Source organism: Rattus norvegicus, chromosome 6 (genome assembly GCF_036323735.1).
Source record: "Rattus norvegicus strain BN/NHsdMcwi chromosome 6, GRCr8, whole genome shotgun sequence".
In the NCBI taxonomy this organism is placed as follows: Eukaryota; Metazoa; Chordata; class Mammalia; order Rodentia; family Muridae; genus Rattus; species Rattus norvegicus.
This window is the reverse complement of record NC_086024.1, coordinates 44,041,534-44,113,622: the sequence shown is the minus strand read 5'-3', so window position 1 is coordinate 44,113,622 and position 72,089 is coordinate 44,041,534. Positions and strand designations below refer to the sequence as shown.

The 72,089-nt window shown below is 40.1% G+C and overlaps 1 long non-coding RNA gene across 2 annotated transcripts; it reads left to right on the top strand.

Annotated features, from left to right (window-relative positions):
- Positions 1 to 36,726: 36,726 nt before the first annotated feature.
- LOC102555705 (uncharacterized) lies at positions 36,727 to 51,431 on the top strand. Of its 2 annotated transcripts, none has more exons than XR_592967.4 (3): positions 36,727 to 36,844; positions 49,285 to 49,381; positions 51,243 to 51,431. It is a non-coding gene; the product is annotated as an uncharacterized LOC102555705 (long non-coding RNA). The 2 variants fall into 2 exon arrangements; XR_354692.5 differs by lacking the exon at positions 51,243 to 51,431 and adding an exon at positions 50,083 to 50,593.
- The last annotated feature ends 20,658 nt before the right edge of the window (positions 51,432 to 72,089 follow it).

Genomic DNA, 72,089 nt, shown 5'->3' with positions numbered 1-72,089 from the left:
AGACTGTCACATAGGCTTCAAGGCCAGTCAGAAATCTAATTAGCAACCCCAAGGCCAGTGAGAGACCCAGTCTTAAAAAGCAAAGGGCACCAGACAAACAAAAATTGAAATGGATCGCTGTTCTCCAAATGCACATATATGCACATTCAGATACACATGAACACACACACACACACACACATACACACATACACACACACACACACATATAGAAATAGAGAAGTTTGCACACAAATATACATGCACATACATGCACACACATGGCATAGACTCCAGTCCCATATGAACATAAACATACAAGACAGATTCCTAAGACAAACGATAAAAAAGATGTACTAATATGAAATGGACTATGCTATCACATGATAATAAGTATGTCAAATTAAAGAAAGTTCATCAATCTCACTTGGTAGAAACATTTTGTCTTTGAGATATAAATATAAATATAAAGCTTGGCATGACATCCACTTAGTTTTAGTAGTGAAGAACATTTAAGCATTTTTTAAATTTTACATATGAATATCTCTAAAATCATGTAAATATAATTTGTAAGGTCAATTTCTAGACTAAGATGCTTGTCTGTGGCTGTATAAGCACAGACACGGATTAGCCACATTGATAACGGAAACTTAGAGCTGACATGAAGCATAAATTCATATCAGTTCTCTTCATTTACAATCTAATAATTGTCATTACACATTGATCAGCACAGATGGGGGGAATTAAACTAGAAATGATAATGTGAAATATTTTGGTAATTGGTGGAAACAATTTCTATAGTTGTGTAACCCCTTTGCCTTTCATATTGCATGATTTCCTCCATGAAATTCTACCGCAGAATTTCTGAATAAATTCTTAAAAATTATTACATTCTCTCTCTCTCTCTCTCTCTCTCTCTCTCTCTCTCTCTCTCTCCTTCCTTCCATCCTTCCCCCCCTCTCTCTGCGTGTGTGTATTGGCATATGTGTCAAAGTCAGAAGGGACTCTGAAGAAATCTCTTCTCTCCTTCCAGCATGTATGGTCCCAGGATTGAACTCACGTCATTAGGTTTGGTGGTGCGCACCATCATGCCCTGAGCCATCTTGCTCACTCCCCTGCCATGTTTTTTTGTAAAACATGCCCAGGCACCTGCCTCTTTCTAGAGTCTGATGTAGCTGCTAAAATATCAAGACCCTCATGAACTTTCCTCACATGAACTGGTGCTTTGCAGGTTGCAAAAGAGCAAAATTTGGTTATGAAAATAAGCAAGAAGTTACCATTGCATCAGGGGCTTTGAGGGATACACATTGGAACTGGAGTATACAACTCCACACACTAGGAACTCGTTTGGGGATTTGGCTCCTCTATGAATGTAACAGATGGCCCTGGAGACAGGTGTGAAAGGAAGGGCAAAGCAAGGAACAGAGAATGCCCCTGTCCTAGTCACTTGTCCTCCTGCTGCAACAAAAGCGATTTAAAGAGAGAGGGTATTATTTGAGCTGACCAGTTGAAGGAACCCCCAATTCTAGTAAGAAAGTAATGGATTTTGGTCTTTGATGCATCTAATCAGGAAACAGAGACGATCCCTTGACACTGGGGTGCAAAGAATGAGGAGATAGAAGCTAAATATTGGGTATTCAGAGTCTGTGTTGTGAGAGACAAAGATCCTCAATATTAAGAGGACTGGACCTAAAATGCCATAAATACACTATGCAAAAAATAAGAATCTCAACCCTGGAAGAGAGAGCCATGTAAGCGAAGCAAAGTTAGCTGCTGCTTTTGTGCCAGTGCAGATCCATTTGTGCCATCTCTGGTTCCCCTGACTTCAGTGTGAGTTATTTAGGACCCAGACATACTCAGTTTGCCTTATTTGTTCCCCATGGAAGTAGATCATTGGTACAATGATCAATAGATCGATTGCATCTGTGCTGCTCACTTCACAAACTGTCTAGTTCAACTGCTGACTCAATTAATTTGTCAATGAAATTCAAAGGATTCTCAGTGACCTACTTCAATCGCTGCATGCTAGTGTCCCACCCCAGTATGCTCGTATCCACACAACACTTCCCACCCAGGTTTCCTGTCACTCAGTTCTGTCCACTTGCTCCTATTCTGCCTGTGCTGACCAAATTAATCTAGAAATAAGCAACAGTTTGAACATGTGAAGAGTCTGGCGACTGGGGGCAGACATCTACTTATAGAGTCAGACTTTTACAGTTGTAATGACTCATTTGTATAGCAATGTGAAAATCTATGGGAGCTTTGTGTAAATCTCTCCTCATCATCTCTACAGAGCAGAAGTTAATATATGATCTTACCCAGTCAGTCTCAATGATGTTCTGCTCTATAGCAAGGTTTGGTGACCTTGGGAGGAGCCCCACCTAAGGGTCAGAGACGCCAAGGCTCCGCGCGCATCACTGTTCCATCTACTGGCTCACCTTGCCCATTAAGAGACTGGAAACATAATTAGGAGACAAGCGCCACAGATGCTACCGTTTACAACATCCAGAAGAAGCCGTCGAAACGGGTAAGACATGAAAGGATAATTTTGCTTATACAAAATAGCAGACTGCAAACTAACACCAAGAAAAACAAACAGGCAGATGGAAAGAGTGGGGAAGACATTGGCACAGCTGTGTGCAGGATTTAGACACCCAGATGCGATATAATTTTTTTTTTGGGGGGGGGAGTAGTATATGAAAGAATAATCCAAAAACAAAACAAAACAAACATACTGAGGAGTAACAAGCTCTTCATCTTCCAACACACAGGTTGAGCTTTTTCAAAGCCGTCTCTTTCCTCATATCATGGTTGCGGAGGGTCATTTCCTGGGGGGAGGACGAAGAGGGCTCAAGGGCAGACAAGATAAATAGGCGTCCATCCCAGCAGAGAAAGCAGAGGCAGTAAAATCAACAGCTGTGATTGCCATGGGAGAAGAAAAATGTAATGTCATCTAAAAGACAGTGAACATTGGGGTTTAGTGTTATCAGCTGTTCTCTTCGTGTAGCTACACATGTGCATGGCTGACTTATTTTCCAGATTGGGGGGGGGAGAAAGGGGGAAGGGGGAGAGGAAGGTGAAAGGGGGGAAGGAAGGAGGGAGAAGGACCTAGAGAAACAGAGAGAAAGAGAGAGGGAGAGGAAATGGAAGGGAGAGAGGCAAGGAAGGAAAGAGAGAGGGGAAAGGATAAGGGAGAGAAGAAGAGGGAGACAGGGAGAAGGGTAAAGGCAAAAGGAAGAGGAGAGGGAGAGGGAGAGGGAGAGGGAGAGAGAGAGGGAGAGAGGGAGAGGGAGAGGGAGAGGGAGAGGGAGAAGGGGAGGGGGAGGGGGAGGGGGAGGGGAAGGGAGAGGGAGAGAGCTGGATCAGACTCTGAGGAACCAGGAAGTAGATTCATCACCCACTGAGTTTCCACTATGTCTTGGCTGCTGGGAGGGAAATTGCAAATACCATCTTCACTAAAGCCTACTCTTAAAAAGTAATGACAGCAAATCAACAAAACAACAATAACAACCCCCTCTCTGATGAACCAGCATAGTTCTGTCTCAGAGTCAGGAAGCTGAAACTAGAGGAGGAGGGATCAAGGATTTAACCCAAGGTCTCTGCTAAACCCTAGAGAATATGCTTCAGCCAGGAGAAGCATCAGGAAAATACTTCTGCTATGTAAAACTAAATAGAGCACCCAGAGTGCTCAGCAGTAGTCGTTTTGGGAAACTGAGTTAGAGGAAAGCTCTGTTAGGCAAAGGAACTGCATGGAAGGTGCATTGACTGCTGTAGCAACCTGTCCTTTGCTTCGCTGAAATTGTCTGTCTGTCTGTCTGCCTGCCTGCTTGTTCATTTTTACTTTCTTTTTGCCGTGAACCTCTGGAGGAAAGACATTAAAACTCTCATCTTCATAACAACTTAGGAAAGCTTAACTCTATTTGGAGCTCCTGTTCTGCCAGGCTGGAGGATGCCTTACTTACAAGGAGTCAATATGCAAAACAGAGCAAGCCTACACGATGGTTAAAGAGGTGGTCTGGCCTCTGCCAGTCAGGGTCTAAGCAGTCCCTCACAAGAACTGGCTCTTTTTCCCTTAAAGTTCAGGATGTTATTCGACACTTTCCAATCCCTACCTTGTATGCTCACAATATCCTATGCTTCAGAATGATGATAACGTCCAACCCCAGAGCTATTTTTACTCAGGTATGTTTTTATCTCCTTTCTCTTGAAGTGGTCTGGCCATGTGAAGTGAGTCCTTATTTTAAACAAAATAGGATGGTTCTTTCTAAACTAAGATTTTTCTCATCTGTAAAGTACAGCTCTTAAAGCTTCTTGCATATGCAGGAGATGCTAAGGAATGTTGCTTCCTCTGTCATCTACTCTGTTTTCCTTCCCCAGAAGAACACAACACTGGAGGCCAGAGAGTCCCAGCTCCTCTGGGATTGGGATGTTTGCTGATCCATGTGTCCCCTGCCTGGTGCTACAGCGGGGGAGGTAGAGCTCTCATATCTCCAAGTATGTATCCTTTCATGGGAAGACAGACATCATAACTTCTGCATTCCAGTTCCTGAGCTGTTCTCAGCAGCTATTCTGGGGAAGGGGAAAGAAAATCTCACAACACTTTCCCTAGAGAAGAGATGCCAATGTCAACTGTTAGAAAACGTCATTAAAGCAAATGAGAAACGGGTTGAGGACATTTTTATGAGCCTAGAATACTGTGCTTGGAGGTTTTATGGAGACCACAGGAAGCCAGAGAGACAATCACACTCGTAACCTTTTTTTAGAGTCTGGTGGTGATCCATCTCTGTGTTCAACAGAGTGTGCTTTGGAAAGGGGAAGTTACCATCGGGGACCACATAGACTTTCACAGACCTTGGGGAATCAGTAGAGAAAGAGTTTTTCAAGTTGAGTTACTGTGGCCTCATTAGCCAGTTCCTTCCAGCATTGCAGCAAAAGCCCTTCAGCACACACCAAGAACTAGCTTTTGGAGACTGCTCTCTGCTGAGATCAAAGGGTTTGCCATGTGACACCAACTACCTCTGACTGACTACCTCTGCCTATCATTTGTCTTCCTTCCTTATGTGACAAAACAAAGCTCAAGAAGTCCAGTGCTTCGTCCACAAGCCGAAATAAAAAGACATGGAATCTGGGTTGGACTCAGATCTCTCCTTAATGATGCTGCCTCCCCACCCAGCCCTAGAGATGCAGATTTATGGCAGAAGTGGGAAACAAAACTCGACTTTCAAAATTGTCCCGAAGTCAAATTGCAAGGGTTTATAATTTAGGGTCATGAGCTCAGCAAGGACACTCTTCTCTATAAGCCAGGAGTTGTTTTGAATACATTCACACACAGGGAAGTGAATTCATTTTTAACGGTTTGTTTTCTGGCTTTAGAGTCTTACAGATGTGTTTTCCCTGGAGCCTCAGGAGATGATCCAGAATATTCTTGAAATGCTTTGCTCTCCCATTTACACTGACATCTCGTGGTAGCATCCTGTGACTGCAGTCTGCATGGTCTCAACTGTCAACCTTTGTATCTCTTCATCCACTGTTTAAGGCATTAAGTGAACTAGAAACGACTAAATACTTGATAGGTCCCAGGAATTGTGCCAAGCAGTAGGCACCATGAAGACCTGGTCATAGGAAGACTGTAAGAAAAACCAAAGAGGAAATGATTCTAGGAGCTCGACATTGATAAATATAAGACCTATAATCCAGTCTGCTTGCCCCAGGGGTTATGCTCTGGGTTTACTAATAATTGTTCCATTTGTTGGGAGCTTATTGTCTTTTTAGTGACTGCAACTTGCAAGCATCATCACACAGATTTTAGATTTGAAACAACTAAAACTAAATCATCCTTTTTTTGAAACACAAGAAAGAATAAGTCTAGGCTTTGAACTTTAATTTTTGCCAACTGTCAGTCATAAGCTTACCTCTTGTGAACAGGCAACACTGAAAGATTAATTCTAATGATTGGGTCGGATGCAAACGGTCCCTGAAGAATAATTGAGTTTACTGCTGAAGAAACGGCTGTGCTGTGAAGAGTGCTTGCTGCTCTCGCAGACAGCCTATACATTCTTGGTCCAAGGAGTCTGATGCCCGTTTCTGTCCTTAACTGCACTCATGTGCACATACACACATGTCAACAAACACACATACACATACAAAATTAAATCTTCAAGAAGCAATGAAAGTTTATGCTATGCCATCTGGGCCATAAAAGACAAGGTATTTTCATCCTAATTCCCCAACCTGAAAGCCCACTGCTAACCTGTTTGTGTATGTGTTTTAGCGAGTTTTCCTTCTGCAAATCCCTAAATACATGAATATATAAATAAAAAGCTCATAGTATGTGTACTGTTTTGCAACTTGCTTATTTTGTCAAACTTGCTAGTTTTCTTGCTGTATTGCAACTTATTTGGAGCATATTTGCAGTATCCAAGCAACACTCACAGTTATATGTGTGAGAAAGAACACCAGGCGGGCGGGGATAGTGTTTCTCTTTAGGATTCCACAGGAATGCAAGCCCTGCACCCGCCAGGACCCTATATAGCTCACTCACATATACCAGGATTCAGATTGCCAATGGACACGGGACCCTTTTTCCTGGGGAGTGCTTTCCAGGGACAGCTTTTAGGTTTTGAGGCTGTTTGGGGGCCTCTGTTAGAAATCCATTTGTCTGAGAGAGCAGGACCCATGGGTCATTCCCCTGATGTTCTCTTCCTCAATTATCTAGAGAAATATCTCAGGATTTAAGGACTCTTGTCACTAAATTAGATCTTTAAAGCCCATGTAACTAGTTGATCTTAGTTACCTCTTCAAAAGCCCTTTGAAATCCACGGAGAGGTCAGCAGGGGCACTGCTCACAGACTTCTGTAGAATTCTGTAGGAAGTCTAACTCCCAGGGCTACAGGGTTAGCTCTCTTTGCAGAGCTTTGGTTTAGCATACCTGAAGTCCAGGTTTCCATCCCCATTACCACATAGATCAGGCATAGATACCCAGGGCTGTGTTCCCAGAGCTCTGGAGGTAGTAGAGATAGGAGGATCATAAATTCAATGATATTTTCAGTTTAAGGGTGCCCTAGCGATGTTTGAGGCTATGTCTCTAACAAACCACCCAAGAGCTATCATTCTTTCAATACATGTATTGAAAGAGTTTACTGTGTGCTAGATTCTAAGCCTCAGCCATCACTCACCATACATGGAGCTGATATTCATACTGGAGGAAGGTAGGTATCTTCTATGTCATATTATTAAGCATGCCTGCTGTCTTTAGGCTTGTCCAGTCGTCTCACAAGGCACTATCACGTGGCCTGACATACTCATCTGCTCGGCTCTGACATACGTGGCTTCCAACATTTCGTCATGGTCAAGGACAAATGAATGTGTCCTGGTCCTCTTCTATTTTTCTGATCCACCTCACTTCAGACACCACCTGCTAACTTCATTCATCAGAGAGATCATTCAGGATGCATCCTGCTTCACCGTCCTGGATTTCTCCACTTCTTCTCTTGACTTCTTCCCTCCAGCTTTCCATGTTAACCTGACACCTGCCTCATCTTTAAGACCCACTTCTGACATCATCTCTTTCAAGAAGTGCTCTCTAGCCTCCCCTCTCCTAAACACAGGGAGAGCAAGCTAATGACATTTGCCCATTTCCTTATGCAGTCACTATCACCCGTTCCAAGGATACCTCCGTGCATGGTTATGTGTTTAAAAAGATACACTTTTTTTTCTGACAGCTAGGCAAAGGTGAATTCACAGTTTCCATTGAGCAATAATCATAGAACCACCTAGGGCATCTGTACTTTCACGTGCTCTGAAGCCTATTTAAATTCTATTGTGCTCTTGCTTTCATCTACGTACCCTTCCCTCCTTTCTTGTCTTCTCCTTTGATGGGAGCCCAGAAGCCAATTCATTTTTTTTTGCTGTAGAGGATAGATGATATTTCCTTTCAGGATAGTTTTCATACTAGTTAACTGCAGCACAGGATGGGAATTTTTTTTCTCCTATTGCTAAATTTGGAATCTCAAAACTAGAAGCAGTAGGACTTCCTTTACTCTCCCAGCTCAAAAGAGTGTCTTTGCTACTGATTTCCTATGCACGAAAGCTTCCTGGAGTCCAGGGACTGTAGTTCCTGGGAGAAAAGAAGGAATTTTCATTGAAAGTGTTCTGCCTGGCTCTGCAGACCTCTCTGAAATTAACTTCACATAGTATCCAGGCCACTCTATGTTGCCACGGAAACCAACATGTCAGCTCAGCAAAAAAAAAATAAGATAACGATTAGTAAGGAACCACAGATGCTACAACTTTCTTTTCAATTTCTCTTTTGTCTTTGTACAGGTGTGTGTGTGTGTGTGTGTGTGTGTGTGTGTGTGTGTGTGTGTGTTTGTGTGTGTGATATTTTTCCAGTCTCAGAGCTAGGACTCTCCAGCTTGTCTTCTCAACTCTTGAAACTCCTTGAGATAGTTGGTCCAGGCTGTGAGACTAAAAAGAGAAGCTTTTCTATTAATATCTAAATGATGTCTTAAGAAAAGAATTAAAAAAATGTTATGTAAGAGGAAAAGCTCACTATTGGTCTGAAGACTAAGTTGCATTCCACAGAAAAGAAAAGAAAAAGCCATAGTCAGTGTTTAGCTAATGCCTCTGCTGTTAGGCCAAGTCTGCTGCAGTCCACAGCCAGGGGGGAAAGCATTTCATTGAGTTCTCAGAGGGTTGTGTAAAGGTTCCCGTTTCAGCCGTGTCAGGGAGTTACCCACTAGGCAGTGCAGTCACATTACACTTCAGTTTGAAGAAGGGTCTATTGATAAGTCTAGTGTCTTCCTTATATTCACTGAAGTCTTCATTTAACAGGGTGGCAAGATTGGGAGAAACTCTGTGGCCCCAAGTGATCTCAGAAGCTTCATCTGTGCCAGTGAGATGTACCTATCCAGACGTGTGACTGTAGCTGAGGTCTGAAGTCTTGGTCCCTTAGAGAAATAAAATGTTAATCAGAGAGTGAGTGAGTACCACGAACTGACCTGAATGCAGTAGGAATGTGAAACTGAGTAAGTGTAAAAGTCACTTAATCTTCATACTGAACTTACATGCTGTGTTACCCAAGGTTTATAGACACAGTCCTGCGACTGAATGAGAGTCAAAGATAAGGTCACAGAATAAGAGGCTATTATGAACCTGCTGGCCACCACCCCTGTGCTTTCTCCATTGGACATTGTGCTATAATTACTACTGGGGGGGACACACAGCATTGTTCAAGTGCCCTATGTTACACTCTGCAATTCTCTCCTCGTATCCTCACATATATAAACAATTTCCAAACAAACCATTAGAGAAAGTGTCAGTGGCTCCATGACGGGCTGTCTGGTCTACCAGGTAAATGAACTACCCATTAAAGATGAGGGAATTAAGACATAGCTTCCTTATTTTCTCCCTTGCTTCTCCTTCCATTTTTTCTTCATTCTTCTTTCTTAATGAATAGTTTTTGAAAATTTGTTCTGTTTAAGTTTCTGCATTTAGCACAGGGCTAAAAAAACTGCAAGTGCCTAGACTTTGAGTTACCCTTTTACTCATCTTGTTGACATAGCAGTGTGAGTGTGTGTGTGCAGGTGTGTGCATTCGTGTGCATGTGCGTTCATGTATGAATGTGTGTGTGCAGGTGTTTATGTGTGTGTACATGTGCACTAGTGTGTATCCATCCATGTGTGAAAGACTGCATACATGGTTCTTAATTTTCTCTTAGTAAAATAATTAGTATTCTTTTCTTTTTCTCTGACATGTTAGACATTTAAGGTACAATATGGTATATAGGATGAGTACCCTGTCATGAACACTACACAGCACTCCATTCTTTAAATTTTTTTCATTTTTCTTCTTCTTAATGAGTACCTATCTTGTTACTCAGTGCCTCTAACCTAATGCATCAATAAAGTTTTATTGCTTTAAAGCTCTTCTTTATTTATGTGGACATGCATTTATGCAGATATGTGTGTGAGTGCTGTAGATGCCAGAAGAGGGTGCTTGGTCATAAACAGTTATGAGTCACTGGATATGAGTGACTCTGAGTTCACCTCCAATCCTCCATAAGGGCACAATGCATTCTTAGCCAGTATGCCATCTCTCTCCAGTGCCAAGTTTTAAAGTTTTGCCACTGATATTTTGTCTTAATCCCTTAGGAACTTGATTTTTGGTTGGTATTCTAGAGTAATTCAATGTCTCTTCTTTCTACTCAACATGAATAAGCACACGTCTAGCTCCACCTATCTATCACTCTTTCACATCCCTTAGTGATCTACAAGACAGAGCTGCTCATGTTCCCAGCTGGGGTACATCACATCTCATCTACCCCCCCATTACTCTCACAAAGTCAGTTTCCTCAACCATTGAGCAGCAGATTCTGAATGTTTCCTTAATAAACATTTTATGCCATTGATTTTCCAAATGTGTTCTGATCCAAGATCATCATAAACAGGACTCAGCTGCCTTAAAATGCTAAGAAATTACTTTATGGTCTTTGAAAATGACTTCTTAATGTAGAGCTTTCACGTTTTCTTGAAAATGATGCATTTTGTTGAAATCAGTAGGACTCTGCACTCATCAGTTCAAAGTGATAGTGTTTGTGCCTTTATTTGCTTTTGCTTCCTGTGTTTTGAAATGCATAACTACACTTACGGTATTTCACTTAACCTTTGATTGCTATTTTTCAACTTATATATAAATGGTTTACTGTTTCAGTAGTATCTGTGTTCTTGGCATATATTCTCTTGTCCTTGTACTTCCATAAGCCATGATAGTCATAGAAAGTGTAAACGAGCTATGGTGGAACATGTCTATAATCCTAGCATCTGGGAGATAAAGGCAGAAGAATCCAGAGTTCAAAACTGTCCTTTGGCTCTACAAATGGCTCAGTGCTTAAAGGTGTTTGCCAGCAAATTTCATCATTTTAGTTTGATTCCCAGAATCCATCGAGTGAAAGGAGAGACTTCTGAAAGTTGTTCTCTGATGTCCAATGTCCCCCATTCTACCACCTAATAAGTGAGTAGATATAGTAGCTTTCCAGACATGCAGTATTTGTCTTTAATCCTGGCACTCAGGAGGCAGGGGCAGATGTATCTTTGAGAGTTTGAAGCCATCATGGTCTACTTAGCAAGTTCCAGATGAGTCAGGGATAACAGTAAAACGTTGTCTAAAAATATTTTAAAAAATAAATGTAAAGTGCAAAGATTAAGTGAACTAAGATTTTTGTATGCATTTTTCCCTGCTTTCGCATACAGGAAAAGAATACATAACAAAAACATAAAAATGGAAATGACAGAATGTGTCCTGGTAGTGTAACAACTTCCCCTGTCATATATATTGCCCCTGTCTTTATCAATTTATAAAAGTCAAACATTTTTTACAGATTTCTATTGCTATTCAATTATATCCATTGTTGCAAAGGAAGTCTTTTTCTAAGTGGTCTAACTGATGTAGGAACATAAAACAAGGGCTGAAGAGATGATGGCTCAGCCATGAATATGCATAGTGGTCTTCCAGAGAGCCTGAATTTGGTTCCCAGAAACCATATCTGATAGCTTGCAACCACCTGTAGCAACAGTTCCAAGAGATCTGGCATGTTCCTCTGCCCTCCCTGAGCAAAGTCATACATGAGCACATACCAATTCACTATACACATATACATATAATTAAAAATAAAAATAAATCTTAAAAAAGAAGTATACAAACAGAGAAGTAAGCAACAGAACCAGGTTTGCTAGCACAAGTCTTTAATCCCAGCACTCAAAAGACCGAGGCAGCAAAATCAGGAGTTCCAGACCAGCCTCAACTACATGGCAAATTTCACATATCTGGGCATTGTGAGCCAGGAGGGATAGAGAGAATTCAGCAAATTTTTGTATTAGTCTGGGCTTTAAGGAAAGGAGAGAGGGAAGGAGGGAGGGAGGGAGAGAGGGAGGGAGGGAGAGAGAGAGGGAGGGAGAGAGAGAAAGAGAGAGAGAACACAAAAGCAGCAAAATTGCAAACTCTAATAGAAAGAAAAATATTGCCCTTACATAGTCAATTTCTCCTTTTGTTACTCATCAATGTCTCAGTGAAAAGCCACGGGCAATGAGCAGGAAGAGAAAAATTTAACATGCTGTCTGAAATTAGAAACTATTTTTTATCTAAAAAAATAAGTACAAATGTCAGAAGCCACAATCTTTCATATTTTCTGATAGCTTGAAAACATGCAAATATTTTTCCACTCATGAGTAGGTGAATGGACAGACATGCAAAACTGCAGGGAGTTCTAGGGCAAGCAAGGGCAACATGAACATCAGAACCATTGGTAATTGTTCTACACAGCAGCTTCCCCCATCATCCCTGAATAGGAAAGGTTTCTAGAATCTTTTCAGTTGTCCGTTAGAGGCAGAACCCTCTATCCTCAAAACAATGTTCCTGTAAGTGCCTATGTACATTCATTTACTGTCCTCTCTGACAAGAGACTCAGAATGGATGCTATGGGCCATGGCAAGAATGTATAACCACATTTCTTAAATGACCTGAGGCTTATATCTATGTCATAGCTTCTTTTAGTGCCAGTTAATCAAGAACCATCTTGAAGGCAACTTTCCAAGTGCCCTGTGTCATGCAGAAGTCTGTCCCCTGTCTTTAAACTTGCATCCCCTCACCCCAGCTCTGAATTGGACCTTTTCAAGGGAAGGAATCACACATTTCCTTTTGAACTGCTGTTTTCTTAGTAGGGAATACAACTTTACATATAGGTATTCAGTACACACCTGCTGAATTCAGGAGCATAAAATGTAAGTGACCGCATCACACATTTGACAAAATATTAGCTGGTAATGAGTACCTTCTAGAGTTAACATGAGCTGGGTTAAGGTATCATTACTAAGGCAATTACATAATGCTCTCCAGCCATTCAAATTTTATATCAATGACCAAAAAGGCTCAGTCAAGTAAAAATCTGTATAACTATTAGCTAACATTGAGAAATTCTTTAACTGAATTTTGGGAGACATAAGCATTTTATGGGACAACATATCTGATGATCCTTAGGTATTCTCCTTAATTGTAATTATATATACTACCCACATCTCTGGTAAGAGGAATTCTGCTAATGGCTTCTAATTTCTTTCTATTTGATCAGCTATGATTTTGCTTCTGTAACCACAGGGTGTTTGCAAAGGGGTTAGAGACTATTACTATAAGTGATAGGAATTGTTACTGGTGTTTAGAGGCCAGAGGAGCTGCTGACCATGATCCTGATGACAAGGTAACTTCCTCCACTGAAGAGTTGTCCAGTCCAAGGCATCTGGCAATCTTGAGACTCCATAAGCAATCATGGTTATGTCGTCATGTGTCCTCTTACCCCACAAATGCTCTGCTCCAGTGACTCTTGTCCTTGATCTCTATCACACACACACACACACACACACACACACAGAAAGAGAGAGAGACAGAGAGAGAGAGACAGAGAGACAGAGACAGAGACAGAGAGAGACAGAGAGACAGAGACAGAGCCACAGAGACAGAGAGAGACAGAAACACAGACAGACACAGAGACAGAGACACAGAAAGAGTGACACAGAGAGGGGGGAAGGGAAGGGAGGGAGAGAGGGAGGGAGAGAGAGAGAGAGAGACAGAGAGAGAGAGAGAGAGAGAGAGAGAGAAAGAGATTTGGTGATCATGGAATCAAGCAGAAGCAATCAGGTCACTGCTGGTCCTGGTCTTATTCTTCAGAGCCAGGACGACCTTTCTCTTGGTAATAGGAACAACATTATTTTTGAAATCTCACCAATTTTTCTCTATCTTTCCTCCTACCTCATCCACTGCAATCATATTTGCTTTTAGCACGGTGACCCCTCACTCATTTTTAGTCCTCTAGTTTATTGTTCATTTCGTGGACTTGGCATTGCTATTTGATTTCCTCAGCTATAACGTAGAGTGACTTAATGCTATATATCTATGTAATGTATTCTCCTCTGATGAAATTCAGTGCCTTTAGTCTCTTCACACTCTCCTCTTACATACGTGGCTAGTTATTCGCCTCCGGTTATCAGTGAGCCCAAACACATAGTCACGACAGTGTTAGTGTTCACAGGCCAGAAGCACACTAACACATGCAAACTTTACATGAGCGAACATTTGGCCATGTGGGTCACATGAAACTACGTAATTGATATATAAATATGGGACACAGGTAGATTCTAAGAGTCAATGAAACCTTTATTCAAACTCAATTTCTTTTCCCTTGACACTATCCACAGTGGCTTAAGTTTGTGTTTCAGTTTTAAGTTTATCGTTTAAGTTAAATAGTTGAGCTATGTAGATCTGCTCCATACCTGATAAGTGTGACAACTTTCACAATCTTGGGCTGAACCGGATATTGGAACCAGCCTTCTAGGTCTAGCTGCCATCTCATACTAAACAAACAGTTTACTACAAGGAGTTCCCAGAGGCAAGGCTGGGAGACACAAACTACAACTGTCCTGTATAAATACTGCAATTGTGATCACGTATGCAATTTTACACATTGACATTCCCAAGCTACACATGCATGGCAGTAACTCTAAAGACAAGACACTTTGTGAGACTCCAGCTATACCCACGTTGCTCTGGAATTTCTTATAAGTAAATGAAAGTCTTCTAACTCATGTACAGTCATATAATGACTCATATACATATAGACATTCTTGTGGTCCATTCTACGTACAGCTTTACTTGGTCACATTCCAGTGTGAGACAAACAGTTACATATGGCCACCATCCAACCAGTATAAAATATTATGTGGAACCCTCAAATCACCTTCTTTTTAGCTCTGAGGCATTGCCCCCACAAAAACGATAGAGGCCTTTCTGATCTTTAGAGTCGCAAGTCAGTTGCACTTTCCTTGAACAATTTATAAAAATAAATAAGCTCTTTCCGTCGCTGTGTTGCTTATAACACCATTTAGTTTCATTGCATGGCCAGAGCTCATTCTTAAGTAGGTGGTCACAGTAACCCCTCTCTGTTTGCACCTTGTATATTTCACTGAATTTTGTGTTGTTTTTATTTTGGGGTACCTAGAAATAACACATAATGCGTTCTAGAGTAGTCTTTTGTTATAAGTAAGTAAGGGCTTTTTTGTTGATTAGGATCATAACAAACTAACTAACAACTAACTAACTAAGCAACTAACAAGATGCTGGCTATTCAAGGGTTCAGTAGGTTCAGCAAATAGTGTTTATCCCAGTTGAACTGATCTTTACTGTAACGAACACCACTATATTGTCTTATCAACTTGAGCATTCACATTATGCTTTTAAATTGCTTTCCTGGCATCATTTATGTGGGCAGACTGAGTTCTCTCTTTTTTATTCAATATATGAATGTATTATCCTTGCTTGATTGCCTTCATAATAAATATAACCAGTGATTCTTCGTTTTACTGACACCTAATTTTTATCTTTGTTGTTTATGGATATATATATATATGTATATACATACATATATATGTATGTATATATCATGCTGTCTTTGCAAAACTCTATGAATAGCTGTAGTTATTTCTTCATAGCTATTATATTCCATAACTAGATAAGCATCCCATTTGTCCTTTCACATTTTGTGTATAATCCATCTGGCATTTGTTTCTTTGTGGAGCGTGAAGCCTAAGACAGGTTTTACTTAATGTGACTATGAAATTATCAAACTCCCTGTTAAAAACTAAATCTTTTCTGGTATTACAATTCAAGTTTCTTCCATCATAAACTAGTTATAAATTAGTTACTTATGTAATTATATTATAGATATCAATTAGTTACTAATGTGTTAGTTTGTGTTGGAACTCTCTTTGCTATTCCATTGCTCTCTTAGTCAGCTGTTCATCTATGTGCTGCATTAATTAATTACAGCAGCTGTATAAAGCTGTCAACATTCAACATCTGATAATGCACCCAGGTTGATCTTTTTGACCTTTTGCTCATCAATATTTTGTCTTTGTGGTCATTTGCATTTCCTTATAACATTGGAATTATCTCATTCCTTTTCACAAAATTTCTCCAGGTAATTTGTTTGGAATTGTGTTGAGTCCGAGGGTCAATGATAGGTATTTGAAATATCACTGTAAGTGAGTCTCTTTTAAACTTTTATTGCCCAGTTTTGGAGCTGCAATAGGGAGCTGACTATTTTTAGTATTCCACCCCCACCTCCTCTCTTTCTCCTCTTTCCATTGTTTCCTCCTTAGTCTCCTCATCTCCTCTATTTTCTTCCAAATTTCTCCCCCCTCAGCCTTGAATTAGAAACTAGGGCTTCAGAGGATTAATCATGTTGTCTACTGAGCTACATCCCAGCCCAACACTATCTTTTCTTATTAAACTTCAATCCATAAAATCAGTGTGAGTCAATGACTCCTTCTAGGTATTTAATGATTCTTCTGTTCAGGTTCCCACATCAGGAAGATGGAATCATCATTATTTCCTCATTTTCAATCTTTAATTTTCATTATTCTGGCTTCCTTTCATATCTGAAAAAGGTCTACAAATTTGATTTTATTTTTTAAATCAAACTCATACTGTGGCTCAGTCTGGTCTCAAACTTACAGGGTCCTCCTGTTTCAGTTTCCCGTCTGTTAAGTTAACAAGTATGAGCCACCATGTCCAGTTTCCAGTATGAATGTGATATGAAAATTTTTACATTGGCTTTGGCATTCTCCTAATAAGTGGGCAGCATGAAGTAACTCATGCTACCCTTGCTCCTGCCAACCTTCTTTTCTGCCTTTCTGCCCTTTCCTCCTCTGCTCCTTTCTTCCTCTCTTTTCCCCTTTTTTCCTATGCTTTCTGTTCCTTGTCTTCCCTTTTCTTTCTATTTCACTCTTTTATTTTATCTTTTAGTCTTGGGACTGAATCTGTGCCACATAGAGAGTAGGTAGATTTCCCTCTTTCTATAACTCAGCACTTGAGTCTCCAAATAAAGTATGAACTATTTGTTAAAAAAACAAACAAACAAACAAACAAAAAAAAAAAAACCAGAAAGCTGTACGGAGACATGAGGGAACTAAAAACACTTTAACTTTGAATTCTATCTGAGCAGACTCTCTAGTCCAACTTATATGACCTAAGCACCTACAGTGCTGATATGGATTGATGATGTAGTCCTGGAGGAAGACCCCACATTCAGTTTACTAACACCTTAAACAGTATGCTTGTATGACCAAGAATCAGGGGGACATTTGCTCTTATCATGTTTTAAGACATGTTTAATGACACATAACTCTACTAGAACAGAATGCCAAACGATAAAATGCAGACTGAAAAACAGAGTACTTTTGCAGGACATTTGATCACAATGTGAACCTCAAAATTGTAAACTGGAAACATCTGTTTCTTATTGTGGTGTGGCTCAGCTCTAGCACACACCTTTTTTTTTTTTTGACCCAATTGGTAAGATATAATTGCCCACTTAATCATACAAAGCCCAGAACCATCCATCCCTTTAAGAACATTTGTAACAACCTGTAAAGGTACAGTGTGGAATCTTAACGTCACTCACCATATTGTCCTCCATGGCTTCTCTCTCTCTCTCTCTCCTCTTGTCTCTTCCTTTCTGTTCCAGTCTCCTCCTCTTCCTTCAAACTTCTCTCCCACGGATCCTTCCTTCTCCTCCAATGACAGGCCTCCTTCTATCCTGTACCTGCCCCTCACCTGTATTTTACAAATTCAATGGGGAGAAGGTTCTGGTGAAGTCACCTGATTCCTGAGTACTGACTAGGCAGCTGTCCTTGGGGCAGTGGAATTAGCATCAAAATATAGATAACTCCAGGGAAAACCACAACATTTCCCCCTTTTTGTCCAGTTAAAAAGCCTTTTCATTTATATATAAATAGAGTACAATTACTACCATTCTACAATTTATAAAGCATATGAAATACTCAACACCCAGTCCATAACTATATCAGTTAAACAGAACATTTAGTTATCCATTCCAGCTTAAGAAAGGCTTAAAATCTATATTATATCCTGGCTAGCTTGTATACTATCTGATAACTATCCAATAAAATATGTATATTCAGAGTTAAACAGCCTGATAAGCTATGAGACTATAATCAGTCTTCAATCCCGTCATATATCTGAGAATGACCAAATATCTACACACATAGGAAGCCTAACACGGCTTCTAGAACTGAGAGGTTGTAGAGACAAATCTCCACTAGCACAGTCCCTGTTAGCAACATGTGAGCGCAAGTCTTCAGCCTTCTGGCCCAAAAATCAACTGATAGACTCTTGAAATGCATATTTTGAAGGGCTGATTGCCCTGTCTTGGTATCAGTCAACTATTCTGCATAATTTGTGCTTTTCTGGACAGTATTAGTCTGCAGATGAAACAGGCAGTTTTGTCCAGTGGCTGCCTACTATTGATGTCATTACAAACTTCTGAGTTGGTAACACATGTGAGTTAAGGGCCAAATAGCACACATATTGCTGACTTTGTGAGAGTACTTTTAAGATATTATTAAGATATAAAGACAACAGTACAGATTGCCTTACATAGGTAGATAGTTTTCAAAATGTCAGAAATCCACAAAATTTGAGATTTAAAGTTATTTATCTTTTGTTGAGACATATCTGCTCCTAACAGTTCCCCTTTGGTGGATTTATCGAAGAATTTGAACATGTCTACCTCCAGGTGAGGCAGTAGCGCACACCTTTAACCCAAGAGCTGTCTGTAAAGCAGAGCTAAATAAAGTCAACCATAGGTCAAGGGGTGGGGCAAACAAGTAGTTAACAGGGAGTGCACAGGAAACACGGGAAAGAGAAAGAAGTGTCTTTGAATTGAAGGGTGTTTAAGACATCATGGAGAAGGAGAAGGAATATTTTCCTTCTAGGATATCAGTGGTGTAGGAAGATGAGCTGGGTGCTTTCTCTGCTTCTCTGATCTTCCAGGCTTTCACCACAGTACCTGACTCTTCTTTTGGTCAATCAAACATTTGGGATTTAAAAACAAACCAAAACAGAATACATATATATGCTGCATACTCTGATGTTAATCTGCTAGTTTGACTAACAGGCACATTTGAGGAGCTATAAAACAAAAACACAAAATTTGTTTCTTTCCTAAAATTAGGAGTTGTTGTTTTGAGGTGTTTTTTACTGTGTATTTTTCTACTGTACTTTATTTTTTAGGTCATCGCTAGTTTCAATACTATAACAGCAACATTTTCCCCTTTAAAGCCTTGTCTAGCTGCTGGTAACTTATGTCCTATTCTAGTGGATATGTTTTAGGTCTTTGTGTGTTGTCTGGAATAAAAGCAGCCATGATTTAAATAAAAACAAGGATAGGAGCTGGTAATATGACACAGTGGGCGAATGCTTACCTTGCATACAGGAACGCCTTAGTTTGATTACCAGTACTGTATCAGGCAAGATGAGATGTCTACAATCTCATCACCTTTCAGGTAGAGAAAGAGGGTCAGATAAATGAATTTAAATATTTTTTTTACATTATACCTTTGACTTTCTATTTGTATTACTAGGTCAGGCTAAAAATGGTGGTTGATGATGACTTAAATGATGCTGAGTAAGTTTAGCATATTGGTCATATGTACACATAACATTCATCCAATATAGTTACTGATGTCATTTTCCTTCCCAGTTAAAGGAAGGCTTATTTATTTTCTTGTGGTTTTAAATTCACGGTGGTCTAGTATTATGATCCTCATGAATGGACTTCGATATACTCAAATTTTCCTATGAATTCTACTAATCTTTCCAAAACGTTCATGGATTAGTTTATATTCCTAATGTGCCCTACTTGAAGTGTTGCCTAGATATGTGATAAATAAGATAAATAAATACATAAATAAATAATGACTCTGTGTGTGTGTGTGTGTGTGTGTGTGTGTGTGTGTGTGTGTGTGTGTATACAATTTATTTATGTACCAACACTTTGGCTTTTTGCTTAGCTTTTCAAGAGGTTCTTAGCGTGCATCCCTCACTGGCCTGGAATCAGCATGTAGTCCATGTAGGACTCGAACTTGCAATGATTCTCCTCTCTAAGTGTTACAATTGCAGGCATATATTCCCATATCCAGGGATTTTTTTTTTTTACACTTTTGACGCTATATTGTATCCAGCAAAGATGACTACACAAGATTAGAGAGAAAATTTTAGACGCAATCCAACAGGTCCACGCTTTGTTGATGCTCCAGTTATATGAACACCGAGACCACTTCACAGGTGGAATAGAATGGGAGCAAAAGCAAGTTGAGAAATAAAGCCCTGGGCATAGGTCAAACACATGGGTTACCATTTAAAGCACTCAACCGCCTGTAGGTATGTGGTGTCATTATGACTCAAAGAAATACAGAGAGGTTATACAATTTGCTTATCCTTGGATGGTTCCGTGTAGTAGAATGAAAAGTTTTATCCAAGCCTCTAAGTCTAAAAAGCCATAGTTGCTCTTCTTTCTTCTATGTTCTCAAAAAAATTGTGAGAAGGTAGATTTTCAATCATTTCAGAGGTCGAAGGTACTGTCATTTGTGGTGATTCATCAAGACCGGTAATCGGGTGGTTTTAGTGTGAGATTTGGTTTGCACAAAGTGAAGTTATTCATAGCCTCATCAATGGAGAGAATGTGGATTTAATTCTTCTTGATCCAAAAAGACTCAATTCAATATAAGTTAAAATTACTTTTTGAGCATCATTTATATAGTCCATCATTTTTCTGAGACTCTGCGCTGAAGCTGCTGAGGTGCAGGTCTGTGTTGTGCTTTTCAGAACCTCTTGGGTAGCTAGCGATACAATTAACAGCCATAGAACAGTTCACAGGCAATTTCACATTAGCCTGAAAGCTGATGACAGCAGTGAACAACTTTAAATCAGGTCTCAAAGGCCCCGGATACATGTTTTAACCCTCTCTACCTCAATAGCTGTGCAGAATTCTCTCATGTATAAAATGTGGATTTGAAAATTCCTCAAGAGATTAGTTTCAGGATCAAAGAGAATGTTGCCATAAGAGGCCATTCTGATTGCTTGTGAACCTTGGGGAGTTTGGGCTCTGCTAGAGGATTAATTTCAATGTGAAGGTCTTTTCCTCCTCCACAAGATGATTTTCACTCATACATTTAGTTAGAGGCTAAGATCTCTCCAGAGAATAAAATGAGCCATAACCTTGATTTCTGAAGCCCAAAGGCAAAGCGAGGATACTGCAAAGTATTGCTACTGTATAATTCATAAATCCCTGGAAAAGAAAACTCAGAGCATGCAACAGAAGATATCTAGAACAAGTTAAGATCCAGCCATCCTGCAATACTCCCTAAGGAAGTGGGTAGCTTGTGCTGAGTCCATTTTAATTCAGGGATTAAAGTCTTAACATCTGGATCATAGAAGAATCACATATTTTCCAACTTTGAGAGGCCATAAGGACCTAGGTCATGTAGGGTCTATGCACCCCATCTTCCAACAGAAAAATGTTGGCTTAGTAATGCCCATGACCAATGCAGGATGGAGAAAAAAACCCAGAACTGGAAATTTGTGATGAGACAAGTTTTATTTGGATGGATTTTTTTTATATCTTTATTATCAGTTCTAATAGACTGCAAAGTCCACCACTGACAGAGATGGTAATGACAATCTCAGAGTTCCCCCCCAGCAAGGCAGCAATGCCAAGGTCATTACAGTTTTGTGTTTGTCAGAACTCAGGTGCCTGTGTTCTGCTCTCGTGGATCAAGTAGACTGATGGCATCTTTCCCTCCTCACTCATAGATAAATCACCTGGGCCCTGTGGAAAGGTATATTAAGGTACCCTTTGGAATTTGGGAAACTTAATAACGTAGAAAAGAATCACAATTTTTAAAGACAGTATGAGTAAGACAGAAGTAAAAAATATAAGAGTAAACTAATAGACATTAAGGGATTGCAGGTAGGAAAGTTGGGTTATATTTGAAAGTCCTATTACACTGACTGCCCTTTGGGCGTCACTGTAACCATGAACCAGGTGGACTCCATCTCCCAAGAGCATTTCTTCAGGTAGCAAACAAATCAACAAGTAGTGGTCACCTCTTCTTTGTCCGAGAGAATGGAGTGAATGGCAGGTTTTCTTTCCTCCCATTGACTGTTTAAAGAATATACTGCCTTGAGTTTCAGGAACTCCCCAGGACTAGAAGTGAGCATGTTGGTCTGGTGTGGCCATTTTACATTTACCTAAACACATATCATATTTGCTGGAAACCAGACATGAGAATCTCCCTTTGAGAGCACAGAGTGCTTTTCTTATAGGTGCATGGCTCAGTTAGACATTTAGGAAGTGGGTCTCTCTCCTTTTTTATTTTCTCCTTTCTACATATTTCTCTTCTCTCTGCCTCCTTTTCTTATCTCTATTGCTCTCCTGGTCAACCTCACTTTAGACCAAAATCTGGAGTCTTATTTTCTCCTTTAAATTATTTTCTGTTACTTCACCTGAACTAATCTTTTGGTCCTAGACACTCATTTTCCAAATCAAGTGTTAACATCTTCTTCATTCTCACCTATGACCTTGGAGGGTAATCAGCATTTAAGTTGATCTTTGATTAGACCCTAGATCTGTCTTGGTTTAAGAACTGAAATGGTCTTGAGCCAATGGGCCTTGAGAGACTGAAATTCACGTTCTCAAGAGGGATGTTAAAATGTCCTTTGGAAGGTATGTGGATCATTCACTATGTAACAACTGTTCATTGTGGAAGTGGAGGAAAGTTAATTTTCTGAAATGAAATTAAGTTTTAGGGGGAGCATTTGGGTTTTAGCAGATAACATCTCCCATATCATTTTTCCTTTCATCTTACCAGTCTGTTCAACCTTTTATATGCACTCTTATTGGGTGGACTCTGCTGGATGGACTTTGTGTGAGAAGTTCTGCTCCCTTTACCTTCCAGAGCAGGCTGAGTTCAGTGGGTGAGAGATGAATTTGAGACTTGCTGTTACTATGACCCTGCTGTATTGTTTTGTTTTTAATCTTGGAGATGCTGTGAGATGGAAAAGTGCCTGGCATATTATATTATATTGGTTTTTAAATGTCTTATGTGGAAATAGACCTGATTAACACATTTGCCTCAAAGTAATATTTTCCACTTATTGTTTCACTTGTGAAATAGGTGTTTTCCATTCGCACTGAACATGAACATTGGACTAGGTGGTATCCATGCTGAATAGAAGCAGTTGGAAAATAAATATGAAAAAGAATGAATAAACATGAGGATCAAGAATAAGCATTTGAAGTATGTATAAGTCAGTGGGCTGAATGGAAGCTTATAAGGGAGGGCTTCATATGTTACCATAGACCAGAGAATCTCTCTAAATAGTGAGAAGGAAGTTGAAACTTGAATATAATAATCCAGTGCAAATCATACTACAGCAAGTCATGCATGGCTCCTGTGCCAGGCAGATCACACTTTCCAAAACCATTTAACAGCTCCCAGGGAGTCGTGTGCTTCTGAGTGATTTACCTAATTAGAGATTTGATAGTTCTGTAGCAGCCAACTCTTGCTTTGCAGAGACTTTACATAAACTCAGGCTCTACATCAGGAACAGATGTACACTTCAGACTCTAAGAGCCAAGGAGGGAGAGTGCTTTGTCTGAGGCACTTGCTGAATTATAGATGTAGAATATAATCTTTCCTTGGTCTGCAAAGACAGGATTCCAGCTGACTAATGTTGAGGCATGTAGCCTGAGTATATGTAATATCAGCCACAGACCTATGGACACTTTATTTATGCTGCGTTTTGTTTTGGGATTAATTTTTTTATAGAAAGATGGTCCAGTTGTGGTAATAGAATGAATAAGTATATTTAAACCCACACCAGGGTCAGAGAAGGCTCATTGTTGTCTTATGTGGGCTGATCACGATTAAGCATGGGTTTCTGAAGTCATGGATTTCACTGAGTCTTTGGGATTCTCATTAGTTCACAGCATTGCCTTAAATTATTACTTAATTGCTGATATTTGTGTGAAACTTGTTCTGTGCACTGCTTACTGCATCCACAAGGAAGTAGTCTGTCTCTCTGTCTCTGTCTGTGTGTCTATCTGTGTCTCCCTATCTCTTTCTGCATATGCCTCTGTCTGTCTCTGTCCCTCTGTCTCTGTCTCCCTTGCCCCATCTCCTCTCTCTTTATTGCTTTCTTCCAGAGTTTTCATTCTCCTAAAGAACTAGGAGGAGTATTTTAAAAATAATTTCTGAAAGAAAGGATCGCTTCAGAATGTATCCCTAGATTACAAACATGTGGACTCCAGTGCACTTCTTTTATAGTACTATTAAATTCAACCAAGCAGAGGCAGTTTGAGTCAATCGAGGGTGTTCTTTATCACTCCTTACTTGGTGTCATCTGGTCTATATTGGTAACAGTTGGAACAACCCAATCAATGACTGCATCCCCTGGAACTCTGGCCGTCTTTAGGCCGGATGTCATTGGTTTATCTAGCTCTCATGTGGTACAGATGCAAAGCAAGCATCTGTGAACTGTAAATTCCAGATGATGTAGATGTTTGTCCTGCACGAATACAGGAGTTACGATCGGGAAGGAATTCCATCTGCAGCTTTGTAGCCACAACACTGAATGCAAACACAGTGACTGAGACCTTGGGTGTAAAGCCTGGACCTTACCACATAAAGTAGCGCCAAGTATGTTGAGGGGACAGATGGGACAGTTTAAGCTTGGGAGATAGCTGAATCACACAGACAGTTCTTACTCACACTTAAGCCAATTGCTCAAGTTAGGTGATGAAATGACTGTTCCTCTAGCACTTTTTTTCTACAATACTAAATGTCACTGAATTAAGATGGTCTAGTAACTGCCATTGATAATTAATACTGTCACCTTGACAGGAACAATAAGGCAAGCTTCTAAGCATCCCATGGATGATTATCTTGATTATGTCTGGAAGACTCATTCTAAAAGTGGGTGGCACCAATTCCTGGACATAGGTCTTATGGTGCATAAAGACAAGAACTGCAGCTTAGCATGGTCATTTGCAACTCTCTTCTTCTCGTCTGTGACCCCATGTGATCAGTGGCTTCAAGATCCTCCCATCGCGACCTTCTTATGGCGATAGTCAGTTCCCTTGAACTGTGAACCCAAATAAACCTTTTCTCTTAATAATTGCTATTTTGGAGTATTTTATCATTGTTACAGGAAGGATACAGTTCCTAATACTTGAGTAAGTTCTTAAAATGTTGCTGATTTCTTTTTTTTTTTTTTTTTTCAAAAGCACAGTTTTTATTTATATATCAACTCAGTTATTTATTCCAGGTTCCCTTTTTTTTTATTTTTTTTTATTAACTTGAGTATTTCTTATATACATTTCGAGTGTTATTTCCTTTCCCGGTTTCCGGGCAAACATCCCCCTCCCCCCTCCCCTTCCTTATGGGTGTTCCCCTCCCAACCCTCCCCCCATTGCCGCCCTCCCCCCATAGACTAGTTCACTGGGGGTTCAGTCTTAGCAGGACCCAGGGCTTCCCCTTCCACTGGTGCTCTTACTAGGATATTCATTGCTACCTATGGGGTCAGAGTCCAGGGTCAGTCCATGTATAGTCTTTAGGTAGTGGCTTAGTCCCTGGAAGCTCTGGTTGCTTGGCATTGTTGTACTTTTGGGGTCTCGAGCTCCTTCAAGCTCTTCCAGTTCTTTCTCTGATTCCTTCAATAGGGGACCTATTCTCAGTTCAGTGGTTTGCTGCTGGCATTCGCCTCTATATTTGCTGTATTCTGGCTGTGTCTCTCAGGAGCGATCTACATCCGGCTCCTGTCGGTCTGCACTTCTTTGCTTCATGCATCTTGTCTAATTGGGTGGCTGTATATGTATGGGCCACATGTGGGGCAGGCTCCGAATGGGTGTTCCTTCAGTCTCTGTTTTAATCTTTGCCTCTCCCTTCCCTGCCAAGGGTATTCTTTTTCCTCATTTAAAGAAGGAGTGAAGCATTCACATTTTGATCATCCGTCTTGAGTTTCGTTTGTTCTAGGGATCTAGGGTAATTCAAGCATTTGGGCTAATAGCCACTTATCAATGAGTGCATACCATGTATGTCTTTCTGTGATTGGGTTAGCTCACTCAGGATGATATTTTCCAGTTCCAACCATTTGCCTACGAATTTCATAAACTCGTTGTTTTTGATAGCTGAGTAATATTCCATTGTGTAGATGTACCACACTTTCTGTATCCATTCCTCTGTTGAAGGGCATCTGGGTTCTTTCCATTTTCTGGCTATTATAAATAAGGCTGCGATGAACATAGTGGAGCACGTGTCTCTTTTATATGTTGAGGCATCTTTTGGGTATATGCCCAAGAGAGGTATAGCTGGATCCTCAGGCAGTTCAATGTCCAATTTTCTGAGGAACCTCCAGACTGATTTCCAGAATGGTTTTACCAGTCTGCAATCCCACCAACAATGGAGGAGTGTTCCTCTTTCTCCACATCCTCGCCAGCATCTGCTGTCACCTGAGTTTTTGATCTTAGCCAATCCCACTGGTGTGAGGTGAAATCTCAGGGTTGTTTTGATTTGCATTTCCCTTATGACTAAAGATGTTGAACATTTCTTTAGGTGTTTCTCAGCCATTCGGCATTCCTCAGCTGTGAATTCTTTGTTTAGCTCTGAACCCCATTTTTTAATAGGGTTATTTGTTTCCCTGCGGTCTAACTTCTTGAGTTCTTTGTATATTTTGGATATAAGGCCTCTATCTGTTGTAGGATTGGTAAAGATCTTTTCCCAATCTGTTGGTTGCCGTTTTGTCCTAACCACAGTGTCCTTTGCCTTACAGAAGCTTTGCAGTTTTATGAGATCCCATTTGTCGATTCTTGATCTTAGAGCATAAGCCATTGGTGTTTTGTTCAGGAAATATTTTCCAGTGCCCATGTGTTCCAGATGCTTCCCTAGTTTTTCTTCTATTAGTTTGAGTGTGTCTGGTTTGATGTGGAGGTCCTTGATCCACTTGGACTTAAGCTTTGTACAGGGTGATAAGCATGGATCGATCTGCATTCTTCTACATGTTGCCCTCCAGTTGAACCAGCACCATTTGCTGAAAATGCTATCTTTTTTCCATTGGATGGTTTTGGCTCCTTTGTCAAAAATCAAGTGACCATAGGTGTGTGGGTTCATTTCTGGGTCTTCAATTCTATTCCGTTGGTCTATCTGTCTGTCTCTGTACCAATACCATGCAGTTTTTATCACTATTGCTCTGTAATACTGCTTGAGTTCAGGGATAGTGATTCCCCCTGAAGTCCTTTTATTGTTGAGGATAGCTTTAGCTATCCTGGGTTTTTTGTTATTCCAGATGAATTTGCAAATTGTTCTGTCTAACTCTTTGAAGAATTGGATTGGTATTTTGATGGGGATTGCATTGAATCTGTAGATTGCTTTTGGTAAAATGGCCATTTTTACTATATTAATCCTGCCAATCCATGAGCATGGGAGATCTTTCCATCTTCTGAGGTCTTCTTCAATTTCTTTCCTCAGTGTCTTGAAGTTCTTATTGTACAGATCTTTTACTTGCTTGGTTAAAGTCACACCGAGGTACTTTATATTATTTGGGTCTATTATGAAGGGTGTCGTTTCCCTAATTTCTTTCTCGGCTTGTTTCTCTTTTGTATAGAGGAAGGCAACTGATTTATTTGAGTTAATTTTATACCCAGCCACTTTGCTGAAGTTGTTTATCAGCTTTAGTAGTTCTCTGGTGGAACTTTTGGGATCACTTAAATATACTATCATGTCATCTGCAAACAGTGATATTTTGACCTCTTCTTTTCCGATCTGTATCCCCTTGATCTCCTTTTGTTGTCTGATTGCTCTGGCTAGAACTTCAAGAACTATATTGAATAAGTAGGGAGAGAGTGGGCAGCCTTGTCTAGTCCCTGATTTTAGTGGGATTGCTTCAAGTTTCTCTCCATTTAGTTTAATGTTAGCAACTGGTTTGCTGTATATGGCTTTTACTATGTTTAGGTATGGGCCTTGAATTCCTATTCTTTCCAGGACTTTTATCATGAAGGGGTGTTGAATTTTGTCAAATGCTTTCTCAGCATCTAATGAAATGATCATGTGGTTCTGTTCTTTCAGTTTGTTTATATAATGGATCACGTTGATGGTTTTCCGTATATTAAACCATCCCTGCATGCCTGGGATGAAGCCTGCTTGATCATGGTGGATGATTGTTTTGATGTGCTCTTGAATTCGGTTTGCCAGAATTTTATTGAGTATTTTTGCGTCGATATTCATAAGGGAAATTGGTCTGAAGTTCTCTTTCTTTGTTGTGTCTTTGTGTGGTTTAGGTATAAGAGTAATTGTGGCTTCGTAGAAGGAATTCGGTAGGGCTCCATCTGTTTCAATTTTGTGGAATAGTTTGGATAATATTGGTATGAGGTCTTCTATGAAGGTTTGATAGAATTCTGCACTAAACCCGTCTGGACCTGGGCTCTTTTTGGTTGGGAGACCTTTAATGACTGCTTCTATTTCCTTAGGAGTTATGGGGTTGTTTAACTGGTTTATCTGTTCCTAATTTAACCTCGATACCTGGTATCTTTCTAGGAAATTGTCCATTTCCTGAAGATTTTCAAATTTTGTTGAATATAGGTTTTTATAGTAAGATCTGATGATTTTTTGAATTTCCTCCGAATCTGTAGTTATGTCTCCCTTTTCATTTCTGATTTTGTTAATTTGGACACACTCTCTGTGTCCTCTCGTTAGTCTGGCTAAGGGTTTATCTATCTTGTTGATTTTCTCAAAGAACCAACTTTTGGTTCTGTTGATTCTTTCTATGGTCCTTTTTGTTTCTACTTGGTTGATTTCAGCTCTGAGTTTGATTATTTCCTGCCTTCTACTCCTCCTGGGTGTATTTGCTTCTTTTTGTTCTAGAGCTTTTAGGTGTGCTGTCAAGCTGCTGACATATGCTCTTTCCTGTTTCTTTCTGCAGGCACTCAGCGCTATGAGTTTTCCTCTTAGCACAGCTTTCATTGTGTCCCATAAGTTTGAGTATGTTGTATCTTCATTTTCATTAAATTCTAAAAAGTTTTTAATTTCTTTCTTTATTTCTTCCTTGACCAGGTTATCATTGAGTAGAGCATTGTTCAATTTCCACGTATATGTGGGCATTCTTCCCTTATTGTTATTGAAGACCAGTTTTAGGCCGTGGTGGTCCGATAGCACGCATGGGATTATTTCTATCTTTCTGTACCTGTTGAGGCCCGTTTTTTGACCAATTATATGGTCAATTTTGGAGAAAGTACCATGAGGAGCTGAGAAGAAGGTATATCCTTTTGCTTTAGGATAGAATGTTCTATAAATATCCGTTAAGTCCATTTGGCTCATGACTTCTCTTAGTCTGTCGACATCACTGTTTAATTTCTGTTTCCATGATCTGTCCATTGATGAGAGTGGGGTGTTGAAATCTCCCACTATTATTGTGTGAGGTGCAATGTGTGTTTTGAGCTTTAGTAAGGTTTCTTTTACGTATGTAGGTGCCCTTGTATTTGGGGCATAGATATTTAGGATTGAGAGTTCATCTTGGTGGATTTTTCCTTTGATGAATATGAAGTGTCCTTCCTTATCTTTTTTGATGACTTTTAGTTGGAAATTGATTTTATTTGATATTAGAATGGCTACTCCAGCTTGCTTCTTTTGACCATTTGCTTGGAAAGTTGTTTTCCATCCTTTCACTCTGAGGTAGTGTCTGTCTTTGTCTCTGAGGTGTGTTTCCTGTAGGCAGCAGAATGCAGGGTCCTCGTTGCGTATCCAGTTTGTTAATCTATGTCTTTTTATTGGGGAGTTGAGGCCATTGATATTGAGAGATATTAAGGAATAGTGATTATTGCTTCCCGTTATATTCATATTTGGATGTGAGGTTATGTTTGTGTGCTTTCATTCTCTTTGTGTTGTTGCCAAGACGATTAGTTTCTTGCTTCTTCTAGGGTATAGCTTGCCTCCTTATGTTGGGCTTTACCATTTATTATCCTTTGTAGTGCTGGATTTGTAGAAAGATATTGTGTAAATTTGGTTTTGTCATGGAATATCTTGGTTTCTCCATCAATGTTAATTGAGAGTTTTGCTGGATACAGTAACCTGGGCTGGCATTTGTGTTCTCTTAGGGTCTGTATAACATCAGTCCAGGATCTTCTGGCCTTCATAGTTTCTGGCGAGAAGTCTGGTGTGATTCTGATAGGTCTGCCTTTATATGTTACTTGACCTTTTTCCCTTACTGCTTTTAATATTCTTTCTTTATTTTGTGCGTTTGGTGTTTTGACAATTATGTGACGGGAGGTGTTTCTTTTCTGGTCCAATCTATTTGGAGTTCTGTAGGCTTCTTGTATGTCTATGGGTATCTCTTTTTTTAGGTTAGGGAAGTTTTCTTCTATGATTTTGTTGAAGATATTTACTGGTCCTTTGAGCTGGTAGTCTTCACTCTCTTCTATACCTATTATCCTTAGGTTTGATCTTCTCATTGAGTCCTGGATTTCCTGTATGTTTTGGACCAGTAGCTTTTTCTGCTTTACATTATCTTTGACAGTTGAGTCAATGATTTCTATGGAATCTTCTGCTCCTGAGATTCTCTCTTCCATCTCTTGTATTCTGTTGGTGAAGCTTGTATCTACAGCTCCTTGTCTCTTCTTTTGGTTTTCTATATCCAGGGTTGTTTCCATGTGTTCTTTCTTGATTGCTTCTATTTCCATTTTTAATTCCTTCAACTGTTTGATTGTGTTTTCCTGGAATTCTTTCAGGGATTTTTGCGATTCCTCTCTGTAGGCTTTTACTTGTTTATTAATGTTTTCCTGTGCTTCCCTAAGTGTGTTCATGTCTTTCTTGAAGTCCTCCAGCATCATGATCAAATATGATTTTGAAACTAGATCTTGCTTTTCTGGTGTGTTTGGATCTTCCATGTTTGTTTTGGTGGGAGAATTGGGCTCCGATGATGGCATGTAGTCTTGGTTTCTGTTGCTTGGGTTCCTGTGCTTGCCTCTCGCCATCAGATTATCTCTAGTGTTACTTTGTTCTGCTATTTCTGACAGTGGCTAGACTGTCCTATAAGCCTGTGTGTCAGGAGTGCTGTAGACCTGTTTTCCTCTCTTTCAGTCAGTTATGGGGACAGAGTGTTCTGCTTTCGGGCGTGTAGTTTTTCCTCTCTACAGGTCTTCAGCTGTTCCTGTGGGCCTGTGTCTTGAGTTCACCAGGCAGCTTTCTTGCAGCAGAAAAGTTGGTCTTACCTGTGGTCCCGAGGCTCAGGTTTGCTCGTGGGGTGCTGCCCAGGGGCTCTCTGCAGCGGCAGCAACCAGGAAGACCTGTGCCGCCCCTTCCGGGAGCTTCAGTGCACCAGGGTTCCAGATGGTCTTTGGCTTTTTCCTCTGGCGTCCGAGATGTGTGTGCAGGGAGCAGTCTCTTCTGGTTTCCCAGGCTTGTCTGCCTCTCTGAAGGTTCAGCTCTCCCTCCCACGGGATTTGGGTGCAGAGAACTGTTTATCCGGTCTGTTTCCTTCAGGGTCCGGTGGTGTCTCTGGCAGGGGTCCTGCTGCACGGGAGCCCAGAGGCCTTATACAGTTTCCTCTTGGGCCAGGGATGTGGGCAGGGGTGAGCAGTGTTGGTGGTCTCTTCCGCTCTGCAGCCTCAGGAGTGCCCACCTGACCAGGCGGTTGGGTCTCTCTCTCACCGGGTCTGGGAGCAGAGAGCTGCTGCCATGTTGCTGATTTCTAACTTACCTTTTCCTCATGCTTAAGAATAAGACTAGTCACTTTCAATCTGAAATCTGATCGGACAAATAGCAAAGGGACAGCTTCGTTTTAATATACTCTGCCTGTGGCAGGAATGATTTGGTGAACTTTCAATGCAAATATACGCCTTGTAGCTCCAGTAAAATCAGTGCCTAGAAATAAGGGGCTGGGTTGATACAGGTTTATCATGTATAAATAAATGTTGCCAATTAGTCCACTTTCCCTCCTGACCCAGCATATTCATTGCACCTGCAAAATCAAGCATCCAAAAGATTTTGAATGACTTTTTAATTTAAATTTCTAACCACAGAGAGGAAATGGGAAAAATATATCATGCTTATGGCTGTCCAGTCTGGTTAGCTTGTCTATAGGACTGTTTAATTAGTTTGTTAGAGAGCCTCTCCATCGCTCTGAGTCTGGACCCTATCTACTGTTCCATAGTGATGCACACTGCAATCTTTTCCATTCCCAGAATTTAGCTCTTCCTTTCTTTTCTCCTTCATCTTGAGAGAGGTGACAGGCGATGTGAACTGGTAAGAAGAACATCAATTTTGTGCCCATTACCCCTTTATCCAAATCTTAGCATCTCAATATACTAAGAGTGTCAAATTATTTGTACCTTTTAGCTTAAGCTTTTTCTACTCCACAGTGGTAAGCTACTTGCACTTAAGTATTGTGACAGCTATAATTGAGGTAAAATATTAATGGTTGACTGAAGCAAGTACATATCTCTTCTTTCCCTTTCCCTTTTCTTCCAAGGTACCACTAATGGAAATATCATCAAAGGTTATATCTAAGTTTTGCTTTGAAATGCTGTTGTTCAGAAACCAGTCTGTCACCATCCCTTCTTTCTTCTGAGTCCTCCAATCTCTACACAGCTCTCACAACCTGTCTTCCGGGTTTCGGGTTCTCCCCATCCCTCACACACTGCTACCATCAACAAACCAGATTTCTCTGAAAAGGAAGGCTCCATTCATGCAGAGTTTTTTTCACTGATTCAGTAAGCAAACAGATATTCATTCCCTGAGAAGCACAGATAAATAAGGAGATTTAGCATACATGGGCAGATCTAGCAGAGAACAGAAGGTAAGGTGCTTAGAACACTGTAGTAAACAGTGGACCATAGAAGCCATGAGTTCTTCTGGACCATCAACACACAGTTTTAGAAATGGAGGCTTGCTTCACTTAATCTCTGTGTGTTTTTCTTTAATAGTGAAAAATTTGAGCTACTCTCTAAAGGGCATTCTCTACTTGTGGCAATAGCTTAGAGCACACTGCTCATATCTTTACTTCCTTGGAACAGTATAAATGAGTCGTCATGCTAAAATGGCATGACACATGGGCTGCTTCGTTGGTGGTAAATAGATGAATGGTGAAGGGAGAGAGTACTGTGTATAGACTTAGAATTAAACCCCTGAGTTGCAAAACACCAGCTGCAGGGACTATAAATAAGATATTGTGCCCCCTTCAGAAATAAGTGTCCTTTGTACAGTGAGTTGGTTAAATGACACCACTGATCGTTGCATTAATCAGAATAATGTAAGTACCAGGGTGATGTGATCTCAGCACTTAGAAAGATGAAGTGGGTCTATGTGTTATTAATTTCAGATCAGCCTGGGTTACATGTACTTAATATGTACTTAGACCCTATCTCAGAAAATGTAAGTTAGGTAAACATAGTAAGTGCTAAAATTGGTCAGTTTACTGTGACCCCTGTCCTTCTCTAGGAATCTACAGAAGTAGCAGAGATGGCAGCTCATGATGTCTAGAACCTAACTCAACCATTTAGGCTCTCCTTTAATCCTCCTTACTTCAACCCCGTGACTGGACAAGCAACTGGCACATAGTTGCATTTCTCCAGGGCAGATGCATGACAAATCAACACATATCAATGATCCCCCAGGCCAAGCAGTATTCAAACTCACTTGTCTGAGAGCTTTACCTACCAAAGACTTCAGTACTTATGAACCACAAATCACCAAGTACATTAAATACAGCTATTAGTTCAAGAGTATATGGTCCTCTAATCCAGTTATACACAGAATTACTAAAGCAGACATGTGTGTGACCCCACCTTCTTGTGCGAACTCTTTACTTTGCTTTGACTCCTTCCTATAAAATATTGGACAAGGACATTTTTTCATCCCAAGAGCATACATCTTTTGACATATTCATTCTGATTTCATTGCAATGTTAACTTTGCCTCAGGCTCTCAAAAAAAATTGGAATTCTCGCCAGCAGCAAACCACTGAACTGAGAATAGGTCCCCCGTTGAAGGAATCAGAGAAAGAACTGGAAGAGCTTGAAGGGGCTCGAGACCCCAAAAGTACAACAATGTCAAGCAACCAGAGCTTCCAGGGACTAAGCCACTACCTAAAGACTATACATGGACTGACCCTGGACTCTGACCCCATAGGTAGCAATGAATATCCTAGTAAGAGCACCAGTGGAAGGGGAAGCCCTGGGTCCTGCTAAGACTGAACCCCCAGTGAACTAGACTATGGGGGGAGGGCGGCAATGGGGGGAGGGTTGGGAGGGGAACACCCACAAGGAAGGGGAGGGGGGAGGGGGATTTTGCCCGGAAACCGGGAAAGGGAATAACACTTGAAATGTATATAAGAAATACTCAAGTTAATTAAAAAAAAACTAAAAAAAAAATAAATAAATAAAAAAAACACACTACTGAAAAAAAATTGGAATTCTCAAGAATGTTAAACTCTTCTTTCGCCTAGACAAGCAAAAAAAAAAAAAAAAAAAAAAAAAAGACTTGTTTCCAATACCAGGAAACTATGCTTTGTATTCCTGAGCTGAAATGTAATTTTAAGTCACAGGATGTATTACCATGACATTCAAGAGATGCATGTGAGGATGGAGGACTTTGTGTTCAGGTCATTGGTCTTACTTCTTGTTGTGGAAGTAATTTAACATTTCCACACTATCTACAATGGTATTGAGGCCCCTGGAAACTCTCTACCAAATAAATGGCCTTCTTACAATTAAAAGCATATGTCTGAACTGCAGGCTCCGGAAATATATATCTTATATTTTATATTTTTCTGTATGGTTCTTCTCCAGAGATTCAAATATTAAGGCCATAAATTTTCAAACAGTGCCAGAATGATAGCTGTGGCTGGAAGTAAGTAGACGGCCACATGGCTGGAATCTGGCCTTCTCCGATGCCTGGACTATCAGTGTTCAGCCTGAGGTATTTGAAGTGTGGTTGAAAGAAAAGCTAGGTCAAGGCGAAAGGTATGCAATCGAATTTTAGAACTATATCGGTTTTAGTGTCAGTATGGGTATTTTAGAAGACATGATTTGTTTCTTTCTTTGTTTGTATCTTTATTTGGATTTGTTTCCTTTTTCCTCAGTCCAATTTTGTGCTACTACAAAAGAATATTAGTTGGCTGCTCTGCTACTGGTACATCAGATGATTGGCCCACTAGCACCAGAAAGAATGACACCGTCCAACCCTGAAGGGAAGATATGTCTTGAAACACAGCACATTTTGTGTTTAAGCACAAAGCACATGGAGTGTTCTTTTACTGCCTGGGCTGCCCAATGCAGCCTAGCATAAAAATAGTCAGTGCTCCTTCTGCTTAGAAAAATATTCTTTACTTTTCCTGACATCAGGCTTGATGTTATCACTGCTGGGTTTCCAGCCAGCTTGGCACACTACGTCATGTGTGTCAGGGATTTGGAAGGCTTAAAGTAATCTCAGCATCTGGTGTACAAGGTAGCCAACAGGAAGGACACTTTTAGTGATCTAAGGAAGGACATCTTTAACATCAATCATAAAGCAACCCCTGAAATGAAAACCTTCACCTGCCATTAAAACTCCGTAACCATGACAATGGTATGCTTGGGACCTGATACCAAAGGATTGCCCAAGGGCCCCTTATTTCTTGGCTATATTGATCCACACCAGATGACAGAAGTGAGACTCCACAGAAGCACCAATCACTGGGACATTGAGTTTCTTAATTTCTCTTGCCCTGTTACTGAAAGCAATGATTGCCATAAGTATTCAAAAGAGAGCCAGGAGGGCAAGTAAAGAACTTTTTTACAAGGAGCGTGGTAGCTTAGAGTTGACTAGCTAGTCACAGCCGTGGCTTTCAAGTTAGAGTCAGAATGCCCAGTTGTGGTCTTTCTTGAAGACATCTTGCTATCAACAATTCTTGGGTCTCTGAGACTAGAACAACCATAGGAAGGCAGCAAGAGGACTGACTCTCATTGGTTTTGTTTTTAATCTGTTGATGTTTAAATCCTTGTCCATATTAACCATGTAACCTACCATTGAGCTACAACACAACTCCCATTCTTACTGTTCTTTTCCTTCTTTCCTTCCTTCCTTCTTTCTCTTTCCTTTTTTTCCTTACTTTAGTTCTTTTCCTTTCTTTGTGAAATACAAGGTAACTCTAGCACAGGCTAGCCTAACTATTTGGTACACACTGATTTCTTTTTTTTTTTTTTTATTAACTTGAGTATTTCTTATATACATTTCAAGTGTTATTCCCTTTCCCGGTTTCCGGGCAAACATCCCCCTCCCCCCTCCCCTTCCTTATGGGTGTTCCCCTCCCAACCCTCCCCCCATTGCCGCCCTCCCCCCATAGTCTAGTTCACTGGGGGTTCAGTCTTAGCAGGACCCAGGGCTTCCCCTTCCACTGGTGCTCTTACTAGGATATTCATTGCTACCTATGGGGTCAGAGTCCAGGGTCAGTCCATGTATAGTCTTTAGGTAGTGGCTTAGTCCCTGGAAGCTCTGGTTGCTTGGCATTGTTGTACATATGGGGTCTCGAGCCCCTTCAAGATCTTCCAGTTCTTTCTCTGATTCCTTCAACGGGGGACCTATTCTCAGTTCAGTGGTTTGCTGCTGGCATTCGCCTCTGTATTTGCTGTATTCTGGCTGTACACACTGATTTCTAATTTATGATCTTTCTGCTTTAACCTCATGAGTCCTGGGATCATAGAAACATGCTATAACTAAAGCTATTCCATTTCTCGTCTTTTAAAAAGGCGTTTCCAATCAGTTCCTAAGAACGGAATGAATCCTCTGTGACAAACACTTTGGAATGGGAGAACTATAACAATGACGTCATAAGAAAATGGAAAAGGAGTGACTTCCCCCCCAGGCCTCAAGGTGCTGGAAGACAAATGTGTTGCTTTCCTACTCCTTATATTCATAGTTGCCACAGGGATTCAGGTATGTACTAAAGTCTGAGTTAAAGCCTAAAGGCTCATAAAAAAAGAACAGTTTGAAATACCACCGAAGAAAGCACAGCTTACTAAGAAAAGTCAAAGTGAGAATACTGTGGTCACTTCAGTATGGAAAGATATAATGTAGATCTCTTAGACATGTCCCTCTGAGTAAATTTGAAGGAGAGAGAGAGTGGCTTCTTTCTTTGGAGGATTTGGAAGTGTTACCTTTCTGCTATTCTTTGCAAAGAAATCATTGAAGGCAGAAGCCCAGACCTGTATCTGGAGGGGATTTTGTGATGTGTATCAGTAGTTCAGATTCTAGGTGAGAGAAGTTCCAGGTACTGGTGAGGTGGCCTCTAGTCAGACTGCCTCCTATGTATGTCTGTTTGAGATGGATCTGCCCTGGGATTAGTCTCTCCTCAGCTGCAGGTCCTCACTTGAGCCATCGCCTTACCTGTGCTCACAGAGTGTCTGCATTAAACACCTACTGTTTTCACTTTTGGGGAACTCATGTGAGTTTTGTGGAGCTCACTTTTCTTGTGAAAGCCACGTGTGATTCAGATAATAAGCCATATTCCTCTAGGACAAAAAATTCCAGCCCAGTAATGGACTTCTCGCTAACCTCAAAGTTATTATATTCAGTGGATTTCATTTTCTCCTCAAGAAGGGACTCAACTCCAGAATAATTACCAAATATTCACAAGCTCCCTAACACACAGAGGAAAACTTTCTGAAATGTATTGCAGGAGAGTAAGAAGAAACACAAAAAGAACCGAACCGAGCCACATAGTTGCCGTATCTGGTTCTGTCCAAGTTTAACACCAAACCGCAACTTGTTAATATTTCTGTAAGCTTCCATTTTAATTTACATTTTATATGTATCTGAGTTGACTCATGGTCACTCAAATTTCAGACATTTCTGACTCCTGTGGTGATGATCTTTGTCCCCCAAATGTGGATGATAATGTCTACTATGGTTGGCAGACATTCACTAGACTACATTGTTAGCAGTTCACACTTCGGATATTGCTTGTTTTCAAACAACTCTTCTACTTCTATCCTATTCATTAGAATATGATCATGTGACTACATCTAGCTACAAAGAGGAATGTACAACATGGTAGTTACTTGTTATGCAGTGAAATACTGGCGATATCAAGTGGAAGTGGGGAAGAAAACTAGAGTTTTATGATAAGCTCAATGATAGCGTAGCAAAATACACTTTCCCCCTCCAAAGCTACTAATGGTTTTACAACATTGTAGGACAGTAAGGAATGAACAAGTAAGTGAAAACACACAGAAAATGCAAAGATTATTCATCAGATCCATGGTGGGATCATCTCTATTATTATGCAAACTTCATCAAATATTCAAGCCCATTTAGATCAGACAACGACGTAGTAAAAGAGAAAGTTCTATTGATTTTAGTAGCAACTTTTCTTTTCATATGAGATCTCGTGTAGCTCAGATTGGCCTCGAAATCCTTCCAGAGCCAAGTTATTAAAGATGATCTTGAATTTCTGATCCTTCTTCCTCAAGATGACAAGTGCTAGGCTTATAGGAATCGGCCAGTCCACCACATTTATGTGGCTTCAGAAATTGAACTCAGAGCTTTGTGCATGATAGGCTGAGCTTCAGCTCCAGTGCACCAGTTCTTTCTGAAAGGACAAATGTATAGCAGAACTAAGAATAGGAGACAATGACCTTAACTTCGAGAATGATTAGCAACGGAGGTCCTCCTAACAATATACTCGATGAGGACAGACTAACTGATCTTCCTTCTTTTGCTTCGTTCTGGAGGTCAGTGGCTCTTAGTGGAAAATGAGAAAACAGGAAAAACCAAAAATATTTTCTTAAGGATTAAGCAAAGCTTTTATGATAGAGTCGTATCATTAAAAACAATGATCACAAGGATCAATCCCAAGGATCGATACAAGTTTTGCAGAGTTGCTTGATACAAAATATCCAAAAGCAGTTAATATCAAGATCAACAGTCAAGGAAAAAAACCTGGTATTTACAAAAGAACATAAAGTATCTAGAAGTGAAGTCAGACGAAGATAAAGCCTGGGTTATTTCTAATTTGGGGTTTGACATTTGGTTCTCTTAATGAGATCTTTAAATAAACAGAATTCTTTTGCTAAAGCAATTAATTAAATTTCCTTCTCCCTACAGTAAATGCCTTTCAGTCCTTGTTTATAAAATCCTTCCTTACTTGTAGCCATGGAAATGTTTTCAATTTGAGTTGAAAAAAAAATGAGAACGATTTGCTCACTTCTTATTAAACCATATTTTGAATACTTCGGGTTTCCTCGGATCATCAGCTGCCTTCTCAATGCTTCACTGACATACTTCTTCCTTGAGTATTCTGGACACTTCCCATTATCTTATTCAGAAAAATTATTCTGCTTCTCGCACAAAAACTGTCACACAATTTTTTTTAATATTCTCTCTCGCACTTTTTCCTCAGTTGTCCAGTTCACTCTTCATAAAACTACCTAAAAGTTCACCATCATTTCCTGCTGATAGTTTTTACTTGGAAAGTACAGACTGTGAAAGAAGAAGAAGAAGAAGTATTAAGAGCATCTGCCAAAATGATCCTTTTGTTTTCATAAAACGTTGCCTCAGGGCTGAGTAATGACTAAGGAATATGTAGAAATTATTTAGATCTCTACATGCAAACGAAATAAACATGTTAAGATCAGGAGTACTAGGGTGGTACATGGGTACTTAGAAATTACAGGGGAACAGGTGGCAATGTCTGTGGTCAGAAACTCAAGGGTCTAAGATGCCTTTATGGTTCTTCAGAGTCTCAGAACCAATAGAATGAATATATATTCACTGTGCATAATATTTATTAGACTAGCTTAACTGTTTGGAAATGTTAACAGAGGTCAGCTGCACCTTGAGAACCTAGAAAAAAGGGGTTGCTCAATTCAGGCCCCGGCTCTCCTACTCAGATGCTGGTCTTGAGAGGTTTTGGAAGGCTAAAGCATCTGGAGAGTTCAGATGGTAGCAAAACATTCAAGAGCAGCAGCAGCAGTGGCAGCAGTGGCAGCAGGACTGATGGCAAGAGTGAAGCCCAGACGAGCCATCTGCATCGCTTTTCCTTTGGACATCTTTATATCTGAACTACCTTGGAAATGTGCCACCTCTACAGGAGAGGGTCTTCTCTTCTCTGTCAATCCATTCTGGAAATGTCTTCAAAGACCCTACGGACAGGTGTAGACTATAGATCCAATCACACTAATAGTCAAGGTTATCTTCACAGGAGCTTTCTCTGTGACAGCAGAGAAAGATAAAGATGGGTCTCACGAGTCTTTGGCAAGGATTCTCCAGATTTTCATCCAGAGCCTTTCCTGTGCTGTATTTCTCAAAATCTACCAAGCACTCTTTCACCCTGAAAACAGAGAACACTTGCCTATTTCCAGTGGGCAATGGAAAGAGTTGTCCGAATATGTCCACTTTTCTTCACTCCTAAGAAACAACATTTCTCCAAGGAACAATTCCTTCAGTTTTATTTGATAAAATACAGCTCAAGTTTCTGCCCAGAAAAATACACATATTTTAAAAATCGCAATTTTTTCTACTTTTTTCAAAATGTGAAATTGAACTCTCCTTTAAGAAAATAGTTCATGTGCTTGTGTGTTTTGGATTCATTCATTCATAGCTATGCACTACATGGATACTGAGGCCAGAAAAAGCCTTCAGATTCCCATGACTAAAGTTATAGAATGATATTAGCTGCTATGTAGAAGCTGGGAACCAATCGTAAGTCCTTTGGAAAAACAGCTAGTGCTCCTAACCACTGAGTAATCTCTCTAACCCATGGAAAAATATTTTCTTTTTGTCTCCTGAGAACTTCTTGCATTTTGGTTCCTACAGATAATCTTGTGTTTTTCTGTATGTTGCACACTTCTACCTGTAGTTATACTTACGGTTTTCTTTGGGTATTTATTTTTGGCAAAGGAATCCATTTTCCAGAAAAATATTGTAACTTTTTCAACTTGTCCAACAGACAAATTGATTAAATATCAACAATCTCCTTTCCTATTTGCACGCAGGGACTTAAGAGAGCCCCAGATTGTCAGTTTAGTGTATAGACTCTATCTTTCTGGTTGCTCTTTATCATGGGACTTTTGTTGTTTCTTCCTGGCTCTAACCTGAAAACAAGTTCAGCTACTTGGTATAGAGTCTCCTGTTGCTTTTTTTTTTTTTTTTTTTTTGGACAGTTCATATATACAAGCCTTGAATACATCATGACTGGGGAATAAAGGAAAGAGAAAATACCACAGTGAAGACAGCCTTTGTCTTCTACAGGAAAATAGAAATTGAGAATAGAAAGGAGAGAGTGGAGAAAGCAAGAGGGAAGGGAGAGGAGAGGTGAGGAAGAGTGAGTGAGAGGAAGAGGTGAAGGAGAAGAAGGTGAGGGTGGAGAAGAGGAAGAGGAAGAGGAAGAGGAAGAGGAGGAGGAGGAGGAGGAGGGGGAGGAGGGGGAGGAGGAGGAGGGGGAGGAGGGGGAGGAGGAGGAGGAGGGGGAGGAGGGGGAGGAGGAGGAGGAGGAGGAGGAGGGGGAGGAGGTTGCTGTTTCATTTTTTAGCCCAAGGAATCTTGGTTAAATCTCAAATTTACCACCTTAAAAATAAACCTGACCCTTTCACAATTAAACCACATCACTGCAAAGTTCATTATATTACAAAGTTTGCTAAAACATGAGAACTGTGTACTGGTTTTCTCTATTGAGAAGAGAATGCCATAGTATTTTGCGTATTACACACTATTTTTAGTCTAACATTTGTCTTAGCACATACGTTGTTCAAATAGAACATATTTACTACTTCTTAACATTTAAGTTATTGTTAACACATGTTTTAAGGTATCTTATATCTGCGAGGATGGGGAGGGGAACACTCACAGAGAAGGTAAGGGGGAGAGGCTAGGGGGATGTAGGCCTGGAAAAAGGGAAAGGGAATAACATTTGAAATGTAAGTAAGAAATACTCAAGTTAATAAAGATGAAAAAAAGATATCTTATATCCAACTAGAGTTTAATTCATTAATTTTATTTTCCAAAAAATTATGCATATGGGCAGAACATACACACAAGCCTTGGATGCATCATAACCTGGGAATGAAAGAACTAGGAAGCACCAAAGGAAAGATAACCTTCTTCACTTCTGCAGGGAAATGCAGAATTTGAGAATAGAAAAGAGAGAGGGTGAGGAAGTAAGACAGGAGGGAGGGGATCAGAGGGAGAAAGAGGGGTGTATATAAGGTGTGTGTGTGTGTGTGTGTGTGTGTGTTTGTGTGTGTTTGTGTGTGTTTGTGTGTGTGCACTTGTGTGCGTCTGTGTGCAAGGTGTGTATCTGTGCATCTGTGTATAAGCTTTGTGTCTATGCATGTATGCATCTGTGTGCCAGAGAAGGGGGTTGGGCATCTTGCTTTGTCACCATCTACCTTATTGATATTCATCACTGTTTTTCAAAATGCAGACTAGGTTTTCAAGTACTTCTAGAATTTTCTCTGTGTCCCCTTTGGAATTAAAGTTACTTGCATTTTAGATCATTTCAATTTGTCCTTTAAGATCTGAATATTCAATTCTCCCCACCCCACCCCCATTGCCTTCATACTTTCTATTTTCTTTAAAATCTTCTTTTGGGATTCAGTTTGGGAAAATTTTATTGTTCTGACTTCAAGTTCCTTATAGAATTTTGATCTTATTGTTTCCTTACCCATTATCTTGTTGGGATGAAATCACTCATCTAGCTTTTATAGCATCTATTACTTCCACGGTAGCCTGAAATATAATAGTCTTGTTCTTCCATGCTCTGTCAGAGGGCTCTGAAAACTCATGTCCTCTTTCTATTGTCTAGTCTGGGCCTTACCAATGTTGTGCATTTTCTCCCTTTTATTATGTGGCATGCAGTTTCTTGCCCCCCCCCCAAGAGCCAGAAGTATTGAATTGAAGAGAGTGAAGTGAATTTTAATGGTCTTGAAGTTGGCATTTTCTTTCAGCATTCCTTCCCTGCATCCACATAATTATATATTAACAAGACTCAGACATGGGCTAATTTTAAAGTTTCAGTTTTGCGTGAGTGTCTCACAGGCCTCACGTCTGCTATAACACCTTGTGTTTAGGGTTTTAGAACAGAATTTAATTTTGTTTTTGTTTTTCTTTGTTTTGTTTTGTTATGTTTTTCTCGATGTGCATTTCATCCTTAGCTTTCAGTGTTCTCTCTTTGCTCTTCCTGGAGAGTATCTGTAAGCTAGGAGCTGGGATGTCTGACTGGTCCTTGTGGAAATATTCTGTCTTTATCTTTGCTTGGGGCTGGATTCATTGTTGACCTTTTTGTTCTGATTGATCTTAGACAAGAATTGTATCTTGTGGTCTCAGGAGTGTAGACTTCTCAATACTCTAGCATAGAAAATCTGCCATGCGCTGCCAATAATGAACCTGTAGCCATTGTGTGTTTCTGCCGTGACCAGCCAGCAGAGTGATTTATCTGTCCTCCTCACTAGCTGTAACAGATTTTCTCCGTGCTTCAAAGCAGCAGGTATTGGTGGTGTTTATTCCCAATGGAAGGCTTCTGCTGTGTAGAGAAGTTGGGATGAAGATTCTGAGTGATTATTTATACCTGTCTCAGAGAGGAGGCCCTTTCCTCTTCTGTGTTAATGCTGTGAGAGGCATGCTTTTAGAAACAGTTCCTCATCTCTTCCACAAGAACCTCATGCAGAAGGGCACTAAGCACAGAGCAGGAAGCAAGTAACTGAAGCACTGTGTAGACTCCACTCCACTTTGCCTCAAGATTCCAGGCACGGTGAACATCTCTCACTGAATTCTTGCCAGTGCCCCGTAAACATGTATACTTTGTTTTTCTCTGCATGCCAGACTTCATATGGAGACTTCAGGCTGACTTACCTATGACTTCAAGTTAAACTATCAAGCAACATCATTATTTGCATAGTTTCCCTTACTTTCCCCTGAGGGTGGTAAATTCTGCGCATATCTCTGGACTCCTTTTTGATTGGCAGCATCATGTACTGAGTGATAAATTATGGAGGTCAGAAAATAAATGTTTTAAGAAGCTTTTATTTCAGCCACAACTCCCCATGCTATTATTTATTTTGCTTTCCATACAACTTTAGAATAATTTTTATCATGTCTTTCGCCATAATAAATCTATGGAATCATGGTAGTCTATATTTTATAATTCTGAGACAGAAACTCAGTGACTACACACATTTTCTAGGTCACCTAACTGGTAAATACCATAGCTGGAGGATAAAATCAAGTCTTGCTCATTAGCAAGACAAGATGCCTGATCATTAGCATTGGAGTGGATGATTGAATTTCAAATGGAAGGGCTAAATGTCATCCTGACCCAATCAGGGACCTTTTGTTCTGATGCTATCCTTGACTTTCAACTTCAGCCAAGACATAATTACAATTTTTATCTTTTCAAGAGCTTCTAATTTCCTGGGAAAAAGACAAGTCACCTAAAGACCTTGTTTTTTTTAATAGTTTATATACTCAGAAAAATGCCACAAATATACGATGCTGGCTTCTATTATTACCCTCACTAACCTCATTACCCCTAGCTCATCCCGACCATCATTACCACTACCACCACCCCACCACTATTAGCATTATCATTGCTATTACCACCCCTACCACTCCTACAACCTCATCCCCTCGTTCCTTCACCTCCATCACTATCATCACCATCATCACATACCCCAGCCTGCAGTCTAGATAACTATTGGTTAAGAATTTAAGGAACATACAGTGGAGATAGAAAGGCTTCAAGATGGCTTATCTTTTCTAAGTTAAAGGACATTCAAATAAAAAGTTAAGCATGGTAGGAGGTTATCCAGAGGCGGGAATAAATTTCAATGAGAGAGTTCTGTCGCTTGTTGAAGAAAAGAAAGTGGTACCTGTCCTTGCAGTATGAGGTGCTCTGTTGGGTGCACAGCCAGGGCAGCAGCAGGACCGCCAGGGGAGACACATGGAGGCTACAATGACCAAAATATAGTTTTGAGTCTCTTCTCCTCTCTCTGATGTCCTCTTCTTCCTCTCTCATTATTTCATCCCCCTACTCCCCTTCCTTTTCCCTTCTTTTTTCCTTTTGTAAAGCCCACATTCCAAAAATCTCTATTAATTTACTTCTTGCGCCATGAGAGAGGCCACACCCAAGAGAACCGGGCTCACTACTAAAGCTGTTTAGCAGCAATCACTGAATGAAGCTACAGTTAGAGCCTACATCAGAGTAACAACCCATCCCCTTGAAGGAACATCCCCTTGGAGGAGGGAGAAGCTCACATTTCCACAGTTTTGGAAATGCATTCAACTTTACCTTCCTGTGTGACAGTGTTCCAAAGTAAACCAGAATCAGCATTTTCTCAGGTCTCCTCTGAACATGAATGTAAACATAAACATTCCTGTGGGTCTTATGATTCCTGCCACAGCCTTGCATGTTGTGTGGAAAGCAGTACCCTTCCATGTGAGGGTCTTACAAAAACCTTCAGGAGGACGGGTCATGAGAGTGGGGTCTTCAGGAATGGGGTTACAGCCTTCACATAACACAAGCGCTTTCCCACACCAAATGAGGCTACCGCTATTGAAAAGGACATTCTCCATTCACACTGCCTCTATCTTGCTCTGATACTTGCCAGCTACAATTACTCTGGAAAGTACTTTCAGATTACATAAGTCACCCAGATTGTGGTCCACTATTCTCTCATCCTGAAGTGACGGAGACAACTCTTCATTAAATGCAAAACTATTTTTAATCCAGTCTATTTCTTTCCTTAGACACTTTTCCCGAGGTCTTCATTCTTTTCTTTGTTTACTGTTACAAATTATCCCTTGCCCATAGTCTATGTCTTTAAATGCATTCTGCAGAAACGATTCAAGAGGCTGATCTATCCACTCTCCCGTGAGAGGAACAGAACAAAGATCAGCACCCAAGGGAATTCCTGTTGGCTAAAAACAGACATCCACAGTTCCTAACTCAAGATTGCTGTCCATGTTGCTCTTTCTGCTACCAGCTGTATCAGGAATGTGGATTGCTATCCTTATGTGAGCCTCCCCAAAATATTATACCATTGTGGTACATAAATTTAGCAGATTTCTTCCTTCATTAAGTATGTTTCTTGGTTGTGGCTTTTAATTAAATTCTACATTTTCGAAAAAGTTGATCTTTGGGAGTTTTCAAATCTCTTGAAGTAAGAAATGTCCTATTTCAAACAGACAACAGCTTACAATGAGAAAACCAAAACTGTTGAGAACATATGGGGCTGAGAATCATAAAGCAATTCTATATAATAGAGAAAATAATATCACACCACGATGAAGAATTAAAAGCATAGGTTGAATTATGTTTCTCTTTAATAGATAGATAAACAGATAGATAGAAAATAGAAAGATCAATAATAAATAAACAAAACTAAGAAAATCCTCATACACTCAAGTTGTTATCTATAATTCCTCAGAAAATGGCTATATTTAGAAATGATAGCTTTAAGGAGATAATTAAATAAAGTAGGGTCTGGTGAATGACCTTACTTTACCTACATTGTCTGGATTCCTGGTAGAAATAGGTAAGATACACCAGAGATAAATGCCATGGGAAGGCAAGGTAAGAAGTTTTACCAAACAAGGCCAAGACAAGAGTAACAACAAACCCACAAAATAAACAACAAAACCAAACCTCGAACAACAACAAAAAGGCTACAAAAACTAAAAGAACCTTCTGATATCTGGATTCTAAATTCTGTAGTTTAAGAAAAGAACCTTTTTACTGTTAAAATGTTCAAGTCTCAGGTTCTTTGTGATGGAAGAGGTAAGAGACTTGACTAACCAAAGACATGGACTGAATGACTGATTACCTGTTTAACTTCCTAAACCACCTAGGAAACTGTATAAACAATAGTAAAGGGGAGTGTTGAAAGATCATATGGGAGGCAGAGGCAGGGGGATCATTAGTTTAAGGTCAGATTGAGTTACCTATATAAGATCCTGTCTCAAAAGCCACCCAAAAAAGAATGATGTAAGAAGGTGAGAGTCACAAATGCAATTGGGAAAGACTCTAAAACTATTACAGCAATTAAGGAAGCCCAGAGGCCCAGAAGCCCCCAAATCTATGTGGTCAGGGGATTCACAATCATTGACTCCAGGATTGTTTCAGAAGATAAGAGTGGTTTGAATCTGAAATGTTGGCGTAAGCTCATCGGTTCAGTACCTGGTGCCATGGAGTGGTGGTCTGTTTGAAGGCTATGGGAACTTGAAGATGTATGATTTTCTGCATGAAGTCATACAGGAACACCTTTGGCAGCTCAATCTGGCTTCTGGTTCCTCATTTTCTGTGTCCATCTGCATGACAGAAAGCTTTCCCGTTCTAGGTCTCTGTCATTATGATGTTCTTGCCAAGTTGGGTCAAGCAACTATGAAATGAACCCTCTAAAAATATGAGCCACATGAAACTTTCTACCCCTGTTTGTACCAGGTATGCGATAAAATCAGGTAGCACAACCAGATTAAAAAAAAACTAAGTCCCCATTCCTGTGCATAGAAAGCATTTCAACATGCAGTACCCATCATATTACCTGGATTCCAGGTACCCCCATCCCGAACACAGAGATTCATTCTCCATAAAAGTAAAGCAATGGGACTTGGTGCCTGGTAGACAGATTAGAATCGTAGATAACGTGAAGATGCAAGGCTTACCACCTACCATGCTGAGGTAGAGTCAAAGGTCTTCATGGTGTGTGATATCTCAGACTGAAGAAGCCATGATGAAGAGGGAGAGCATCCATGGATGATACTGATGTGAACACCCACAATTAATGATGTGAGTGATGATAACGATTCCTTAAATCTACAAGAGTCTGAATTACTCATCAAATATATTGACTGCTAAAGTACAGAATATAAGTGAAAGTTTCTCATGTTCTTTTTCTTCATGCAATTTATATATAAGCAAGTTATCAACTAAGTTTTAAGAATGAAGCCACTTACTCCATCAGGTGTGCTACCTTAAGGAGGGTCCTCTAGTAGAACTGTAAAATGAGAATCTGAGCTGAAAACTGAAAAGTGTGAATAATTATCATATTCTGGAGCTATGAAAGCCGACACAAAAGAGAATCAGCTGACACTGGAGCATTGATTCAGTGGTTAAGAACCATGGCAGCTCTTCTAGAGGAACAGGGTTTGATTCCCAGCACCTGGATATCAGCTGACAACAACTCCACTTTCAAAGGATCTGATGCTGTCTTCAGTTCTTCAGGCACTCATTGCATGTGATGTGCATGGTGCCCAGACATGCATACATACAGTACATTGATACACATAAAATTTACACAAATAAATCACTTTAAAAAAGAGTCAAGTGAAATTAAAATTGGTTGTGTATCCCTGTGAACTAAAAAGGATTTAAAAAATGTTCTTTAATGAAACTGCTTTATAATTTTACAGATATGCAATATAAGTTTTTTAAAAATCTACTTTACCATGAAAAAGAAAAAAGTGTTTAAAAGAAAAAAGTCTATTTTATCTTTTAATTATGCATAAGTAAGTGTCTAACTGTAAGTATGTACAAATGAGCACAGGGGCTTACTAGAAGCCAGAAGAGGTTATCTGATTCTTTGAAACTAGAGTTACAGAAGGTGGTGAGCCATCCTTTGTGGGTACTGGGAACTGAACTCCAGTCTTATTGAGGAACAGCAATTACTTTTAACCGCTGGCAATCTTTCTAAGATACATTTTATAAGAATAAAACCAATTCAGGGTATTTACCAAAATTGGATGTCCCATTGTTAGCCTTGGCAGGAAGAGTGTCTGCCAAGTCTATTTGCAACAGTCGTCACATGATATGAATGTAATCAAGCTACGCTGCACATAGTATTGCCATACTTCAACTTTCTTCCTCCTTTAACTCTGGGACCTTGGATAAGTCATTGTCCTTGCTGTGCTTGAGGTTCCCAGTTTAAGAAACTTGGGGGTTAGGTGGTGGGCTGAGGATGAAGCTCAATTGGTATCATGCATCCTTAGTGTGCAGAAATACCTGGGTTTACCAGCCTTCAAATTTGAAAAGCTCTGGTTGGACCCCCTACATTGCAAAACAACAAAAGACAGAGAAGAAGAAAAAAAATTACTGAGGGTGAAATCCTTTTAGAGAACCCTAAGATGTGTCTGGAGGAATGGCTCAGTGGTTATAAACACATCAGCTCTTGTAGAAGACCTGAGATTTTTTTCCCCAGGAGCCAGGCAAGGAGCTCACAGCCACCCGTAACTTCAGCTCCAGGATTCTGATATTCTCTTCTGGCCTCTCCTCGCAGCTGCACACATATGTCAGATACTTACATAGGCAAAGACATAGACTTAAATAAAAATAATACAAATGAGTATTTTAAATCATGTAAAACCCCCCTTTCACTCTGTTCTTCTAGGCAGTGCCAATTGAATTTAGTGATTGTCTATGAAAAGATGAAGTTTATCGGTTTCTATTTCTTGGAGATGGAAGCTAGAGGAAGAGATAGAGCCTAGGTATGGTCATATTTCAATGCATATATCTGTAAAATTCTCTGACACAAAGTATTTCAAATCCGTTAAGATTGTATTCATGCATTTAATAGCAGCTTCAACTTCAAAGGCAAGCTATAGGAATGCTGGGTTTGGATATTGTTCGCATTGTAGTCTAGTGTCAGGCTGTCACTGCCAGCCTGCTGCTAAAGCAAGCGAATCTGCAGTAAGATCCCACGCTCTTTGTTTCCTATGATGAATTTGATGAAATGGAGTATCGAAGAAAATGTCCTTTATACATTTCCCTATTCTCAATAAAAGGTCACTGTGACCTCTATTTATCTTCTTAGAGACCGACAAAGTGACTCGACTTTCTAGAATAGGTAAAGCTGCAGTGATCAGCAGAGACTGGTTGCCCCTTAGGCAGCACGGCAATTTCCCACCCATAAATCTCCACAGCACCTGCTCTGTAGTAGGCTTCAGGAAACGCTGTGTTACAGGGTCATAAAACCACGGAATAAAGTTTGGAGCGATTTAGAAGAAAGAAAATTCCAAGCCACGTCTACCACACTCCACTAGCAAGAGACTTTTGTCCTGGAGAGAAGCATGAATGTCCCCTTCAGACCCCTCCTCATGGGGTGTGATGCAGCTGCAGATGCCTCTGGCTGTTCCCTGTTCCTTCTCACACTGCGGCATTGCTCTGAACTAGGCCTTTGTCTTTGCAGGGAAATCAAAGGGAACTTGGAATTGAACTCATGGATGCTTGCTGGCAGGAGGAAGAAATAGGAGAGCCTGGGATTTTGGATGGTTTATGTGACCCTTACTTCCTATCCTACCCTCCACATTCAACTCAATTAATCTCAAGTTGAAACAGATTTATTTATATTTTCCAGAACATTCTCGCGATGTTGTCTTGATTTGGGCCAGTTTCTAAGTGCTTTCTTTCCTTTTGTTTGAAAAGAAACATGAGCCTCTGGTCCCTATTAAAAAGGAAGAAAGCATCATGGATATCCAGCTTCCCTCCAGCTACCCCGAATCTGAGCAGACTGCATGACTCATCTTTCCTAGAAACACAACAATGAGGTCATCCTGTCTGCTTCCTTCCCACTCTGAGTACAGTTGAATTGGGTTCCTCTGTTCTTCCTCTGTTCTCAGAGATTTTTTTTGAAAAGCCCTCTGCTTGTTAAAATGCCAGAGTGTTGTTATATAATTGGAATACAGCAAGAAAGAACACTAGCAGTGATTGGCATTTTTTTTCACGCGTCTCAATTCTCATCTGCAAAACTAAAATGTTGTAAGTGGTAGAGAACGTTGTATCTCAATCTTGTTTTGTTATTTTTTCTTGATGTGGAAGCTCGCTGCTTTCACAGGCAGTTACTTCTACACTGAACAACTCCCCTAGATTATATTAATTTGCAGGAAACTAAAATCTGGTACTTGTTGTCAGCCACAGCTTTGCCTTCTACCATGCTCGTCTCTTTTTAGACCAGTATCACATGACTGACTATCCTCTACATCTAGATCCATCAGATGTGGCTCACGTCACTTTCAATGCTTACTTGAGCTGATTGATTAATAAGTTGGGCTGAACTCCACACAAATTTAAATATCTGTATTCCTGTAAGTAGATATTCATTAAGCTTGGCAAGTTACCATCATAGAGCAGAGAAAATACCTGGACAAATATACTTTCTGGAAATCACTGGATAATCTAATTATTATTATACAATTAGAATCTAGACTACACTAATTAAAAGAAGTAATTATATTTTTCAAATTTTCTGACTCTCTTGTTGAAAAGTGTTATTTAAATCAAGTTAAGACATTAATCTATACACAATTAATATATGCAATTATCATGTCTTCACTTCTGCATTGATTGTAGGTGGAAAGAATATTCTAACAGAAGGAACTATCTGGAAATGGAAGAGACAGAAGGCAGAGGAGAGTACTGGTCTACTTAGGGAATACGATCAAAGTGCCATGTGTCCTTGTATGAAAAAAATGGCAAAAATTAAACTTGTACTAAACCTGTAAAAAATAGAAAAAGAATATTATAAAATTTGTATTTTTACCTATTGTACAATATGTATATTTCTAAGATATTAATATTCAAATATTATCCTACAAGATCTTCTCAGATTCCTTTGAAATAGAATAAACTGAGTTTTCCACTGCATCAAAAATAAATTTAAGAAACAAACGGATGCAAGATAAATACAGAGAACCTTAAGGAAATAATGGAGGTTCCCAAGTACTACCCTGTTGCATCCCCATGCATCAGGGGGCATAAAACAACACAGGACGTCTAGGTATTTTATATGGAATAGACCTTATAGTTTTCCATTTGGGTTGAAGGGTACTATTCAGGTACTTTCCAGACAGACATTAAAAGCACACATCCAAGAATTTGCAGCAAATGGGACTCCTGACACCTAAAGAATCCTCTCACAGCCAGCAATGGTTGGGTTGTAATTAGATCTTGTCTGTTACGAGCTGCAGCCTGGTCTGAGCAGGTTCCCAATGGAGAAGGATTCCTTGCATTGAAATGAAGAGGACAAAGCTAACTGGAGGTTATTTGTAACAACCTGGAGAAATTTAAACCAACAGGACAGAATACAAGGTAGGTTCTGTGGTGTACAGCACTTGTATATTTGAAAAGGTTCACATATGCAGGGCTAAATAATTTTAGTATTGAAGGATAGCTTGGGAAACTCACATACTTTCTGAAATTTCCAAAAAATCCCTGATATATCTCTATCGTGCCCCCAATCCCTGCAATGTGTGTATGAACCATCACTCCTTTCCCATGACATTCCTTAACTAGTTTTTTTGGTCCTGTGTCTTCCTTCTTAACATAGATTTATTTATTTACATATGTGTGCATGTGCACGCAAGTGCCATAGAGGCCAGAGAGTGTTGACTCCTCTGGAACTGGAATTACAGGTGGTTTCAAACTCCCTGATGGGGTAGTGAGACTAAACTATACCTTCTAACAAAAGCAGTAACTGTTCTTAACCATTGAGCCATCCCTCCAGCTCCTATTTCTGCCTTTGAGATGTTTTTCTTCTAGATTTTTCTGTGCAATGTATGGGCACCAGTTGTCAGGTCATATTTCAGAGAACTGTCCATTTGCCCTCCAGCAGTAAGACCTATATGAAAAGTCCTCTGGACACATTTGGGACAAATTCTGTTGTGACTTCCAATCTTGTTATCTCCCACGGGGAGAAAAAGTAGTCATGTCTTCCTGATTCTGAAGTAATTACCATCACACCTCTGAGGCATTCCCCAAGCCTCTTCCAGAATACTTGCTCAGCATCTATTCACTGTTAGCTCATCTCTTGTCAAAATGGTCTTCACACATCTTGGGACAAAAGTTCATTCAAAGATGTCACCCGTTCAAATTCAACGCTGAGCTCACAGGCAAAATATGATGGATGGCCAGAGTCAGCAAAATGGACTTTGACCCATGCTTAGATTGGGCTGCTGGGATTTTCAACGGTCATTATGTGAGTTGAAAATTCTTTCTTGCCTCCTCAAAAGACAGCTGCTTCTTTTCAGCCTGCTCCAGGGAACCGGCATCCTCAGCACCAATTGCTCTGACTTCCGGCCTTCCTTAGTGGATCAGAAATCTTGAGGCTGCTGAGGATGTGAAGCTAGACTGACACTTCCCTAGCATTCTTTGGGGCAATGGCTGGAGACTCTATCTCCTCCTGCATTCATGTACCTGGACAGACCTCTCCTTCTCCACAAGTCCAAAGACTGCAGCACTTCACACTGCCACCTCTTCCAGGCCTAGTAAGTGCCTCCAGTTAATGCCAGGCCTCAGAGTTATGATAGACACTGAAGTTTTGCCCATGGCTTCTTTTAACTCTCCACACGCATTTGTAATGATGCCATTCAGTAAACACACTTGGCTTATTCCTCTAAACGAAGCCTGTAGATGTCACAATGGTTTGAAAGGCATGTGAAGGGGTTGGGGATTTAGCTCAGTGGTAGAGCACTTGCCTAGCAAGCGCAAGGTCCTAGGTTCGGTCCCCAGCTCCGGAAAAGGAAAAGGCATGTGAATATTTTAGAGATGAACATTTCTGATGTTTTAGGAATGGTGTTTCATATGGGGCGGAATCCCTCTTCTCTGTTCCCACAGCAGCTATAAACTAGTTTTGAGATGTTATTTTGGTTACTTATCTTTCCAGAGACTCACCTGGAAAATGGGGAGAATACTTAGCCTGCCTCATTATAGAAGTTAAGGAAAATACTTGACTTAGCTGTCTGATACTTTTTCCTGAATTATGATCTCATTAGTTTCAAAAGCATTGTGCAAGTAAATAATGAATGTATGAAATGCTCTCCTGGGAGGCTGTCTTGTCCAGGCAACTTCCCAACATCTCCTGGATTTACTCTTTATTTTGTCCTTCACCTTTAGATACCAGAGAATTCTGTAAACAGCAGCATTTGTCCCCACACCCTGGTCTAACGTGTCTAACGGCTGTGCTTTCTGAGACCACCCAGGCTGGAGCTGCCTTCTCTGGGGAGAGTATCTGTTTCCATCCACCCACCCTCAGTGCTCACACATGAACCCTTTCTTTATACTTACTTTTTCTGAGATGCAGTTAACTGGCTTGGACTGAGAGCCTTGTTTAACTTTGAAACTTGTCTAACTGTTTTCAGAGCTTTTATGGGAAAGCCTTTTCTGGCTGCCTCCAGGTTGGACTGCAAAAGGGTTGTACTTATAAGATCTCCATCTCCATTGCTCTGTAAGTATGCTCCCTCTAATGTGTTTGAAAAGGGCAAGAAAAGAAAGCCTAATAATGCTTTACTAAAATGTAGGGAGCAAAAAAGTAAGCTCTGACACGCACTGAAAGCTATTTAATAAAACTCCCCTGATTGAAGCCAAATTAGAGTGGATAAGATCAAGTTTTTCCTAGTTGGATTGACATGAATGACTTCAGAACTCAGGATCCCCAAGCAAGCTGACTGTTTTTCTCATTTGAAAGACAAAAACAATAATGCGGAGCTCAGTGGGCAAGTCACTGTGATGAAGGACATTAGAACCATATGCAGGGCCACCACATATGGAAAAGCACACAACATAGTGACCACTGGCAAGTCCTTTGGAGGGAGTTCAATGCATTTAAAATTGTTTTGTTTCATAAAGTATGCTCTTTTTATTCATTCCTGCTCTACATTTGAACAATCACAACCAACACTCTTAACAGACTGTATTTCTGAATAATTCTTTGGGTTTTCCATGAATAAATGAATTTGTGAGTCAGATGCATGAAGATCGTAATTTTCAAAGCTGAAGGATTCGTGCAGAATTCATGTGTGTCGGCAGACTGAGTTTGAATGTTCTCTCCATCTCTCCATTCAGGAAGCTACATAACATTGTAAAGATGATGATGATGATGATGATGATGATGATGATGATGATGATGATGATGATGATGATGATGGAGAGAGAGAGAGAGAGAGAGAGAGAGAGAGAGAGAGAGAGAGAGAGAGAGGCAGAAGTCACTGTGCACAGATAACTTTCTCAGGCAGGCACTTCTCATTTAACCCCTAGAGTCCTCATGACACAGATGCAAAACAGCTTTTAGAACTCCCATTACCAGATGAGCAAATGAAATGCCTGAGGTTTGCTTTCTTGCTATGGACACAGGCTGAATGATATTCCAAACATACTCATATCATGATTCTGAAAGGCTGTGAATATGTCATTTTGAGTAGCCAAAAGGAGGCTTTGGTGATGTGGTGACGTTAAGCAGTTTGAGTGGCAGAGATAAGATTATCTAGGAAGCTCAAATCTAACACGAATGTCCAAAAGAAAGGGCGACAGGAAGATTAGAATTGAGATGCTGTGAGATACTGAAGGCTGAGGTCAATAACACGACACTCATAAAAGAAGGAAAAGGAAAACGATTTTTCTGCAGTACCTTCTGGAAGAGCATGGCCCTGTAGAGACTTTGAGACTATCTTCCGAAGCTGATGTTAAACTTGAGGCCTCCACAAAAAGAGACACCTTTGAGTTTTTTTTTTCTTAAGCTTATGGTAGAGCAATATTAAGAAACTTATAAGGCAAGCAACTCACTCAAGATCACAAAGTTATCTTAGGGATAAAAATGGACAAAGCTAGAATTCTCCAGGAAATTATTACTTCTGGAACTATCACATTAAATTATTACATATTACCTCTTTCTAAATTTGCTAGTATATATCTAACTAATATGACTAAATGATGTCTATCTTGAAAAACACCAGAGATAACAAATTATCCTGAGTTTTAAAACATGATAGAATTTTTTAAAATAAAGTCATTAAGGAGAGAGCATGGACTTCCTCATTTCTTGAACTGGGATCCCTTGTGATTCACAGAGAACATACAAAGATGACGCTGTGAATTCCTCTTAGCTCTTCCATTTCTATCTTGAAGAGCCTTTTCAGTCACTTGACCACGCTCAGTCTGGTCAACTGAAAGCTTAAGTTCCTCCAGAGAGAACCAAAGTCTAAGCCTGAAAATCAGAATATTTTGAGTATCATTTTTTTATTTTATTTTATGCTATTTTATTCTATTTCATTTCATTTATTTTGGTTTATTTTATTTTATTTTGAGGTGATGTCTCGTTCTATATCTCAGACTAGCCTTGTACTTATGATAATCAGAGCGTCTCAGCCTTTTAAGTGTTGAGATTGCATGTGATTGAACCACCATGTTAAATCCACTATAGATAATTCTGCTATAGCTGAATGACTGCCTCACTGCAGACACATGGTTAAGCAAGGGAATGGGATAAGGAAGTAGCTTAAATGGTACAGGGCTTGCCTGGCATGAAGGAGGCCATGGATTCATTCTCCACCAGTGTATAATTGGGTCATTCATGCCTTTAATCCCACTACTTGGGAGGTAAAGAAAAAGGAATCACGACCTTCAAGGTCATCCTTGGCTACATAGCAAGCTCGAGGCTAGCCTGAGATACTTGAGAGCCTGACTCAAAACAAAACAAAGCCAAGCAAACAAGCACAACAAACCAAGTAATAGTGAGCTAGTAATCTAGACTGAATAATTATGAGAAACAACCAATTTATTGCTAGAAGCCACTAATTTTCCCAGCCTAGTTATAAAGCAACAGATGACAGATATGTGATTGTGTGGCATATCTTCCAAGATAAGTCAGTATTCAATTCCTAAAGAAATAAAATAGTTTCTAGAAAATTAGCAAACTGGTTTAAATGAACTGGAACAAATCTAAGCCCCTATCTCAGTATCTGAAAATTTATAAATACTACCCTAATGTCTATCAGGATGTCAGGCGTCTATACACTACAGATTTTAAATAAACCAGTCAGTTCCCACTTTAAGATTTAAAAAAATAACTACAGCAATAAAACAAAGCAAAACAAAATGAAAACCTACCCGACCCAAAGAAAGAAAGAAAGAGAAAACAAAACAAAAGCAGACCAGACGCAGTCACTGGTCAGAGGTTACAGAGTTAAAAAGAATCAGAGGTTTTCCGTATATTAAACCATCCCTGCATGCCTGGGATGAAGCCTACTTGATCATGGTGGATGATTGTTTTGATGTGCTCTTGAATTCGGTTTGCCAGAATTTTATTGAGTATTTTTGCGTCGATATTCATAAGGGAAATTGGTCTGAAGTTCTCTTTCTTTGTTGTGTCTTTGTGTGGTTTAGGTATAAGAGTAATTGTGGCTTCGTAGAAGGAATTCGGTAGGGCTCCATCTGTTTCAATTTTGTGGAATAGTTTGGATAATATTGGTATGAGGTCTTCTATGAAGGTTTGATAGAATTCTGCACTAAACCCGTCTGGACCTGGGCTCTTTTTGGTTGGGAGACCTTTAATGACTGCTTCTATTTCCTTAGGAGTTATGGGGTTGTTTAACTGGTTTATCTGTTCCTGATTTAACTTCGATACCTGGTATCTGTCTAGGAAATTGTCCATTTCCTGAAGATTTTCAAATTTTGTTGAATATAGGTTTTTATAGTAAGATCTGATGATTTTTTGAATTTCCTCCGAATCTGTAGTTATGTCTCCCTTTTCATTTCTGATTTTGTTAATTTGGACACACTCTCTGTGTCCTCTCGTTAGTCTGGCTAAGGGTTTATCTATCTTGTTGATTTTCTCAAAGAACCAACTTTTGGTTCTGTTGATTCTTTCTATGGTCCTTTTTGTTTCTACTTGGTTGATTTCAGCTCTGAGTTTGATTATTTCCTGCCTTCTACTCCTCCTGGGTGTATTTGCTTAAAGACATACATGGTATGCACTCATTGATAAGTGGCTATTAGCCCAAATGCTTGAATTACCCTAGATCCCTAGAACAAACGAAACTCAAGACGGATGATCAAAATGTGAATGCTTCACTCCTTCTTTAAATGAGGAAAAAGAATACCCTTGGCAGGGAAGGGAGAGGCAAAGATTAAAACAGAGACTGAAGGAACACCCATTCAGAGCCTGCCCCACATGTGGCCCATACATATACAGCCACCCAATTAGACAAGATGGATGAAGCAAAGAAGTGCAGACCGACAGGAGCCGGATGTAGATCGCTCCTGAGAGACACAGCCAGAATACAGCAAATATAGAGGCGAATGCCAGCAGCAAACCACTGAACTGAGAATAGGTCCCATATTGAAGGAATCAGAGAAAGAACTGGAAGACCTTGAAGGGGCTCGAGACCCCAAAAGTACAACAATGCCAAGCAACCAGAGCTTCCAGGGACTAAGCCACTACCTAAAGACTATACATGGACTGACCCTGGACTCTGACCCCATAGGTAGCAATGAATATCCTAGTAAGAGCACCAGTGGAAGGGGAAGCCCTGGGTCCTGCTAAGACTGAACCCCCAGTGAACTAGTCTATGGGGGGAGGGCGGCAATGGGGGGAGGGTTGGGAGGGGAACACCCATAAGGAAGGGGAGGGGGGAGGGGGATGTTTGCCCGGAAACCGGGAAAGGGAATAACACTCGAAATGTATATAAGAAATACTCAAGTTAATAAAAAAAAATCAAAAAAAAAGAATAAAAAAATAAATTATAAAAAAGAAAATAAAAAAAAAAAAAGAATCAGAGAAGGACTCATAACCCAGATCTCTCTCACACAAAAGACCATTCTTTTCCAAATCATGACTGAAAATGTTCCTAGCTCTCCCTATAGATACAATTTTGCTCTTGTGAATATGTCCAGCTAGTTCTCCTCAGTTAGTGGGAAATGGCCAAAACTTGATATTCTCTGAATCCTCTCTTAACATTCAAAATCCACTGGTAACGGTTGCCAAGCAAATGTCTTCTGCTAAAATTGCCTTTCTTATGCGAAGTTAAAATAGTTTTAAAGAGCCTTCTCTTCTCTTGATGGATTTTATCATTAGCCTTATTCTTCCACCTCCCTCTCAGAAACAATGTGAGAAAAAAAGTCTGTCTTAAAATAAGAAGCACTGATGTTGTAAATGAAACGAGAGTCTTTTAAGAAGTACAGGAGAAGGACTGTCTGCTAGAATGGTTTGCTATTCTAGAAAATTCCATTTGGAAATATGAATACACACAAACACACACACACAGACAGATAGACTCACACACACACACACACACACACACACACACACACACACATACACACACACACACACACACAAGACCTGAGGAAGAGAAGGCCTTTTTGTATTTTCTGTCATTTTTGCTGCCTCTTATGTTTTTCTCGTCACCACTTTCTGTGAAAGGAACACAGGCTCGAGTCAGAGAAGGAGTGACAATGTCTTTAAAAATAAAAATCAAAAGCATGAACACCCCTCTCAAGGAGAAGGTTTTCACAACCTAGTACTGTAACTTGCCTGGTATTCTTTATCATTATTACAATCATATAATGATTATCTTTTCTTCTAATTTTATTCATAGTCCCCAAATTTAAAGTCTAAGTTATCATTAGCATTTTGAAATATTGCTTTATAAACCTTCACATGTTCTGTGTACCCCTTAATGCATTCATGAGACAATTTTCCATTTTTATTTTAGTTGGCAAATGCCTTACCCAGTGAATTAGAGATAGAGTGGGCTAGCCTCCACCTACTTGTGAAGCTAAAGATGAGATTGAGCCTCTGACCCTTGCCTCTACCTCTGAAGTGCTGAGATCTCACACACGTACTACCGTTTGTAAAGTTCTAGAGACTGAGCCCAGGGTCCTGAACATTCCAGGCAATAACTCCACTGATTGATCAGCAGTGTGAGCCTGATAGGTGAATTTTTAACATAGAGTTGTTCACTTCCCATGTGCTTGGGGATTTATACCTGTCATGATGACTACTGATTATCACGAAGACTGAAGATTCTACTGGCTTTTAGCAGGAGAAGCCCAAGAATGTGAGTCCTCTTATAATGTTCAAGAATGTCCCGAGATTCAATGAATTTCTTCAGTGGAGTATACTAATTTCTGGAAAAACAATACAGAGCATGTAATACTGCTTTGATTGCACAACTCACTCATTGGCAGTGAGAATGAAAATGGTACCATCCACTCTTCATGAGGCTTCATCCAATGCTTACTAAAGTTAAAAACATTGACCATACACTAGAACAACTTCAGTCTTAGCTATCCATTTAGGAATCAGAAAATTCACATTGGCAACAATTGCCCTCATGAGTATCTTTACTGATGATCATAAAAATCTGGAAGCAACAAAGTTGTCCCTCACAGAAAACTGGCATACAAGTAGTGATCCATGCATGCAGCACTACATTAGGTCATATAAAGGAATACATTACTTCAGTCCATGAAGACCTAAGTGAATCTTAAATACAGGCTGTTAAATCCAGAGGCTAATCTGAAGAGACTTCATAGAGAAGACCTTCAATTTCTGTACATTTCTAGAAATGGAAAATAATAGCTGCAGTAAAAACACCAATGGTTTCCTAGTGTTGGCAGGCAAGGCACAGGAGTTTTTTATTTTTTATTTTTGTAAAACAAAAGTACTTTATAAGACATGCTCATAATAGAAAAACGATACCATGTATTTGTCAAACTAGTAAAACTTCCTTCACTAAGCGCTATGTGTGGCACATAAAAACATACAGATTTTAACAAGTGAGTAATCCAGAAAAGGAACTCAGAGTGTGGTAGACCAGAGTTTGAATGTAGATGACAGTGGGAAAGTTGTGGCAATGAGCAGCGCCCACGAGAGTGAAACAATCAGAACTGGATGGAAGCTTTGTAGTTCAGTTGGCATGTTAACTAAGCAAAGAGCTGGGAAGTAGGGGAAACCAACTTCTCACTACTTAAGTGACAGCTTATAGATGAACCAGGAAAGAACGTGAAGCTGCCTCACGCTGAACTACATACACTACCTTGGCCAACATCAATAATAGCTTGTGGTGAAAGGTACATAGAGAGTAACACTAAGAAATGAAAGTATAGCAGATATGAGTAATGTTCTTTTTTTTTTATTTATTTTTTTTATTAACTTGAGTATTTCTTATATACATTTCAAGTGTTATTCCCTTTCCCGGTTTCCGGGCAAAATCCCCCTCCCCCCTCCCCTTCCTTATGGGTGCTCCCCTCCCAACCCTCCCCCCATTGCCGCCCTCCCCCCATAGTCTAGTTCACTGGGGGTTCAGTCTTAGCAGGACCCAGGGCTTCCCCTTCCACTGGTGCTCTTACTAATATTCATTGCTACCTATGAGGTCAGAGTCCAGGGTCAGTCCATGTATAGTCTTTAGGTAGTGGCTTAGTCCCTGGAAGCTCTGGTTGCTTGACATTGTTGTACTTTTGGGGTCTCGAGCCCCTTCAAGCTCTTCCAGTTCTTTCTCTGATTCCTTCAACGGGGGACCTATTCTCAGTTCAGTGGTTTGCTGCTGGCATTCGCCTCTGTATTTGCTGTATTCTGGCTGTGTCTCTCAGGAGCGATCTACATCCGGCTCCTGTCGGTCTGCACTTCTTTGCTTCATCCATCTTGTCCAATTGGGTGGCTGTATATGTATGGGCCACCTGTGGGGCAGGCTCTGAATGGGTGTTCCTTCAGTCTCTGTTTTAATCTTTGCCTCTCCCTTCCCAGCCAAGGGTATTCTTTTTCCTCATTTAAAGAAGGAGTGAAGCATTCACATTTTGATCATCCGTCTTGAGTTTCGTTTGTTCTAGGGATCTAGGGTAATTCAAGCATTTGGGCTAATAGCCACTTATCAATGAGTGCATACCATGTATGTCTTTCTGTGATTGGGTTAGCTCACTCAGGATGATATTTTCCAGTTCCAACCATTTGCCTACGAATTTCATAGACTCGTTGTTTTTGATAGCTGAGTAATATTCCATTGTGTAGATGTACCACATTTTCTGTATCCATTCCTCTGTTGAAGGGCATCTCGGTTCTTTCCATTTTCTGGCTATTATAAATAAGGCTGCGATGAACATAGTGGAGCATGTGTCTCTTTTATATGTTGAGGCATCTTTTGGGTATATGCCCAAGAGAGGTATAGCTGGATCCTCAGGCAGTTCAATGTCCAATTTTCTGAGGAACCTCCAGACTGATTTCCAGAATGGTTTTACCAGTCTGCAATCCCACCAACAATGGAGGAGTGTTCCTCTTTCTCCACATCCTCGCCAGCATCTGCTGTCACCTGAGTTTTTGATCTTAGCCATTCTCACTGGTGTGAGGTGAAATCTCAGGGTTGTTTTGATTTGCATTTCCCTTATGACTAAGGATGTTGAACATTTCTTTAGGTGTTTCTCAGCCATTCGGCATTCCTCAGCTGTGAATTCTTTGTTTAGCTCTGAACCCCACTTTTTAATAGGGTTATTTGTTTCCCTGCGGTCTAACTTCTTGAGTTCTTTGTATATTTTGGATATAAGGCCTCTATCTGTTGTAGGATTGGTAAAGATCTTTTCCCAATCTGTTGGTTGCCGTTTTGTCCTAACCACCGTGTCCTTTGCCTTACAGAAGCTTTGGAGTTTTATGAGATCCCATTTGTCGATTCTTGATCTTAGAGCATAAGCCATTGGTGTTTTGTTCAGGAAATTTTTTCCAGTGCCCATGTGTTCCAGATGCTTCCCTAGTTTTTCTTCTATTAGTTTGAGTGTGTCTGGTTTGATGTGGAGGTCCTTGATCCACTTGGACTTAAGCTTTGTACAGGGTGATAAGCATGGATCGATCTGCATTCTTCTACATGTTGCCCTCCAGTTGAACCAGCACCATTTGCTGAAAATGCTATCTTTTTTCCATTGGATGGTTTTGGCTCCTTTGTCAAAAATCAAGTGACCATAGGTGTGTGGGTTCATTTCTGGGTCTTCAATTCTATTCCATTGGTCTATCTGTCTGTCTCTGTACCAATACCATGCAGTTTTTATCACTATTGCTCTGTAATACTGCTTGAGTTCAGGGATAGTGATTCCCCCTGAAGTCCTTTTATTGTTGAGGATAGCTTTAGCTATCCTGGGTTTTTTGTTATTCCAGATGAATTTGCAAATTGTTCTGTCTAACTCTTTGAAGAATTGGATTGGTATTTTGATGGGGATTGCATTGAATCTGTAGATTGCTTTTGGTAAAATGGCCATTTTTACTATATTAATCCTGCCAATCCATGAGCATGGGAGATCTTTCCATCTTCTGAGGTCTTCTTCAATTTCTTTCCTCAGTGTCTTGAAGTTCTTATTGTACAGATCTTTTACTTGCTTGGTTAAAGTCACACCGAGGTACTTTATATTATTTGGGTCTATTATGAAGGGTGTCGTTTCCCTAATTTCTTTCTCGGCTTGTTTCTCTTTTGTATAGAGGAAGGCAACTGATTTATTTGAGTTAATTTTATACCCAGCCACTTTGCTGAAGTTGTTTATCAGCTTTAGTAGTTCTCTGGTGGAATTTTTGGGATCACTTAAATATACTATCATGTCATCTGCAAATAGTGATATTTTGACTTCTTCTTTCTGATCTGTATCCCCTTGATCTCCTTTTGTTGTCTGATTGCTCTGGCTAGAACTTCAAGAACTATATTGAATAAGTAGGGAGAGAGTGGGCAGCCTTGTCTAGTCCCTGATTTTAGTGGGATTGCTTCGAGTTTCTCTCCATTTAGTTTAATGTTAGCAACTGGTTTGCTGTATATGGCTTTTACTATGTTTAGGTATGGGCCTTGAATTCCTATTCTTTCCAGGACTTTTATCATGAAGGGGTGTTGAATTTTGTCAAATGCTTTCTCAGCATCTAATGAAATGATCATGTGGTTTTGTTCTTTCAGTTTGTTTATATGATGGATCACGTTGATGGTTTTCCGTATATTAAACCATCCCTGCATGCCTGGGATGAAGCCTACTTGATCATGGTGGATGATTGTTTTGATGTGCTCTTGAATTCGGTTTGCCAGAATTTTATTGAGTATTTTTGCGTCGATATTCATAAGGGAAATTGGTCTGAAGTTCTCTTTCTTCGTTGTGTCTTTGTGTGGTTTAGGTATAAGAGTAATTGTGGCTTCGTAGAAGGAATTCGGTAGTCCTTCATCTGTTTCAATTTTGTGGAATAGTTTGGATAATATTGGTATGAGGTCTTCTATGAAGGTTTGATAGAATTCTGCACTAAACTCGTCTGGACCTGGGCTCTTTTTGGTTGGAAGACCTTTAATGACTGCTTCTATTTCCTTAGGAGTTATGGGGTTGTTTAACTGGTTTATCTGTTCCTGATTTAACTTCGATACCTGGTATCTGTCTAGGAAATTGTCCATTTCCTGCAGATTTTCAAATTTTGTTGAATATAGGTTTTTATAGTAAGATCTGATGATTTTTTGAATTTCCTCTGAATCTGTAGTTATGTCTCCCTTTTCATTTCTAATTTTGTTAATTTGGACGCACTCTCTGTGTCCTCTCGTTAGTCTGGCTAAGGGTTTATCTATCTTGTTGATTTTCTCAAAGAACCAACTTTTGGTTCTGTTGATTCTTTCTATGGTCCTTTTTGTTTCTACTTGGTTGATTTCAGCTCTGAGTTTGATTATTTCCTGCCTTCTACTCCTCCTGGGTGTATTTGCTTCTTTTTGTTCTAGAGCTTTTAGGTGTGCTGTCAATCTGCTGACATATGCTCTTTCCTGTTTCTTTCTGCAGGCACTCAGCGCTATGAGTTTTCCTCTTAGCACAGCTTTCATTGTGTCCCATAAGTTTGGGTATGTTGTATCTTCATTTTCATTAAATTCTAAAAAGTTTTTAATTTCTTTCTTTATTTCTTCCTTGACCAGGTTATCATTGAGTAGAGCATTGTTCAATTTCCACGTATATGTGGGCATTCTTCCCTTATTGTTATTGAAGACCAGTTTTAGGCCGTGGTGGTCCGATAGCATGCATGGGATTATCTCTATCTTTCTGTACCTGTTGAGGCCCGTTTTTTGACCAATTATATGGTCAATTTTGGAGAAAGTACCATGAGGAGCTGAGAAGAAGGTATATCCTTTTGCTTTAGGATAGAATGTTCTATAAATATTCGTTAAGTCCATTTGGCTCATGACTTCTCTTAGTCTGTCGACATCACTGTTTAATTTCTGTTTCCATGATCTGTCCATTGATGAGAGTGGGGTGTTGAAGTCTCCCACTATTATTGTGTGAGGTGCAATGTGTGTTTTGAGCTTTAGTAAGGTTTCTTTTACGTATGTAGGTGCCCTTGTATTTGGGGCATAGATATTTAGGATTGAGAGTTCATCTTGGTGGATTTTTCCTTTGATGAATATGAAGTGTCCTTCCTTATCTTTTTTGATGACTTTTAGTTGGAAATTGATTTTATTTGATATTAGAATGGCTACTCCAGCTTGCTTCTTCTGACCATTTGCTTGGAAAGTTGTTTTCCAGCCTTTCACTCTGAGGTAGTGTCTGTCTTTGTCTCTGAGGTGTGTTTCCTGTAGGCAGCAGAATGCAGGGTCCTCATTGCGTATCCAGTTTGTTAATCTATGTCTTTTTATTGGGGAGTTGAGGCCATTGATATTGAGAGATATTAAGGAATAGTGATTATTGCTTCCCGTTATATTCATATTTGGATGTGAGGTTATGTTTGTGTGCTTTCATTCTCTTTGTTTTGTTGCCAAGACGATTAGTTTCTTGCTTCTTCTAGGGTATAGCTTGCCTCCTTATGTTGGGCTTTACCATTTATTATCCTTTGTAGTGCTGGATTTGTAGAAAGATATTGTGTAAATTTGGTTTTGTCATGGAATATCTTGGTTTCTCCATCAATGTTAATTGAGAGTTTTGCTGGATACAGTAACCTGGGCTGGCATTTGTGTTCTCTTAGGGTCTGTATGACATCAGTCCAGGATCTTCTGGCCTTCATAGTTTCTGGCGAGAAGTCTGGTGTGATTCTGATAGGTCTCCCTTTATATGTTACTTGACCTTTTTCCCTTACTGCTTTTAATATTCTTTCTTTATTTTGTGCGTTTGGTGTTTTGACAATTATGTGACGGGAGGTGTTTCTTTTCTGGTCCAATCTATTTGGAGTTCTGTAGGCTTCTTGTATGTCTATGGGTATCTCTTTTTTTAGGTTAGGGAAGTTTTCTTCTATGATTTTGTTGAAGATATTTACTGGTCCTTTGAGCTGGGAGTCTTCACTCTCTTCTATACCTATTATCCTTAGGTTTGATCTTCTCATTGAGTCCTGGATTTCCTGTATGTTTTGGACCAGTAGCTTTTTCCGCTTTACATTATCTTTGACAGTTGAGTCAATGATTTCTATGGAATCTTCTGCTCCTGAGATTCTCTCTTCCATCTCTTGAATTCTGTTGGTGAGGCTTGTATCTACAGCTCCTTGTCTCTTCTTTTGGTTTTCTATATCCAGGGTTGTTTCCATGTGTTCTTTCTTGATTGCTTCTATTTCCATTTTTAATTCCTTCAACTGTTTGATTGTGTTTTCCTGGAATTCTTTCAGGGATTTTTGTGATTCCTGTCTGTAGGCTTTTACTTGTTTATTAATGTTTTCCTGTGCTTCCCTAAGTGTGTTCATGTCTTTCTTGAAGTCCTCCAGCATCATGATCAAATATGATTTTGTAACTAGATCTTGCTTTTCTGGTGTGTTTGGATATTCCATGTTTGTTTTGGTGGGAGAATTGCGCTCCGATGATGGCATGTAGTCTTGGTTTCTGTTGCTTGGGTTCCTGCGCTTGCCTCTCGCCATCAGATTATCTCTAGTGTTACTTTGTTCTGCTATTTCTGACAGTGGCTAGACTGTCCTATAAGCCTGTGTGACAGGAGTGCTGTAGACCTGTTTTCCTCTCTTTCAGTCAGTTATGGGGACAGAGTGTTCTGCTTTCTGGCGTGTAGTTTTTCCTCTCTACAGGTCTTCAGCTGTTCCTGTGGGCCTGTGTCTTGAGTTCACCAGGCAGCTTTCTTGCAGCAGAAAATTTGGTCTTACCTGTGGTCCCGAGGCTCAGGTTCGCTCGTGGGGTGCTGCCCACGGGCTCTCTGCAGCGGCAGCAACCAGGAAGACCTGTGCCGCCCCTTCCGGGAACTTCAGTGCACCAGGGTTCCAGATGGTCTTTGGCTTTTTCCTCTGGCGTCCGAGATGTGTGTGCAGGGAGCAGTCTCTTCTGGTTTCCCAGGCTTGTCTGCCTCTCTGAAGGTTTAGCTCTCCCTCCCACGGGATTTGGGTGCAGAGAACTGTTTATCCGGTCTGTTTCTTTCAGGTTCCGGCGGTGTCTCAGGGACAGGGGTCCTGCCGCTCCTGGGCCCTCCCCCACCATGAGTAATGTTCTTACATGTACAAAAACACACCATTTATAATGTGCATGCGTGTGCTCACACACACACATATGCACACTCATACATACACACATACAGGACCCACACAGTCAATACCACAGACATATACACATACATACATACATACATACATACATACATACACCCTACACTTACCATATACCACCCACACAGTCTATATGCCCACATACCTATAGATACTGCACACATCTCACACTTGAATTATAGTGTTCTGTGCAAATACAATGTATATACCTTACATACCCCACATACTATACACACCATACCCCCCACATACCACGTATTTACAGTCCTTACTAGAAACACATACCAGACCCCCAGAACCAACACTATACATACATACATACAAATTTATAGATCACACACACACACACACACACACACACACCCATGCCACATAGCAGTTATACCACACACATTACATACTATGTGCTCTACACCCCTGAAAGTATAGATACCATAACATCACCCTCCTCCCTCTCTGACATGCACACATATGTCCTTGGACTCTCAACTAGGGTATTGACTTCTTGCAGTAGCAGAATATCATCTAGGAGATCACTTCTTATGTGAATCATTAACAGGAAGAACTGAGTTCATTCAAGAAATGGCAGATTCCAAGAAGGGGTCAGAACATATACACCAGCCTAGAATATCTTGTGCCATCAAGTAAGGAAGGGCAGGAGGGAAAATGGGACAGAGAGAAGATAGAGGAGGATAAGAAGGGAGGAGTGTAAGAGGAGGGGCAGTTTATCAATTTTGGGGGGCATATCTGTTGTCATAGTGACTTGGTCTTAGTGAGCAAAGACCAGATCCAGACCCTGATGGTCTCTTATGTGGAGCACAGTCTCCAACAACCACTAGTCCTTAGAAATCTGCAAATCTTTTAGCCCCACACAGCCTCATGGAGGCTGGGAAACTAACAACAACTACTTATAATTATTTTGGCAGATATTTTCAAAACAAAATAATGTTTCCATGAGTTTGATGAGCAGTATATGAGTGCATTTCTGGTTTATATTTAGGGAGGATTATTAATTCTTTTGTTCAGAACTTTATTAAGACTCGTTTACTGTATTGGAAAGTCATGTGCCCAAAGGCATCTGTGCTAATGGAATTTAGATGTGTAATATCAAATGCAAAAGTTGTTTTGTGTCTGCAGCCATTTTATGCACAACAATGCTACATAAATGCACAAATGTATGAGACATTGTATCTTTTATATAGTTGATTCTTGGTATGCATGTCTTGAATTTCTATTCCTTCTTTTAAATTTATCCCTTATGTTTTATACCCACCCCCCCCCAAAAAAAACTACATAAAAACAATTGTTTGTTCCTAATGTTCATTCACATTTTTCCCATTTGGGGAGAGTTTGCATCATGATTTGGAGTGGACGTAAGAGAAGTTCATGGTTCAACTCCTGTTTAACCCCTGCATAAATTTCCAATGGGACTTCCATAGTTTGTAGTTTTGCCCTTTGTGAAAATATGAGAATTTTTAAAAGTTCACATAGATATATTAATATGTAAATGCTGCAATCTGATGACGCCAATGTGCCAGCCAGTCAGTGTTTAATCTCAGGCTACTGCCCACAGACCCAATGTACTGGCCACACGCCACCTCACAAAATGCCAGGCTGCCAGCCAGCCCAGTCAACAAGCATTTGCAAACAGAGTACTTTGTTTTCAAATAATACCTTCTTCAAGACTTCTCAGATTACCAATTTTTGAAGTAAACACCCAACTTGCCAAAATTTAATGAGCCTGCACACGCAGCCAAAAAGTCTTTAAATTTTTCTAGCTTATCACAGAGTACTTTGCTGTACACCATTCAAACAAAATTTGCCTTTATTCCCATTAGTGACATGAAAGCAAATGATTTAATTGCATGTGAAGAATTTCCAACTCCCTGCCTTGTTGGCTTCTTCAGCTGAGAATGTACAAATGGCACGCTGTGGCCTATTAAAATGGCTTCAAAATATTTGAAGCAAAGAATGGCTTTTAAAAAGCTCCTCATAGTTTACACCATCACGTACCTCCCCAATAACAACACACCTCAGTGTTTGCTGCACGCAGGGTATTTTCAGTGGCTATGGGCATGCATAGCCACATGTATCTATGAAGAGATCCATCAGGCTTCAGGATAAGCCACATGCCTACTGTGCTCCTTCATTTCCTCCTCAGCTCCTCATCTCTGCTCACGTGGCTCATGACATGTTATTTGTTCTCATCCACTCTACCTTTTACCATGCCTGGGGCTACATACAATTGCAACTTTTAGAAAGTTTTTACATTTTATTTAGAACATTTAAAATACTTCATGCTTTTAAAATATTGTTATATCTCATTCCCTAGAACCACCTTTCCCAAACCATCCACAGACCCAAAACTCAGATTGCATTATGCCCATTTTCTGTCTCCCTTCTATGGCTCTAATAAAGAGTCTGCCTACTTCTTTAAAAACAAATGGATATTTTATTTATTTACATTTCAAATGCTATCCACTTCCCAGGTTTCCCCTCTGCAAACCCCCATTCCATATCACCTTATCTTGCTTCTATAAGGATGCTCCCCCGTTCACCAACCCAATCCAGCCTCACCATCCTCGAATTCCTCTACACTGGAGCATCAAGCCTTCACAGGACCAAGTGCCTCCTCTCCCAGTGATGCCAGATAAAGCTCCTTCAGCTCCTTCAGTCCTTCCCCTAACTCCTCTATTGGGGTCCCTTTGATGAGTCCAATGGCTGTCATCTGCATCTGTATTGTTCAGGATCTAGCAGAGCGTCTCAGGAGACAGCTGGATCAGGCTCTTACCACCTTATTCCTTTATCTTCATTCTTCTACTTTCTGACACTAGGTTCAGGCTCTGCAAGTAGTTATACTAAAATGTCTACCATATTAAATGATAAAAGTAGAAATGCTAACTGGAAGACTGTTTATTAGTGAGCAAATGAAAATTCTTACTTCTGCACCAAAGGCAAAGAGGGTGAGTGTAAGTTAAAGTCACTGAAACAACAGTAAGTCTGGTTGGAGTTGGTTTCATGCACTGTGTGTCCAGATGCTGACTGCTATGCTCAGAGATCTCTTTGCAGTGCAGATGTTGGCACTGTTATGATATTTAGAACATCTCCTATATCAATGTTGTGTAAGGATTGTTTTCTATCTGTTTAGTGAATAAAGAGCTGGTTCAGCATATGGCTTGACAGAGGAGAATAAGGTGGGACTCCCCATCCCAGGAAAGAAAAGAGAGTCAAAGAAAGACCAGAGAGAGGAAGGACCAGAGGGATTTGCTGGCCATGAGGTCACAGTGAGAGAATAGCCTGGAGGACACACATAAAACAGAACAAGACAGGGCAAGACTCAGACTGCAGGTAAAGGACCACGTGACTCAGAAGTAGGCGGCCATAGAGGTTTAGAATAGAACATAGTGTCTGCCACTTGTTAATACATTTATTAGGTTTCAGGAGCCAACATGGATTAGATGGTTTGTATAAACACTCCATCCTTCTCTGAGAGCAAATGGGTGAAGCCTCCCCACCCCTCCCAGAAGAATCACATTTACATAAGTCCTAAAGTCAAAAGGAAGGTTCAACACAGATTGCCACAGCACAGTGAACTAAACTAATTCAATTAGTTCATTTTAGATCAAATAAGAAGCTGAGCCTAGAGAACATGAGCACAGTGTCCGGGCTAGATGGGAACAGTGGAGCCAATAAGGAGTCAGGTGAAAAATGGCCACCAATTTCTGTGGTGCTCAGCAGTCTTTAAGGGAAGAAGCTGTGTTACACTCAAACTTTTAAAAAAATAAATTAGAAAAAAATCCTAATAAGCAGAAAGGCTGCGAGGAGGCCCTGGGGAAGAGTGGGTGGGTTGTTTTCCTCATTAAGTGTGGGTAATAAATCTTATTTTTCAGATCTCCCTCTCACAGTCAGAATAGTAAATAATACAGACTTCAGAACAAGTTTGAATAGTGCAACCACTAGATCAAGCAGATCTTGCTGTCTCCCCCTGCAAGCCCATTACCCCTCCAGCCACTAGATCTCCCCTCCATTATCAAATTGTGATAAATAAGGTTAGCAAAAAGAAAACAAAAAGTAGACAAATTGCAGAACTCAAATCTTCCAGTGGCGACATCAACTAGAATGCTCAGAAAATTTCTTTATCTGTCAGAGATTCCCCATCTGTTGTGCTACCCTGACACAGGACTGAAAGTGGGAGAACATGGGAAGCTCTGTGCATAACAGTGATGGTATTCATAGTGAGTATATCCTATGACTTTAGTTAAGTCTGGGCACATGTTTCTCATGGCGCACGAGCTCCTTGCACATGGTACCTTTTGTTTACTTTATTTAGCTTCCTGAGAATTTCTGATATAGTTGACAATGAAAGGCCACAGAAAAGCAGAAAGGTTCTACTGTACCCTAATGTAAACATGGTTCACAGTTATTTCTGTCAACTAGACAGTATAAATCAAGCTAGTTGCTTTCTTGGAAGGCTGCTATCACCCTGTGTAGATATCAGCTACATGTAATTACTTAAAAAGCAATGTAAGGCAAAATGTCACTATATCCTGATATTAAATTCAGTTCTTCTAAAAAAATGTCATAGGATAATGACTTTAATGATGGAAACTTTTTCTTATGGTTTGGAGTAGTGATTCTCAAGCTTCCTAATTCTGTGACCCTTTAATTTAGTTTCTTCTGTTGTGCTGATCCTGACCATAGAATTATTTTTGTTGCTACTTCAGAATTGTAATTTTGCTACTGTTATGGATCATAATGTAAACATCTGATATGCAGGATATCTGACATGTGACAACTATGAAAGGGTTGTTCAACCTCCAAAGGGAGGTTCTCATAGCCTGAGAACCACTGGTCTGGAGAGCAGAGTCCAAGGTCAATGCTAATGTTTTGGGGGTCTAGTTGAGTTCCCTGATTCTGATGTGGAGACAGTTGTCTTGGGAATGGAAGGACAGGTAACTGCTTCATGGTTTCATCTTCTA